The sequence below is a fragment of the Apium graveolens genome, chromosome 9 (genome assembly GCF_009905375.1).
Source record: "Apium graveolens cultivar Ventura chromosome 9, ASM990537v1, whole genome shotgun sequence".
Lineage (NCBI taxonomy): Eukaryota > Viridiplantae > Streptophyta > Magnoliopsida > Apiales > Apiaceae > Apium > Apium graveolens.
Window position 1 is genome coordinate 268,061,646 of NC_133655.1, and position 72,089 is coordinate 268,133,734.

Genomic DNA, 72,089 nt, shown 5'->3' on the forward strand with positions numbered 1-72,089 from the left:
TTAAGATGCAGGAAGATATGGCTCAACTTCGCGATCTAGTTAAAATGCAATCAAGATTTGAAGCCCCGGTGGAAAGCCCTCTATCTCAAAGTATCGAAATGCTAAGATAGACAGGACTTTAAAAACCCCGGCGCTCGACCAATTTGATGGATCAAGAGACCCATCAGGTTTTCTCAATACTTTCGATGGTCGAATGGCATTCTACGGACACTCAGAAGTTGCCTGTTGCCAATTCTTCTCCACATGCTTATAGGGAACAACCTTACATTGGTATAACAATCTCCCATCTAGGTCGATCGACTCCTGTACTATATTGAAAACTAAATTTCAGACGAGGTTTTCAAGCAACTACAAAGGGGACAAGATCACAGCATCTTTGATTACGATGCGTCAAAGGCCTAGCGAATCCTTGAGAAGCTATTTAGGCCACTTTCGTCAAGCTATATCTGAAATAACAGACCTGGAGGAACCTTTGGCAATAAACTATTTAGCAGCAGGCATTGATGGAAGCAGACATGGTATTCTGCTAGAAGAGCTCATAGAAAAACATCATCAACATCTCCATACGGCTTTCCAGATTGTCGAACATCGGATGATGCTCCAAAAAGCGGTGGGAAGCATAAGATCTCCTCGACGCTCTAGCTACAAGTATGATAGAACAAGAACTCATAGCCCTCGGACTCCGAGGTCTCGAAGATACGACTCCAAATCTCCTCAACGTTCATCGCCGAGAAGGGATACTGGCAAAGAGAAATACCAAAGCCCGAGGGGTCGAGAATACCAGCGACAGCCCGTATCAGATGGAAAATGGCATCCCCATGACAGAAAAGACAAAGAGTTTACTAAGCTTATAGTCGACAAAGCAACAATCTTGGCAATTCTAAAGACAGAACCTGACTTTCGACCCCCGAGGTCGATGAAGCCGGGTCGTCCTCCAAGTTCTCGGTATTGTGACTACCACGAAGATACGGGACACACTACAGAACAATGCTATCAGTTAAGCAAACTCATCGAGTCCAAAATTAGAAGAGGCCATTTCGTCCATTACATCGAAGGGCAGGGCCAAAATCAACAAAGACAAGACGACAGAATAGTCGATGTGATCTTCGGCGGTTACACCGCTGGAGGTATGTCAAACAATTCTCGTAAGTCCTACGCCCGAGAGGTGTGTAGTGTTAACCCTTCATACCCCAAGAGATGTAAACCATCTCCATCTCTTGTCATATCCTTCTCAGACGAAGATTACTCTCCAAACATTATAAGAGGACATCAAGATGCGCTGGTTATCACGGAAAAATTGGCACCAATACAGTAAAAAAATCATTGTCGATAATGGTAGTTATGTCGACATTCTATATCATCACGCCTTAGCGCGAATGGATATAGGGGAACGAAAATTAGAAAATACACATTCGCCTCTCTATGGCTTCACGGGTAACGAGGTAAAGGTTGTTGGAACAATTGATCTTCCGGTTCTTTTCGGCACAATGCCTTGTCAAGTATGGAAGATAGTTAAATTTCATGTAATTAGTGCAAACTCAAGTCACAATACCATTCTAGGCCGAGTGACTATATCGGCACTGGAAGCCATCACGTCAATACCCCATTTGAAAATGAAATTCCCAATTGAGTTTGGAGTGGGGGAGATGTGCGGCGACCAAGCGGTCTCAAGAAAATGCTACTTTACTACCGTCATACCCAAAAAGCAAGATTGTGATTCTCAAACGGTCAACGAGGTTGTCCAGCTAGACCCCGATAACATCATCGATATCCTGAGGGAGCTCTCGTTCTCTCCCGTCGGTGAGACTGTTGAGGTATCGATAATGGAAAATTTTCCGGATAAAATAGTTAAAGTGGGAAAAGATCTGGACATTGAGATAAAAGATGAATTAACAAGGTTATTTCGAGAATTTTCGGATATTTTCGCATGGTCGCCTTCCGACATGCCACGCCAGAAAAACCCAGTCAAGCAAAAGAGGCGCACGTTCTCAGAAGAAAAATGACGAGCTATAGAGGAGGAGCTTGATCAGCTCTTAATTGCCCATTTCATTGAGCCGGTGAAATTTCCAACATGGATTGTTAATGTCGTCCTGGTGAAGAAAAGTAATGAGAAATGGCGAATGTATGTTGATTATTCAGACCTTAACATAGCATGTCTGAAGGATTATTACCCTTTGCCGAATATAGATCAACTTATTGACGCCAAGGTGGGCCACGAACTGCTGTCTTTCATGGACGCGTTCTCAGGATATAACCAAATCAGGATGGATGATCAAGATTGGGAGCAAACAGCGTTTATCACACATCGAGGGGTCTTTGCATATCGAAACATGCCTTTCGGGTTAATCAATGCTGGTGCAACATTTCAGCGCATGATGGATGAAATATTTAAGAAATAATTGGGTCAAAACCTCAAGGTGTATGTTGATGATATGATAACCAAATCAAAATCTTCAAATAATCATTGCAGTGACCTTCGAGAGACTTTTGAGAACGTCAGACGCAATAACATAAGATTGAATCCGTTAAAGTGCTCTTTTGGCTTAACATCTGGGAAATTCCTAGGTTTTCTTGTTTCCCAACGAGGGATCGAAGCCGACCCCTCACAGATCAGAGCAATATCTGAAATGAAAGATCCGTCGACCATCAAAGAGGTTCAACGTCTTACTGGTTGCATAGCGGCTCTTCGACGCTTCATACCACAAGCCTCCAAAAAATGTAGTTCTTTCTTTAAGGTCATCAAAGAAGCATCAAGGAACAAAAAGTTGATATGGGACGATCAATGTAAAGAAAGCTTTGAAGCTATAAAAGCATTTTTGATAAGTCCCCCAGTTTTAGCAAGATCATTGCCCCATGAGACTTTGAAAATATACATCTCGGCCTCCGATGGGTCAGTAGCCTCTGTGTTGGTTAAAGATGTCGAGGAACGGGAAGCTCCAGTCTACTACGTTAGTCATACCCTGAAAGACGCTGAAACTCGTTACCCCCATGTTGAAAAATTAGTTTATGCTCTCGTGGTAGCAAGCAGAAAGCCCCGTCACTATTTTCAAGGCCGTTTGATAAAAGTCATGACTGATCAACCCCTGAAATGTATTTTACACAAGCCCGACATGACAGGGCGTCTCGCCGCTTGGACGGTCGAACTAAGCCAATTCCACATTGAATATTTACCCCGAAATGCGGTAAAGTCTCAAGCCTTATCAGACTTTGTTGTAGAATGCCAATTTGACAATCCTATAATTGAAGAAACATCATTTCCACAAAAGGTTTGGGTTCTTTACGTTGACGGCTCATCAACATCATCATCAGGAGGTGCAGGCGTCATTTTAATCAGTCCAGAAGGATTCAAAATACAACAGGCCTAAAAATTCTCATTTCCAGTAACAAACAATGTAGCTGAGTACGGGGCTTTGTTAGCAGGTTTACGACTGGCAATTGAGCTGGAGGTAAAGATTTTAGAAATATTTGAGGATTCGCAGCTTGTAGCAAAACAGTTACAGGGTGAGTTTAAAACGCACAACGCTCGAATGTCGACATATTTGAAACTGGCCATGTCTTTATTGGAGAAAGTCCAGTCGTGGACAATCAAGAATATTTGTAGAGAGGACAACCAATGGGCCGACGCACTGTCTAAATCGGCCTCGTCCGTTGTGACAACGTCTGAGGCAATTTATGTCGAGGAAAGAAAGGTCCCCTCCATCAATTAAGACTCTCCATTCCCCAACATGTTGAAAGTCAATGAGATATCTTCTATGGCGGATTGGCGTCAACCCTTTTTGGAATATATCTTGCAGAACAAGCTGCCACAAGATAAAAATGAAGCTAGATCCATATCATACAAGGCAAAAAAATATTGTATGCTAGAAAACAAGCTATCCGTCGGGGACTTGTAGACCCGTTAATTCTATGTAGAGGCCCAGAAGATTCTCGTCTATCGATGGTTGAAGTCCATACTGGCATCTGTGGAGATCATTTAGGTAGCAAAAATCTAGCCCTCAAAATAGTGAGGCAGGGTCTTTTTTGGCCTACAATGCGAAGTGATTGTGAAAGTTTTGTGTGGAAGTGTAAGTCATGTCAACTATACGGGTCGGTGTCCCATCAACCCTCAGTAGAAATGATCCCAGTAACCAACCCATGCCCTTTCTTTCAGTGGGGCATATACATCATGGGACCTATACCAAAGTCTAAGAATCAAGCCCAATATATTGTCGTGGTCGTCGACTATGCAACAAAATGGGTCGAAGCCCAACCTTTAGCTAAGATTCGCGAGAAAGAGATGATCGAGTTTTTGATGGAATACATTGTGTTCAGATTTGGGGTACCAAGAATCATTGTAACCGACAACGAAACTCAATTTGTGGGGGATAAGTTCACAGAAACACTCTCACAACTCAAAATAAAGCACATCAAATTTTCGGTAGCCTACCCCCAAGCTAACACACAGGTTGAGGTGACCAACAGGATAATCCTACAGGGGATCAAAAAAAGGGTTGATGAGTTGCCAAGGCCATGGGTCGAGGAACTGCCTAATGTACTCTGGTCTTATAGAACGACCCCCAGGAGCTCAACAGGAATATCTCCCTTTAAGATGGTTTTTGGTTTAGAAGCTGTCTCACCAGTCGAAGTGTCTCTCAATTCCCCGAGGGTCGAGTACTTTGACGTCGAAGCATCACAGGAAGGAATCCAACTTCACAATGTTCTTATGGAAGAAATCAGGGATGAAGCATCTGAGAGAGTCCTCCAGCAACAAGCGCGTATAGCATCTTACTTCAACAAGAAGGTGGAGGTTAAGCAATTCTTGGTTGGAGATCTAGTCCTCCGAGAGTCAGCAACATCTCAGCCCTCCATAACAGGAAAGCTCAAAGCCCCGTGGGAAGGACCTTATCAAGTAACAGAGGTCGTTGCATCAGGAACCTATCGTCTGTCGACACTCGATGGTACTCCCATCAAGAATGCGTGGAACGCAATTCACTTGAAGAAGTTTTATCAGTAATCAGTTTGTTTGAAATGTATGAATCAGAACTACCTTTAATTATGAAAAAGCGGTCTTAGCGAAAAGGGGTTGATATGAGATCCCCGCTAAGACACCACCCTAAATTATCAATGTAATCTATTTCTTTCAAGATGTTGTGTAATTCGTAAGTATAAAAGTTCTCATATAAAAACAAGTTTAAATAGCCTAGGGAAGGAGATCTAGGTCCTCGAAGTTCAAAGGATCAAACCCAGTAACGAGGTTTGCTGCACAAGAAAAATCATCGTCTATCGAGACTATAAAAAAAACAACAACAACACTTTTTAAGCAAAGTTCCATTCTTCGGTGGAGGGATCCGGGCGATAGGATGGGTTTGGTGAAGGATCGCTTGGCCTTTTTAACAACTTCCACCCGGAGGTTACAGAAGTCTAGGAATTTTGAGGAGGCTAACCTGTTCCAATGCAAGCGTAAGTTGGATGATGGACACTTTACTGCTGTTATTAAGGTGCTTACTTCCTCCGGCGTTGCTCCAGATACTCCAGACACTTTGGCTGAACTGGAATCCAAGCACCCTTTCGTTCCCTCTCCGGTCTTGATTTCCTCTGTGATTGGGGTGGATGCCCTCCACGTCCACAAAGATTTGGTATTGGATCGTATTGGAAGTTTCCCTAAAGGGACTTCTTGTGGGCGTGACGGGCATAGAGCCCAACATTTACTGGATATTTTGGGTGGGGCTGCTTCCGCGGTTGCTGATGATCAGTTAGGTTCTATTACGGGGGTTGTCAACTTGTTCCTTAGTGGCAAGTGCCCCACCCAGCTGGGGGAGTTTATTGTTAGTGCTCCATTGACTCCTTTGGTTAAGCTAGGAGGTGGTATTCGTCCTATTACTGTTGGTACGGTGTGAAGAAGACTGGTATCTAAGGCTGCATCTTCTTCTGTTGGTAGTTCTATGGTATCTTATTTACAGGATTTTCAGTTTGGTGTTGGTATTCCTGGTGGTTGTGAGGTTGTTGTGCATTCTGTCAACAGGCTCTTAGAGGCTAGGGGGGATGAGGTGGGGCTGTCTATGCTCCTGGTGGATTTCAAGAATGCTTTCAACCTTATTGACAGGAGTATTCTTCTCCAGGAGGCCCGGGTGCGGTGTCCTTCTATCTCTCCTTGGGTTGAGTTCTGTTATTCTTGCCCGGCCCGACTCTATTATGGCGACTCTGTTTTGTGGTCTTGTCAAGGGGTTCAACAAGGGGATCCTTTGGGTCCTTTATTTTTTGCTTTGGCGCTTCACCCTTTGGCTCAGGCCATTGCGCAGTCTTGTGAGCTTTCTCTTCAAGCTTGGTATCTGGATGATGGAACTATTATTGGGGATACCCTTATGGCGGCCAAGGCGCTTGATATTATCCATGCTGATGGGCCGGTTCGTGGTTTGTTTCTAAATATTGATAAGACTGAACTCTTTTGGCCGGTGGAAAATCCTCGAGGACGGGTGGATGGCATTTTTCCCACTAATATTTCCCGGCCGCTTAAGGGTGTCAAACTTCTTGGGAGTTCAGCTAGTGTCGATGCAGGTTTTTGTCATGATTTGGCTTCTCAAAGGGTCTCCAAGACTATTTCTCTAATGGAGGCTATTCACAAGCTTGAGGACCCCCAGTGTGAGCTTCTTCTTCTTCTTAATTGCACAGGGGTTGCAAAATTGTATTACAAATTGCGGACTTGCCCACCTCCATTCTTTGGGGAGGCCCAGACGCAGTTTGATCAGGCTTTGTGTATTTCCCTAGAGAGGATTGTTACTGGCTCTGGCCCTGGTTTTGGGGATTGGCAGTGGAGGTTAGCCACGCTCCCAATCAAGTTGGGCGGTCTTGGCATCTTATGTGTGGGGGATGTTATTCGTTATGCCTTTCTCGCTTCTCGTCTTCAGACTAGTGCATTGCAGACTCGGATTCTGTCAAGTTCAGGTATCACATCGTGTGGTTCTTCTTTACAGTGTGCCTTGATGATTTCTCGGCCCTTTGTGGTGCGAATGCTCTCTCTGGCACCACTAGCTCTCCTGCCCCCAAATTGATGAAGTCTTTGGCAAAGAGCTATTTTGATGTCATTGAGACCAGTCTTGCTTCTCATTATGTGTCGAGTCCCCGTCAGATCTCTATTCTGAGCTGCATTCGCGCTCCTCATGCTCAGGATTTCTTGTTTACCATCCCTATTGATGGGTTGGGGCAGAGGATGAACCAACACCAATTGCGGGCGATATTGTGCTACCGGTTTGCAATTCCTTTATTTACTGAAGGCACCTTGTGTCCGAGTTGTAATGTTCACAGGATGGACCAGTAGGGCGATCACGCAGTTCACTATTCAAGTGATGTAGGTGTGAAATTCAGGCATAATTTGCTGCGCGACATTCTGGTGGATATCTGCTCCAAGGTTAGCGTTCCTGTGCGTAAGGAGGCTCCTTTGGGATTTCTTTCAGATGCTGGGCAAGAACTCAGACCTGCAGATCTATTGTTATTCAATTGGTCCCAAGGTAAAGATGCATGTCTGGATGTGACTGGTATTTCTCCTTTTGCTGGTGGGGGAGTGAGTTCATGGGCTCCTGGGGTGGCGTTGCTAAATGCGGTGGAAAAGAAAAAAAGGAAGTATTCAAGGATTTGCGCTGAACATGGTTATTCGTTCATCCCCTTTGCCTTCTCTACTTTTGGGGAACTAGACACAGAAGTGTTGGATGTTTTCTCACGTCTCAAGACTCTTTCCATTATTTACTCTAATAATGCTAATAGTGGTGTTTTTCTTTTTCATAGGTTAAGCTTTTGTATTCAGAAAGGGGTGGGAGCGCAACTTGTGTCTCGACTCCCTTCTAATTTTTCGAGTTAAAAGAAGAAATTGTAAATTTAGTTTGATTATCATTGTGAACAATTTTGTAAAGTTATACAAATAAACATATATATATTCTTAATGACTACTCCTTAATTTACCCATTTTCCAAATGGGTACCCATAACCCATATTAAGTATAAGATCACTAGATCCATGGATATATCCATAAAATTTACCCAATGGGTAAATAAATTTACCCATGACCCATATTAAGTATAAAATCTATATATCCATGGATATATCCATATAAGTTTACCCATTTTTTTACCCATCAAAATACTAAACATGGAAATTTTTTGAATTTTAAAATTTAAACATCTTATCTAAGGAAAGATTTGCATGATTTTCTCACATCTGTTACAACACTAATTCAATGATAATTATTGATTTTCTTATTCTCTCTCATCAATATATTCTTAATGTGTACTAGAACTAGCTTTTTTTATTTTTTTGAAATTCTGGATACTATCCAAACCCATGAATACTATCCATTCACTTTTACCACTATTTTTACATGTAAACATGGACTATCCATTTTATAAAAGGGTTATGGATTTTTTTACCCGGTATAATATGGATTATCCACAATTTATGGATCTTATACACCAATCTTCAACGTAATTCTAGCAACCCATCTTAACTACCAAAATTTGAACTCAGTTTTGCAGCCGATAGGCTTTTATCATGCTCATCACACATATTTGAATTACTAGACATCAGTTATCCGCACAAACATGGTAACCATCACATGTTGATTCATCTGTGTCTATTATGCTTCATATCGGATACAACCTAATTTTTGAATGATTCTCTATTCATACAATCGTGTCATTTTTTTCCTTCTTTTTTCTTTCATATTCTTTCAGCGAATTTTTGTTATTTATGTGTTCATATATGTGTATGTGTATAAGATATTTGTTGTCTACAAATGTTTGTTTGTTTGTTTGATTGAATTTACAGGATGTGAAACGAGGATGTCTTACAAAGATTTCTGATGGAGACAATTTACCAAATACAAATTTTAACGGATTGTGGGTATTTCTTGCTTCTAAAATCCGTATTTCCATAACATATATGTGAATCCAATATTATCTTTTTAGATTATTTTCAGCATTCGAGCTTCTCAAGTATATTATGGACCTATCACACCTCATGTATTGAGTTTTGATTTGGATTTATTTTTTTGAGTACAGATAAATATTATACTCCCATAAAGTATGCTCGATTTAGATAAATTATTGCTGGTATATGCGAATTATAAGTCATATACTAAACATAAAGTTTAGCTTAATTTTAATCTCAGTATGCTCACATTTCGATTTTCATCATATGACTGGATTGCGATATGTATATACATATTGTATTTACATTACTACTTGCGTAATACAGGTGAAGAAGTTTGAGAATGTGGAGTCCACTTCTTGAAAATGAAAGTATCTTTATTCAGATGATGGATACAGGTACTATATTGATGATGAAGTATCATTTATTTGCTAAATCTAATACATGTATATGTTCTTTAGCACTTAACAATATTTTAACTTTTATAGCATCCTCTATTTGTTTCCATTCCTTATTATTTTTCTTTTGACTGTGACTCTCTAATTTTACAATTTACTACTCTGGTTTGTTAACTTTTGTAGATTGAACAGAAAATTCATATAATTTCAGATATTTAAATTATTCTCATCTTTCAATTCACGTTTAGTACTCTATATATAAGCAAGCATGGGCAGATGCCAAAAAACATATAGCAATATAGTACATTAGAGGCTTCCTCTCATGCTGTATTACATTAGAGTCTTATATGTACAATTCCTCTCTTATGTAGTTCTATGTCCAGACACCAATAGTGCAATACAGGTTTGTAACTAAATTGATGCACAGTTAGCTATAATTTATATCTAATGAAGAAACTAACCATATATGAAACCCCTCTCATATTGTATAATTTTGATGGTCTTTGTATCCAGGAAAAAATAGCATTGATGGTAACCAACAAAGCTATCTCACACCACCGCAGAAGGAGACTTGGTGTCGTTAATCTGTCTGGTATGCTATTGAGCTACAATAAAAAAATTATAATATGTTTATGTCACTTAAAATTAATTAACAAATTTTATGATTACCATCTATCCATTTTATTTGTGATTGTGTGTTAAGAACTATAAAAATGGTAGACATATCAAGCATATACACCCGTGTACAGTGACATTATGTACCGACTTGCTGTGATATTGTTTGTTATGATGACCTTTTAATGCAGGACAAATTAACGCTGGTGGTAACCAACAAAGCTATCTCACACAATCGCAGAGATGACTTAGTTCCTTTATTATGTCTGGTATGTTCTAGAGTTGCAATTAGACTTAAATTTAGTAGTGAGTATGTAATTTTAAATTTACAATTTATGATTTATCCTAATCCGTCTATGTGATATTGTTCAGGTTTAACCAATCACACTCTTTTGTAGCAAGTAACTTTAAACATAAAACTACAAACTACATTAATAAACAATCTTAATAGACAAATTATTACGATTACCCAATATTTTCTGTTCAATTGTGTTATTTGCAGCCTCTACATTTTTCCAATTCAATCTACTAATCGATGGTTCGGGTTAGTGTTGTAATTATTTTTAATCTATATTTGAATTTTTCCGTTTAATCATTATGATCCTATATTGAATTGTGTTATTTTTTATTTTTCAAGTAAGGTGTTGTCAATTAATGCTAATCATTTTGGATTTAGTTTTAAGAAGTAATTAATGGTTTGTGTTTATGATGTTTCTTGGCACTATACATTGAATCTGAACTGGACTGAATTGTTTAGGGTGTGGATGTAAACTTTATGGGTGAACTTTGAGCAAAGACTACAACTAAAGATATTGTTCCAACCGAAGAACTTACACATGGAAATGATGATCATACCCGTTCTGAGGTGGTTTCTCAGACTCAAGGATTTCCTGTTCAGAGATAACAATTTAACGTTTCCCTCTACTTAAGAAAGCTTTAATAAACAATTAAGATAGCCCTTTTTGTTTCCTAATGTAAAGCATTGTCAAACAATTTTATCCATTTATTAGCTCAAAAGGTGCTAAAGCTGCAAATGCCACTCTACATGACGCGTAAGAAAACACATAAGCTACTAATATATCTTTATAAATACTATATGTGTAATGAATTAAATCAACTAAAAATGACAAACTCAACGTTGGGTGAATCATGTTGTTTAAATTTTGCAGTAAGCTTTTTAATCTGTTGCTCTAAATTATGAGCAAAGTAGCTATACAATTTGATAAGTTCCTGAATGTTTCCTCCACCTTCTCTTGATGCATATGCCTACATATATAGTATATGGAGATATAAAAATAGTTACTGCAGTATAGTAAAAGTCCATTACCACTTGCAAAGTTAAAAAAATCTACATTTTGCAGCTAAGAATCATATTATAATACAATGTTGTGAGAAGAGATGATGATACAGGATAAATTCTAAAGTACTGCCAATTCTATCTATCTGATTGATAAATATTAAAGAAAAACCCTTCTTTGCACGTACTGCCACTGCACATAATATGCATTGTGTGAGTGCTCTAAAGTAACGGGCCAGTGTAGATAATGCGGGTATCGAACTTGAACATCAACCCTATAGTATTTCTAAACAGGGATGATTGAACCCACCTAAACTCTTTTAGCAGGTCCAGTTGCAATGGTCCTTGCCAAGAATGATCATTTCCCTTCCTTAAACAATTCAAGGAGGAACAGATTGGGGAGAATCATATTGAAGCTCAAGTTTGAGGTATATTTGTTTGCTCCATCTTCCAGTGCAGTTAATTTTTGTAATGGAAAAAAATTCAATATCAGTTGAACATGCAGGGACAGTAAATGGATCAAAACAGGTTGTGAATGGCTTAAAACCGGCTGTCAATGGTTCAAATTGGTCCATATAGGTAAGAAGCTGAACTCAGCTTTTTGTATCTATTCTTTGATATCCGTTACATAATTATAAATGTGTCTTCTATTTAAAGACGAGATGTTTGAGTTGTTTTTGAGCCCAATTTTAGATTTAAGGTTGGTATGCATTTATTTATTGTTGAGCTTTTTTTGAGTTCAAATTTTAGATTTTAGGTTGATTTGTTATTTTTGAGTTCAAATTCTAGATTTTATAAAATTTTGGATTTTAGGCTGTTGTCTGGTAGGTCTTCTCATAACAGCATCTCATGTCGAGGTCCACATGCTTCTCTCATAACTACACAACTTTAAATATGTTGTCTACGACCCTGATTCTTCTTTTTAATTAAAAGCTCCATTTTCAATATTCCAGATCTTTACTTCAAAGGTGAACTGATGGCAGGTTGTGATATAGTAATGAAGGTAAGAGATAATGGTTAGCTTAAATCTACTTTTTCTGAATATGCAGTGATATTAATATCATACTAATGGGAATATTCAACAAATCATGTATACTACTTCCTATACAAATAAAATTTATAAAAAAAAATTAAGTGAAACCTTACAAATGGTGGAAAAGGTTTATGGGCAAGAGTCTTGTCCACTTTAAGGATTTTTAAGGTGATATCCTTAAATAACTAATCAGTTAGTTGGTTGCTTAGTAAGTTGGTTGCAGTGCTAGATTAGTAAGTTGGTTGCTCAGTAGCCTTCATACTATGAAATGTACTTGGTTTCTATGTTTCAGGAGGATATAATTAAAAAGATGACTTCACCTTGCCATTGTTAGTATGATTATATTTTAATAATTTGACCTCATTTAAGCACAAAAAATTTAAGAAATGAATTAAGATGTAGATAAGTATTGCGTCCTTTAGATTTTCCTGCAGAAGGATTGGAGGATTTCCTAGCTTATGGTTATAATGACAGAAATATCTCCAGACCCGCCTTGATATAGTGTTAGTCTACTGCAAAAAGATATTCATATAGAGAAAATCTCTTTCACTCTATTAGACTGGACAAAATATAATGTCATAAAAATAGTTTATGGATTACATACTTTTCTTTGACTTCTGATGACTAATTAAAACGAGGATGATACATTAGAGTTTGTGAGGGAAAATGATTTACTACTACATGCAGGAAAGACACAACCCTTAGTAACACATATCAACATGATTTATGGAATAAAGGACTTCTATTAGAAAATTCGGTTGCCCGGGTTGTTTATGGAATTAAAAAAGAAGTTCAATTCTTCTTCATAAAAATTCAAATTTTTTCATATATGATATTTCATGATAAGTGACTGTTATTTTGATCTATGTGTCCTGAGCAACAGTTTTTTAACAAAATTATTAATTTTAAATAGTACAATTTCAAAGTAAACAAATATTAAAAAACATGTGAACTACGTGCAATTTTTGCAAGTAAACAGGGAAAAACAATTGATGAATATGACTACCTTCTATTCTTCTATTCACGTTCAATTCTTTTAACCTCTCATGGTAACTCTATGGTGATAATGTTGGTGATGCAGTAATCTTTGGTGCAACAGAGAATCCTAAGTTTGGTTCATAATGGATCAAGGATGGAAAGATAGTAGGTGCATTCCTTGAGGGTGGTTGTCAAAGAACAAGGCTATCGCCAAGGTGGCCAAGGTGCAACCAACAGCTGACAATCTGGATGTGTTGACAAAGGAAGACCTCATGTATGCTTTGAAGATCTAAAATTAAATATTTCAACAGTGGGAACACGTTTACTAAAATTTATTTGTCTGTCTTTCATTTTCAATATTTTACACACTATTTGCTTTTTAGATGTCTTCCGGACAAAGTATTTATTCTGATTGATTTGTGCAAGTGACAAGGCTATTTTCGACGCTCTTATAATTAAACGGAAGGCACTATATTACTCGACTCAAATGATAATGAAAACACGACGACAATCATCAAGACCATAGAAGAGACACCTATTATACTAATGTTTGACAGTGCTGAGGATAAGCGGCTACGAGATGTGGGATAAGATGGCGGAAATGAATCGTGGTCAAATAATTAGAGCTCATGTTCTCAGCTGGTACTGTAAATTCTATTCTTTTGGCTTTTTGTTTGGTGTACATTTAGTTCGAGTCTGAATAATTATGAATGGCTACCTCAAGGGTAAGTATGTTTGTCATGTTTGTTAGACAGTAGTTTAAGTCAGTTTATGGTGTTAATTTTATTTTGTACTAGATCTAAGACTTCGCTTGGGTCAAATGGGTGCTCCGGATGAGAATATATATTGAACTTGATAGTTTCTCTCAATGTTGATGTTCTGTAGGGGTAGATATCGAGGAAGATTTTTTTCATGGGAGAGTCATTTTTCTTGAAGGCAGTACTTTTTTAATAGGAGAGTGATTTTTCTTGAAGGTGGTACTGTTTTCACATGTGATGATCAGCTAGAGGAGATGGACTAATTTCAAGTCTGGAAACATGCCTTTCCCCGTATTCTTAAAATCGGTGAGCGACTTGGCTCCATTATCTATATAGGGTAGTAATGTATGTGTACTGTGGTGTAGTATGGAATGGTAATTGATTATTTTTAGGGTGCGTTTGGTACAAGGTATTCAACAATGGGAAAGAGAAAGAATTGTGGTCATTCCCTTTGTTGATGTTTGTTTAGTAAAAACAATCATTCCCTTTCCCGTTTTTTAATTGTAGGTTTACCCCTTATTCCTTAAACTCCATTCCCCACCTCCCACTAGGTATTTGAACACCCTTTCCCACTTTTATTTTCTTATTTCAATTATAATTTAAATCTTGGACCAAAAAAATACATCAGTATGCAAAATTAATTTCAAAAATTAAAAATGATTTATAATTTAGTTTTTATAAATTAAAAATAATTTTGATATAAATTTTTATGTTAATTTATTAAAAAAGTTAATGGTGCTATTAAATAATTAAATTTGTTTATTTATTATAATGTTAATATATTATACTGTTATAATATAAATATATTTGACTATATTGAGATTGTTTAATATTAAAAAATAAAAAATAAATGTAATCATGTAAATTTTCATTCCGTTTCCGGATCTGAACCAAACACGTAAAACAATTCTGGGTCTTTACTTTCCTTTCTCCTTTTTTCCCTTTCTCGATTCCATTCCGTTTCCCCGAGATGAACCAAACGCCCCCTTAGTTTTGTGGATCTCAATTTATACTCTGTAGCTTTTGGTTTTGAGGTAATCGGCGAATTTAAGTGTGGCTATCAGGTATAAGTTAGATTGTTGATTCATATATCTCATAAATTTATTCTAAAATATACAAAATAATTAATTATTAAAATTAAAATGACAATGAATAATTACTATTAGATAATACTGATAAAATGTGAAAAGTACATGATGAAAGAAATAAGTGAGCTCAGAGTCTCTAACAAGGGAGTTTACTTTATTGTAAAAATTAGAGGCTGTCCGAAGATTATTCAATATGTACAAATAAAATTTTTGAAATATTAATTTTTACATTTAATCTTTTAATATGTGCATGCTGATTAATGAAATTTATGTCATTTTTATCATATCTAAATTAATTTATTATGTTACCTTTTTAGAAACCAAAACACTTACTTGAAACTTAAAATTATTAGATTTGTTACTGACATTATAATTTTAAATTTTGATAATTTAAAAGATGGGCAGATTTACAAAAGAGGTATTACATGCATGTTTTGCTTCTAAAGTAAAATTTTATCTTATACTTTTAGGGATGGAAAACATTATCTGTTAAGAAATACGGCATTTTGTCAATTTTATTAAATAATTTGAGATAAATGAATAATAATAAAATACCATTTTATGAAAATATCTACTTTCGAATAATTATTCATGATGATACTTCCTTACTTCTCACCATTCCTAATTTTAATTTAGGAATGAATACAGGATTTTAAATTTTTAAGAATAATTTAGGAATGAACCAATATATAAATTTTTATTATATCACTAAATAATTTAAAAATAATTTAATTTAATTACGTAATAAATCAAATGAGAAATGTTGAAAATATTTGAATTTTACATAATTATTAGAATAAATTTAAAATTATTAGAAAAATATTAATTAACAATTTTGTAATAAAAATATATTACATAATTTAAGAAAATTTAAAAAAATAAGCCTTTGGCATTTTTTATAAGCAAAACTCTGACATTTTTTAGAATACAATGAAAATTATATGAGCTGTAGACGAATTTAAGTATTTACGGGAAAACAAAATCCTTTCTATGAATCAATAATTTTTTTTATTGTATCACTAAATAATATAAAACTAATTTAATTTAATTACATAAAAAATAAAATGAAATATATTGAAAATATTTGAATTTTGCATAATTTTTAGAATAAATTTTAAGTTACATGAGTTGTGGACGGAACGTTGTGTTAGCGGAGAAAAAAATAGTGATTACTAATTTTATAATTATAATATATTACATCATTTTTGAATATAATACATAAATTTTTACAAATTTAAAAGTTAAGACTTAAGCATTTTTTTTAAGTAAGACTATGGCATTTTTCATAATATAGTTAAAATTATATAAGTTATGGACGAATTTTTTTGTTAGCGGACAAAAAAAATATTTACTGGGTTTTTTTAAAAAGTATTTAATTTAAAAAAATATATACTCGGTTTTGTTGTAAAAATTATTAAAATATTGACTACTAAAAACGTAAAAGAAAAATGTTAAAATATGAGTTAAGAGACTTTTAATTGGTTAAAATGTGAGAGAAAGAAAACTAAATAAAATACTGAGATTTAACGTTAAATTATAATATCAATTTTATATTTCAAAATAAACGAAATATAAATAACTGTAATAAATAAATTAAATAATACTAGAAGATAACCGTTTATGTTATAAAAATTACAAATTTCGAGAAAAAAATTCAAAATTGAAGAAATTTGGAGCGCGTGTAGCGCGGGCAAAAAGTCCCAGTGTTAATAATAAAGACTGGTCAACGTTTAAACCTCTAAAAATGGAATTAAAATGAAACAGGAAAAGTATTTTTTTTTTTTGGAGCAAAAAGTATGAGAAGAAGCTGTAATATAAACTTTGAGATTGATAATTACCCGAATGATCGGATAGATGTCATATTAATAGTCACTTAAAGAAGAACTAATTGAACCAATAGCCGCCTTCCTTCTCTCCTCTCCTAAGATTTGTTCATTTTCAAGTAAATTGAGGGGTTTCCACTGGTTTTCTCCGGTGGAAAGCCCCCACCCTTCATTCTCTTTTGTTCTTATTAATTTCCCTCCAATAAAACCCATTTTTTTGGGTTTTTGTGTGTCTCTCCTTTTGGAGTGTGTGTTTTGTCTCTCCTTTTGGAGTGTTTTGTTATGTTTTTGTTTAATTATGGTTGGGTTTATTTCGTGTTGAATCGGTTAAGAACGAGTTTATTGATATTCTTGGTGATCTGCAAAGCATGTGTCGAATCTAGAGTGGTGTTGATTATTGCAAGAGCTCACCTTTCACAACCAAAGATTGTTCATCTTTCACGGGCTTACACTTTCGACATGTCTATAACTGGTATCCGACATGTAGATAGCTGGGGTGTTTTCGGCATGTCTATAGCTGGTGTCCGACAAATAGATAGATGTGGTGTCGTTTCTCCAATCTCAGTTTATGTGATTGGTGTTTCTGAACATTGGGCTAACAATGGTTTTTATGTGATATGGTCAATTGCGATATTGCTATTTTCAGAGATGTTGGTACAATTTGGATCGCTTGAGATGTCTTTGATTTCGTTTTTAATTTCAAGAATTTTTAAATTCTATGTATTAAACGATCAGGAAACAAATCATTTAATTGTTTTTAGTATAATATTTGTTTTACCACCTGGTTGTATCGACAGTTGGGGGTTTGTCGCGACAGTATTATATTTAAGTTAATGAAAGTTTTGTGCATTTGTAAAAAAAAAAACTAATTGAAGGAAAAATGATGGTCAAGGAAACTAGTACAGGAAGAAATTGGTATAAAAGTGATTGCGATATTGCTAAAATCACATATGAAAACATAAAAAATTGAAATTGCTTTTACTAGAAACGCAAAAGAACAATGAACGGAAACTAATAGATTTTGCTGATCTCATTTGTTGGTTCGGAAAATGTCACAGAAAAATGTTTATTCTCTTTCTGCAAACTGTCAATGTGTTTATTCTATTTTTCTACAAACGGTCACTCAAAAAAAACAATAAAGACGAGTTCTACATACCTTTTTATAATGATCAAGCCCCACATATTTTTGTTGAACAATTGATTGGACCGGTTAACATTTGGTCCAATAGGGTCCAAATCCGAGTGTAGAAGCCCATAGCTCAAATCCGTGGGGCTGTGCGAGTCTGTTGCGAATTTGTGAGAGAAACAATTTATGAAGGGAGGTATTTTATAATAACTAGATTGCCCTGTTATTTAGGTTTTTATTTATTTAAAAGTAATAATATGTAAATTTAATTTTAAATTATTTAAAAGTATTTATCAAAATAATTTTTTTTACTTTCAAAATATAATTAAATTAATTATTATACTTGTTGTGGTCATTTAAATATCTTCATTTTACAAAATTTAATTATAACGAGGCTTTTGTGTACGGGCTTATAAGTTACTTATAGTTTATAACTTATAAGCCCGTAAGTACTTATCTCGGACTGTTTGTCGACCCAACTTATAAGTTGAATTTACAACGTATAAACTGATAAGTTGAATGTTAACAACAACGTATTTTTTTTAACTTATTATGATTTTTCAGTTTTTTATTAATTTTAGTTTTTAATTATATATTTTTAAATGTTAAGTTAATTTAAAATTTATGAATTAAGATAATAATATTTAAAAATTAATTATTTTAGTTCATTTAAGTTAAAAAAAATCTGACTTATAAATAAAATTAACCAAACACTTACATAACTTATAAGTATTCATCTACTTATCACATTTAAGCCACTTATTAATTTTAAATCATAAATTACTTATTTTAAGATTTCTCAAACTGACACAATAACTTATGTAGCTAAATTAGTTGTACACAAATATATAAAAGTTAGGGGTTATATAATTTTTTTTATTAATTAAGAAAATATAAAATTAATTTACATATATTGTGCAATATTGAGAATTGATAAAATATGAAAAATTAAGTAGAGGAAATTAATAGATGAAAATAAGTGAGAAATGCGAATCAAAGATACTTAATAAAAATTTAAGAATGAAATAAAATTAGTAAATAGAGGGATTTAGCGAGATATTGACTGTAAAATTCATAATTTTATTTTTAATTTATTTATTAGAAATTAGATATTAATTCGTCTAGATAATTATTTTAAAATTAGAATATTCTGAAAATATTTTTGTGCAAGGTAATTAATTTGTAAAAAGATTTTTTATTTGTGGAAAGAAGTGTAAGAATATAGTAGAAAATCAATATTTTTTTAGTTTAGGTAATTATGTGGGCCAAATATTTTATTTTTGGAATTTACTTGGAGAGGTTGTAAATTTTAGAAGGAAATTGATTATATCCTAAATAGAATTAGGGTTTTGTGTGCCTATATAAGGACCCTTTCTTTATACAATAATAAAAACTCGTACAGGTTCACTGCTTCGCATAAGGTACGTATTTTTCCGACCTCTGTTTTGTAATTATATGAGATCCTTGGTTTTTGTGCTAGTCTTATATATGTTTTTCTACCTTATCTGTTGTGAGTTAATTTACATCTAAATAGTGTGCCATGTAAATTAAATTCTTATCCAAGTATATTAGCTTGTGCTACGACTTGCATGAATATATGATGTCGTTAATGTCTAAATTGTATTCTCAAACCTTAAGTACATGATTAGTTGCTAACTGTGATATATAACAAATAGTTGGTGAGATGAGTTTTGAATAATTAATTTTTTTATGTTAGTTACATACAAATTATTTTTAATAAAATAGAAAATTATAATTCATTGTTAAGTGCTTTATGTGTAATTACATGATATTAAATAATGGTTCTAGTATATATAGTTTGGTAGTCGAAATTGGGTAAATTGTTTATAAGAGTTAATTGACTAAATATAATTATGTTTGTTTCTTGCTCGAGTTGAATAATGGTCATTTGATTTCTTTGTAACCTTATATTAGTTTGACATCAGTATTAAGATTTTATGTCAATTGTTATAGTTAAAAACGTTGTGGGTATTTTAAAATCTGTGCTCCTGTACTAGACTAATCATATTAGTAACATGTTAGGCTTTTAAGGCCCATTTACTTTCCCTCTGTGATTTGTTGGTTTGTTATTCTCGCTAAATTGTGTTAGTTAGCCTAGTCAGCATGTTTTTAGTCTTTGTCGATGTGTTCTAAATGATTTAATAAATGCATATCATTTGTGTTTTATTGATTAATTGTTTTATATTTTTATTAAATGAATTTTAGGATTGTTGGTGTATTGATATTCAGTATAATCGACTTTGAGGTAAGTACTTTTGACTTACTTTTAATTTTCAAAAAAGATATTTTAATTCTGTTTTTGATTTCGTATAAGATATAAGAATTTTGAATTCGAAATTATAAGATATAAGTATTTGTGAATTTTAGAACCCAGTCTCTACGTTTTCGAACCCGTTCATAATTTACGCTATAGTTCCGGAACTAGCCTTAGATACCCTTAGTAGGCGCACAAGTGTGCAACTTTAGATACCTATTAAGGGCGCGTAATTATTAAACTTTAGATGCCGACCACTGGCAAAGTGTGGTATAAAGAATAAGAATAAGAATTAGATGTCGGCTACTGGCAAAGTGTGACCGTAGATCAAGACTGTGGTATTTATAAGAATTATTGTTTCGTTCTGTTTCATTCTGTTCTGATCTGTTATAAAATCTGTACTGTTATAAAATCTGCTATGTTCTGTTTTAAATTCTGAATTTTAAAATATAAAACTTTGGGTTGGATTTATTTTAGAAAATATTTTACAAAATTATTATTGTTTTAAGAGAAATCGTTTTATTAAAACACCCATTGTTTTTCTGTTTAAGAGTTAGTCAATTTGTACTTGCTGAGCTATGTAGCTCACCCCTTCTAATATTTCAGGTTCGGAATTTGGAGCATATTAAGAATAAGGAATGAGAACTATGTGGAGATTTGTGCTGCTTCGTTTTGTGCTATTTGAATTAGAATAAAAATTTTGTTTTTAGAGAATAAATTTAATTATCTGTTAGACAAATATTATCGGATTTGTGGAGCTGCGTCTCCGTTTTTATGATTTTGATTATTGAGTTTGACCATTGTTTTGACCTTCGTTATATATTGAATTTTTCGTTTAAAAGAATGTGTTTTATTTAAGTCGTGTATTTAGATTTAATAGTTCGCAAACTTGGGCTGTTACAGTTGGTATCAAGAGCAGGCTGTCCTTCGGAGTGTATTAGGTATTGGACTAGTACATTCCCTAGGATGCGATCCTATAGACTATCATATAGGTCTTAAGAAATTACATTTGATTTAGATATTTATTTGTGTGATTATTTGATATGTTTGATTTTTGTGCTTTTTAATTATTGACTATAAGTTTAGAATTTGTTTTGTGTGTTCTAGAAAAGATGGACGGAGATAACCAGAACAACAACGAAAATCAGAACAACAATGGCAATCAAAGGAACAATGATGAAGGAGGAAACGTCTTTGACCAACTGGATGAAACTCTAGTTGTGCTTGTGAATCAGCAACCAAAGCCCAACATCGTTTCTCAGTTCAAGCGTTTGAACCCGCCAACTTTTGATGGAGCTACAGACCCGGCTATCGTTGAGATGTGGATCCAAGAGATGGAAAAAGCTTTCGGACTTCTGGGGAGCAATGAGGAACAGAAGGTGACCTTAGCTGTGTACCAATTGCAAGGAAGCGCTTACGACTGGCGGCTTATGGAAAAGAGGAAGAATGAGACGACAAATCTTGAAGAAAATCATGAACCGTACACTTGGGCAAAGTTCAAGAAGGCTTTAGAGGACAAGTACTTTCCCAGAACAGTTCGTCTACAGAAAGAGAGGGACTTCATTCGGCTTCAGCAAGGTGACAAAACCGTCATTCAATACGAAGCAGAATTCGCAAAGCTTGCGAAATACGCGTCGACCTTAGTAGCTGATGAGAGCGGTCGAGCACTGATAAGTGGCATTTTATACCACTTAGAACGTCTTAAAATGGCTTAAATTGGTGTCTTGAAATCAAGTATTTTGTATATTTGATGCGTTTTTCTAGTGTTTATGCATTTCAGGGTATTAGTTGCATTTCGGGGGAGGAATCATCAAGAATAAGCCTTGGCATGTGTTCACCATTGCGAGAGGAAAGAAACGGGCAGATTACGGCGAAGAAACGGAGCAAAATCAGATTTTTTCAGTAGAGGTCTGAGCGCCCGCTCAGCATTGCTGAGCGGCCGCGCAGCAAGCTGAGCGTCCGCTCAGCTATGCTGAGCGGCCGCGCAGGGTCGGGAAAAAAGATATAATGTTTCTGGACTTCTACTTCTGTTTGGTTTCCACTTCTATGTAATCTGAGTTTTATGGGACTATTATATAAGTAGATTTGAGACGTTTTCACAAGTGTGGATTGAAGAAGATTGTGTTTTTACGCAAGGAGCGAAGGAGATAAGGAAGAAGACCGATTTAGCACACTGCAACGAAGAGGAAGCATATCTTCTTGTGATTCTTGTTTCGTTGTAACGTTGGATGCTAGTTTTCTTGCGTTGAACTTATTTACTCTTGTGACGTACTATGTTTTAATATAATTAGTTTAGTTATTATTTTCTTGTGTTTGTTTATCATGATTTTATATGAACCCATGATGATGATAAGTGCTATTATGGGCTAATCGTGATCATGGGGTTGCAACGGATTTATTATGGAATTCTTTAGTTAATTGTTTAATACTTTAGTATGTGATGATTGTATGATATCTAGTATTGGTTGTGCGTATTCGTCTTATGTGTGTCGCGAACATATAAGATAGGGTGTTAATCTCTTGTGAAGCGACGGTGGATCTTGAGATTTAGAACTTGCCATGCTAGCATAGGTTCATGTACGTTGTGCATGATTAGTGGGTAACTCTAACAGTTTTATTTGCCCTATGTAATCAAAAGGAATAACTTGTGCTTAAATCGTTGTGTTGTCAATTTCTGTAGACATATAGGAACTCAACATAATTGATGATTATTCAACTTCTATCTTAATTGTGGATGCTTGGTAGAATGGTATTAGTACAATGAAAGTTGGCTTTTATCAGTTTCGTGTTATTCGATTAATATCATCACTGTCACATGCTAAAGGTAATAATAATGGCTATAGAAAGAAGTAATAATGAAGTTGTGATCTCATGAGTGTTTTATGATTGATAAATTGAAGTGTTAGTTAAGTGATTAACTAAGTAGTTAATTATAGTTAATATTTAATCAACAATTTTAAGTGTTAGTATCTTAACATTGAGAAGTAATCATACATTGGTGAGTGAGTTTAATTAGACAATAATTTAGTCTGAGTCTCTGTGGGAACGAACTAGAAAGTATTCTATATTACTTGCGAACGCGTATACTTGCGTGAATATTAGTGCATATTTTAGCCCTAACAAGTTTTTGGCGCCGCTGCCGGGGACTCGGCATATTTGTTTAGTTTATGTACTTACCATCATTGGTCATTAGGACTCAGTGATTAGGACGTAGTAGTTACTTATTTTTTCCGGTTGTGTTTCAGGTACTTTAGCAAGCGTTTATGCAAACTCGTTCTCGTGCTCGCAAGAGGACTTTAGATACAGCTGAGGAGACAGACGAAGTTCTTGATATTCCGGAGAAGTTAGATTTTGAGGATTCGTATTGTTCAAGCTGATCCAGCTCTTATGGATTTTTCTCGGCCTAAAATAGATGACATTCAGTCAAGCATCCTTCATCCGGCTATTCAAGCTAACACCTTTGAAATCAAGCCGGGCACTATTCAGATGGTGCAGAATTCTGTTTCTTTTGGAGGAGCGGCAACTGAAGACCCCAACATACAGATAAGGAATTTTGTCGAGATCTGCAGCACTTTTAAGTATAATGGCGTGACTGATGAGGCTATCAAGTTGAGGCTTTTCCCATTCTCACTGAGGGACAAGGCTAAAGACTGGTTACATTCTGAACCAGCTGGGTCCATCACTACGTGGCAAGATCTTGCGCAAAAGTTTCTGGTGAAGTTTTATCCGATGGCAAAGACTGCTGCTATGAGGAGTGCTCTTACTCAGTTTGCGCAGCAACCTACAGAATCTATGTGCGAGGCTGGGGAACGCTACAAGGAAATGTTGAGAAAATGTCCACATCATGGAATGCCGGATTGGATGGTGATCACTGGTTTCTATAATGGTTTGGGGGCCCAATCTCGGCCCATGCTCGATGCAGCAGCTGGAGGCGCCTTATGGGCTAAAAGCTATACTGAGGCGTATAATCTTATAGAGACGATGGCTGCAAATAAGCATCAAAACCCAACTCAGAGGATGACGTCAGGCAAGGTAGCAGGTATTCTGGAAGTTGATGCAGCCACCGCTATTGCAGCCCAGCTCCAAGCGCTATCAATGAAGGTTGATTCTCTGGCTACATATGGAGTTAATCAAATAGCTATGGTTTGTGAGCTTTGTGCAGGTTCTCATGCTACGGATCAGTGTTCTCTTGTCAACGAATCTGTGCAGTATGTGAATAATTATCAGCGACAACAGCAGCCTGTGCCAGCGAACTATCATCCTAACAACAGAAATCATCCAAATTTCAGCTGGGGGAATAATTAGAATGCTATTCAGCCACCATATCAGCAAGGAGTGAGTAAACAGTTTAACCCACCTGGATTCCAGCAACCACAGCAGTATGCTACAAGGCAATCATATCCTCAACAGGGCAGTACAGCTGCACCTACTAGTGCTGATTTTGAGGAACTTAAGCTGTTGTGCAAGAGTCAGGCGATTTCTATCAAGACCTTGGAAAATCAAATCGGTCAATTAGCCAATGCAGTGCTCAATCATCAACCTGGCACTCTTCCCAGTGACACGGAAGTACCAGGCAGGAAGGAAGCTAAAGAGCAAGTCAAGGCTATTACCTTAAGGTCTGGAAAAGTGGCTGATGCTGAAAAGGCAAAAGAAGGAGAAGCTGAAATTAGAGATGAAGAATCTAAGCAAAAGGAGAAAGCGGCGGAACCAAGGAAGACTACTGTTGAACACACTCTGCCTGAGGCTAATACAGGGGAGAAACAGCTCTATCCTCCACCACCTTTTCCTAAGAGATTGCAGCAACAAAAGCTGGATAGACAGTTCGGGAAGTTTCTGGAGGTGTTCAAGAAACTTCACATCAATATACCTTTCGCTGAGGCTCTGGAACAAATGCCTAGTTATACGAAGTTTATGAAGACTATTCTTTCAAGGAAGGTGAAACTGGATGACCTTGAAACCGTTGCTCTCACGGAAGAATGCAGCGCTGTTCTGCAGCAAAAGTTACCACCAAAACTGAAAGATCCAGGAAGCTTCACCATTCCTTGCACCATTGGCAATCTGACTTTTGACAAGTGCCTTTGTGATTTGGGAGCAAGCATTAATCTGATGCCGTTGTCGATCTTTAAAAAGCTGGATCTGCCTGATCCAAAACCCACATACATGTCGCTACAATTGGCTGATCGTTCCATTACTTACCCAAGGGGCATAGTTGAGGATGTGCTCGTCAAGGTGGATAAGCTCTTCTTTCCTGCAGATTTTGTTATTCTGGATTTTGAGGAAGATAAGAAGATTCCCATAATCTTGGGAAGGCCTTTCTTGGCTACTGGCCGTACCTTGATAGATGTGCAAAAAGGTGAACTTACTATGCGGGTCCAAGATCAGGATGTGACCTTCAACGTATTCAAGGCAATGAAATTTCCTACAGAAGATGAGGAGTGCTTAAAATTGGATGTGATTGATTCTGCGGTTACTTCGGAACTCGATCGCATGCTAATGTCTGATGCATTGGAAAAGACCTTAGTGGGGGATTTTGACAGCGATGATGAAGATGGCAATGAGCAATTACAATATCTGAACACTTCTCCCTGGAAGCGAAAGCTGGATATACCATTTGAATCTCTTGGTACTTCTGACCTTAAGAATGCTGAAGGAAAGCTCAAACCATCAATAAAGGAAGCACCTACCTTGGAGCTCAAGCCATTACCTGAACACTTGAGGTATGTTTTTTTAGGTGATTCATCTACGTTACCTGTTATTATTTCATCTGACCTTTCAGGTAGTGAGGAAGACAAGCTCTTAAGGATTTTGAGAGAATTCAAATCGGCTATAGGATGGACCATAGCAGACATCAAGGGGATAAGTCCTTCATATTGTATGCATAAAATTCTGCTAGAGGAAGGTAGTAAGCCAACTGTGGAACAGCAGCGAAGACTGAATCCCATCATGAAGAAGGTGGTGAAGAAAGAAATTCTGAAATGGCTGGATGCAGGCATCATTTATCCTATTTCTGACAGCTCGTGGGTGAGCCCCGTACAATGTGTACCTAAGAAAGGAGGTATCACTGTGGTCGCAAATGTAAAGAATGAGCTCATCCCTACTCGAACAGTTACAGGATGGAGAGTATGCATGGATTATAGAAAATTGAACAAAGCCACAAGGAAGGATCACTTCCCTCTTCCATTTATTGATCAGATGCTTGACAGATTGGCGGGTCATGAGTATTTTTGTCTTCTGGATGGTTATTCCGGGTATAATCAGATTTGTATTGCACCAGAGGATCAGGAAAAGACTACCTTCACTTGTCCATTTGGCACGTTTGCTTTTCACAGAGTTTCGTTTGGGTTATGTGGCGCCCCGGCCACTTTTCAGAGATGTATGATGGCTATATTCTCTGACATGATTGGAAATAATGTTGAAGTGTTCATGGACGACTTCTCCGTCTTTGGACATTCATATGATGAATGTTTGAATAATCTGCGCGCCGTACTCAAAAGATGCGTGGAAACTAATTTGGTGCTCAATTGGGAGAAATGTCATTTTATGGTGCGTGAAGGCATTATCCTTGGGCATAAGGTCTCTAGCAAAGGTCTGGAGGTGGACAAGGCCAAGGTGGGAGTCATTGAAAATCTTCCCCCACCTAATTCTGTGAAAGGAATCCGTAGTTTTCTTGGTCATGCGGGTTTTTATCGGCGATTCATCAAGGACTTTTCAAAGATATCTAAGCCGTTATGCAATTTGCTTGAGAAAGATGTGCTTTTCAAATTTGATGATGAATGTTTGGCAGCATTCGAGACTCTCAAGAAGAGTTTGATCACTGCACCAGTTATTACAGCACCAGATTGGACAGAACCGTTTGAGATGATGTGTGATGCGAGTGATTATGCGGTAGGTGCAGTTCTGGGACAGCGCAAGAAAAACCTCTTCTATGTGGTCTACTATGCGAGTAAGACTTTAAATGGTGCCCAATTGAACTACACCACTACTGAGAAGGAGCTTTTGGCTATAGTCTTTGGTTTTGAGAAATTTCGATCTTATCTACTTGGTACGAAAGTAACAGTATTCACTGATCATGCGGTTATTCGCTATCTGGTTTCCAAGAAGGATTCGAAGCTGAGACTCATTCGTTGGGTGCTTTTACTTCAGGAATTTGAGTTAGAGATCAAAGATAGAAAAGGTACTGAGAATCAAGTAGCTGACCATCTCTCTAGGTTGGAGAATCCCGATTCTACTTCACAAGATAGGACGTTCATCAATGAATCTTTTCCGGATGAGCAGTTGTTTGCAATTCAGGAGGAAGAACCATGGTTTGCAGATATTGTAAACTATCTCGTCAGCAATATAATGCCTCCTAATTTGACATCCGCTCAAAAGAAGAAGTTTCTGCATGAGGTGAAGTGGTATATGTGGGATGAACCATATTTGTTTAGACAGGGAGCTGACCAGATCATCAGGAGATGTATCCCGTTCTGTGAGACGGAGGGGATATTACGAGACTGTCATTCCACGGTTTATGGTGGACACTATGGTGGTGAGAAGACGACAGCTCGTATTCTGCAAGCAGGTTTTTTTGGCCTACTTTGTTCAAGGATGCTCATCAGTTTGTTTTAAGGTGTGATCGTTGCCAGAGAGTGGGAAATTTGTCAATGAAGGATGAGATGCCATTAAATGTGATGCTTGAAGTCGAGGTCTTTGATGTGTGGGGAATCAATTTCATGGGGCCTTTTATCTCGTCTTGCAATAATCAGTACATCTTGCTGGCAGTCGATTATGTCTCAAAATGGGTCGAAGTTAAAGCTTTACCGACAAATGATGCAAAGGTAGTGCTAAATTTTCTTCATAAGCAAATTTTCACAAGGTTTGGAACACCTCGGGTAATCATAAGTGATGAAGGATCGCATTTTTGCAACCGTAAGTTCACTTCTATGATGCAGCGTTATAATGTGAATCATCGAGTAGCTACTGCCTATCATCCGCAAACAAATGGTCAAGCGGAAGTGTCTAACAGAGAGATAAAGCGCATTCTAGAGAAGGTTGTTTGTCCGTCAAGGAAGGATTGGTCTTTAAAGCTCGATGAAGCTGTTTGGGCTTACAGAATAGCATACAAAACTCCACTTGGGATGTCACCATTTCAGTTGGTGTATGGTAAGGGATATCATCTACCTGCGGAGCTTGAGCATAAGGCCTACTGGGCATTGAAGAAGTTGAACCTGGATTTAGATGCAGCTGGTAAGAAAAGAATGCTTCAGCTTAATGAACTTGATGAATTTCGACTTCAAGCTTACGAGAATAACAAAATGTATAAGGAAAAGATGAAGAGGTGGCACGATAGGAAGCTACATCCTAAGTTATTTGTGCCAGGGCAACAAGTTCTCTTATTCAACTCTCGGCTCCGACTTTTTCCTGGGAAGTTGAAATCAAGGTGGTCTGGACCTTTTATTGTCAAAACTGTGTTTCCACATGGAGCGGTGGAAATTTTTGAGAATGATCCGGACCAAGCATTCAAGGTTAACGGTCAGCGGTTGAAGCACTACTATGGGGACATGGCAAACTGAGAAGTGGTTAGTGCCATTTTGTTGACTACTTGAGAAGGGTACGAAACGTCAAGCTAATGACGAAAAAGAAGCGCTGTGTGGGAGGCAACCCATGAATTGTTGTTACAGGAACCCTTAGAAGTTAATAACCTATCCAAAAACACAAAAAAATCAGAAAACAGGGGCTGGAAAAAAAAAATCCAGTGACCCCCTGAGTGCCCGCTCAGCATTGCTGAGCGACCGCTCAGCAAGCTGAGCGTCCGCTCAGCTTTGCTGAGCGATCGCTCAGGGGTCAAGTACCAGAATTTTTTTTACAGTTCAGAAAAAAAAAAAAAAAAAACACAAAAACAGTTTTAGCCCATAAACCCACGATTTGTTCCCACTACCCCATCATTTTAACCCTTAATTCCCAAACCCTAATCTAATCCACACCCTATATATACATACACCTATCCTACATATCTCCCACAAAACTTCCTACACTTAAACTTTCTCACAAACATCAAAAATCAGTTCTTACACACTTTTATTCACGAATCAATGGCACCCAAGAGAGCACGCACTATTGACAGCAGCAGCACAGTTCCTACTGCTGATTCATCGAGGGGTACTGCTGCAAGGCCTCGGTTAACTGACAGAGCCGCGGAGGAGGAGTACACTAGGCAGTTGAGGAAGCCGATTCTGAAGGAGAGGAGGTTTTTACCATCGGGGAGGGATGGTGAGTTGCTGCCCATGATTGCAGAGAAGGGGTGGATAGCTTTTTGTGAGTCACCCGAAGCGGTACCGATGAGCGTTGTTCGCGAGTTCTACGCGAACGCGAAGGCCGAAAAGAATGGGTTTTCTGTGGTCCGAGGGCTGACGGTTGATTATCATCCTGCGGCGATTCGCCGTGTGATTGGACAGCGAGAGAGGAAGCCCGAGGAGGAGAACTGGAATGAAAAGACTGCTGAGGATTTTGACTTGGATTTGATTTGTGCGACTCTCTGTCGACCGGGCACAGTTTGGACCTTCAGGACCGGCACTAATGAGTATCGTCACTTTCCGGCGATCGCCATGAACAGGTATGCCCGTGCATGGAATGCATTTATTTGTGCTAATATTTTGCCTTCTTCGCATGCACACGAGGTCACAGTTGAGAGAGCACAGTTGTTGTGGGGAATTCTGAATGAGGAGTACTATGTGGACCTTGGTGAGTTTATCTACCAAGGAATTCTGAAGTTTTTGAGGGGAGCGAAGCATATGAACATCCCTTATGCATCCACGGTTACGAAGCTATGCCAAGCAGTGGGAGTGAACTGGCCGGCTCATGAGCAGTTGCAGTTGCCGGCAGCTCCGATTGATTCTGGCACTCTGAATGGGATACAGGAGTGGACCGGTGGTGAGCCTGAGGAGTAAGGGCTGGGTTATCGTCTTCCAGGAGGGCGTCCAGCACGAGGTGCTACTATGGCTAGGCCAGGGCGTGATGAGGCTGGTTCTTCGAGAGCTCAGGAGGGTGTTGGGATGGTTGATGCCCAGTATAGGAGGCTTTCACGGCAGATGGATGCTATGTATGAGACGCAGAGCAGGTTTGCTCAGGAGCTCACCCTTGCGTTAGGGACTGCTTTTCGGGGCCTTGGAGCTGATATCTAGTGGCCAGTTTTTGGTGAGGACTCTGCATACCCGCCGCCTGATACTCCACCCAATGAGGGTGATGATGATGATGACTCGGAGTAGGTATACCCTGTGTTCCTTTCTACTACTTTTACTGAGGACAGTGAAGATTTTAAGTTTGGGGGTGGTAGTTAAGGAATATTGTGTGTGTGTCATATAGTTGCATATTCATGATAGTTTAGTTCATATAGTTGCATAATATATGCCATATAGTTTTTTTGTTATGAATGTCATGTAGCTCATGCATTTACCATGATCCCTTTTGCAATGATTTATCGACTGAATTGTGATATTGATGCGAGTGTAGTGATAGCATTAAAGTGATATTAAGTCGTGTAGGTTGATATGCATGCTAGAAACAATTGTAAGTCCACTAAGTCTTAGAGAATGCGTAAGGGCTAGATTGTTGTTATGATTTGGTTGTTTTCAAGGTCAATCTACTTATTATTCTTAGAATTCGATTATAGGTTCTTAGTGATAAAGGCATGAAAAAGAAAAAATTTTAGAGAAAAAAAAATATGAAAGTTGTTGCTAGTTGTGGCTAGGCGTCAAATGGCTAGTAGCCGGCTCGCATATGGTGCGAGTAGTCTAGGGTTGAGCAAGATGGAGCGAAACGCACTTGCTCAGAAGTAAAAAAAAAAAAAATTAGTTTATGCATAATTGATCAAGAGTGTGCCTTTGGTATTCGAGTTATTAAGTTCTTAGGGGACTTTGTGCCTAGTGACCTAAGGCTTTTAGAGTCTGGGATCCGCTAACCTAACGCTCGTTACATGGATACCATTGTATAAGTCTTTTGTGGACCTCACTCATTGCACGGTCAAATAAGCATTTGATTTGTGAATAAAAAGCACGATTCCGTAATAAGCTCCAGAGTTCTTGTAGTGTTGTATATCACTTTGTGCCTAGAATTTTTTATTCTTTGTATAATCATTGGATTACCTTGAGGATAGCCTAGTCATAATAATTGGTCTAGTTCCGAAGCATATCTGTTAAGCATTTGCACACACCACGTTTCTGGCTGTATGTCCGTTTGCATGAGTTTATTGATCTTAGTTGTCTAACTGCATTGGTTGAGATGTTGCAATTTGGTTGGTTAATCGTAGTAAGGGGGATCGCTGCATTTTCATATAGATTGCATTCATGCATGTTTTTATTTGTTTTTGAGTCTGTGACGCTTGAGGACAAGCATCGATTTAAGTTTGGGGGTGTGATAAGTGGCATTTTATACCACTTAGAACGTCTTAAAATGGCTTAAATTGGTGTCTTGAAATCAAGTATTTTGTGTATTTGATGCGTTTTTCTAGTGTTTATGCATTTCAGGGTATTAGTTGCATTTCGGGGGAGGAATCATCAAGAATAAGCCTTGGCATGTGTTCACCATTGTGAGAGGAAAGAAACGGGCAGATTACGGCGAAGAAACGGAGCAAAATCAGATTTTTTCCAGTAGAGGTCTGAGCGCCCGCTCAGCATTGCTGAGCGGCCGCGCAGGGTCGGGAAAAAAGATATAATGTTTCTGGACTTCTACTTCTGTTTGGTTTCCACTTCTATGTAATCTGAGTTTTATGGGACTATTATATAAGTAGATTTGAGACGTTTTCACAAGTGTGGATTGAAGAAGATTGTGTTTTCACGCAAGGAGCGAAGGAGATAAGGAAGAAGACCGATTTAGCACACCGCAACGAAGAGGAAGCATATCTTCTTGTGATTCTTGTTTCGTTGTAACGTTGGATGCTAGTTTTCTTGCTTTGAACTTATTTACTCTTGTGACGTACTCTGTTTTAATATAATTAGTTTAGTTATTATTTTCTTGTGTTTGTTTATCATGATTTCATATGAACCCATGATGACGATAAGTGCTATTATGGGCTAATCGTGATCATGGGGTTGCAACGGATTTATTATGGAATTCTTTAGTTAATTGTTTAATACTTTAGTGTGTGATGATTGTATGATATCTAGTATTGGTTGTGCGTATTCGTCTTATGTGCGTCGCGAACATATAAGATAGGGTGTTAATCTCTTGTGAAGCGACGGTGGATCTTGAGATTTAGAACTTGCCATGCTAGCATAGGTTCATGTACGTTGTGCATGATTAGTGGGTAACTCTAACACATTTATTTGCCCTATGTAATCAAAAGGAATAACTTGTGCTTAAATCGTTGTGTTGTCAATTTCTGTAGACATATAGGAACTCAACATAATTGATGACTATTCAACTTCTATCTTAATTGTGGATGCTTGGTAGAATGGTATTAGTACAATGAAAGTTGGCTTTTATCAGTTTCGTGTTATTCGATTAATATCATCACTGTCACATGCTAAAGGTAATAACAATGGCTATAGAAAGAAGTAATAATGAAGTTGTGATCTCATGAGTGTTTTATGATTGATAAATTGAAGTGTTAGTTAAGTGATTAATTAAGTAGTTAATTATAGTTAATATTTAATCAACAATTTTAAGTGTTAGTATCTTAACATTGAGAAGTAATCATACATTGGTGAGTGAGTTTAATTAGACAATAATTTAGTCTGAGTCTCTGTGGGAACGAACTAGAAAGTATTCTATATTACTTGCGAACGCGTATACTTGCGTGAATATTAGTGCGTATTTTAGCCCTAACAAGCACGAAGATTGGAAGAGGGACTTCGAAGCGACATCGGGTACTCTGTGGCATCTTTTGAACTTCAGACATACGAGGCTGTTCTCAACAAGGCGTTAGTGATCGAAAGGGGCTTGACAGAATCTGAAAAGGCGTCTGGCAGCTGGAATAAGAGGTGGTTCACTCAAACTGGTGGGCAATCTTTTCAAGGGGGACCACTCAAGAAGCCACACGTGTACGATAACATCGGAGGTCAAGGTGATCGAGAGAGGTGTATGAGGTGCGGCAAGAATCATCCGGACAAGGTCTGCCGTTGGAATACAGGTGCTTGTTTTCATTGCGGAGAAGTAGGACACAAGATTTCGAATTGCCCGCACAACCCACCACCGCAACCAAGGAAGGAGGCAGATAACCAGATGGGCAAAGGACGTGTATTTCAGCTCACAGGAAATGACAACTATCACAATTAAGGTATGATTTCTTTTCTTTAGCGAGTTATTTAATTTAATTTTATTTGTCTGAATTTGGGGACCAAATTCTTTTAAGGAGGGAAGAATGTAAAATCCATAGTTTTATTTTTAATTTATTTATTAGAAATTAGATATTAATTCGTCTAGATAATTATTTTAAAATTAGAATATTCTGAAAATATTTTTGTGCAAGATAATTGATTTGTGAAAAGATTTGTTATTTGTGGAAAGAAGTGTGAGAATATATTAGAAAATCAATATTTTTTTAGTTTAGGTAATTATGTGGGCCAAATATTTTATTTTTGGAATTTACTTGGAGAGGTTGTAAATTTTAGAAGGATATTGATTATATCCTAAATAGAATTAGAGTTTTGTGTGCCTATATAAGGACCCTTTATACAATAATAAAAACTCGTACAGGTTCACTGCTTCGCATAAGGTACGTATTTTTCCGACCTCTGTTTTGTAATTATATGAGATCCTTTGTTTTTGTGCTAGTCTTATATATGTTTTTCTACCTTATCTGTTGTGAGTTAATTTACATCTAAATAGTGTGTCATGTAAATTAAATTGTTATCCAAGTATATTAGCTTGTGCTACGACTTGCATGAATATATGATGTCGTTAATGTCTAAATTGTATTCTCAAACCTTAAGTACATGATTAGTTGCTAACTGTGATATATAACAAATAGTTGGTGAGATGAGTTTTGAATAATTAATTTTTTTTATGTTAGTTACATACAAATTATTTTTAATAAAATAGAAAATTATTATTCATTGTTAAGTGCTTTATGTGTAATAACAAGATATTAAATAATGGTTCTAGTATATATAGTTTGGTAGTCGAAATTGGGTAAATTGTTTATAAGAGTTAATTGACTAAATATAATTATGTTTGTTTCTTGCTCGAGTTGAATAATGGCCATTTGATTTCTTTGTAACCTTATATTAGTTTGACATACGTATTAAGATTTTATGTCAATTGTTATAGTTAAAAACATTGTGGGTATTTTAAAATCTCTGCTCCTGTACTAGACTAATCATATTAGTAACATGTTAGGCTTTTAAGGCCCATTTACTTTCCCTCTGTGATTTGTTGGTCTGTTATTCTCGCTAAATTGTGTTAGTTAGCCTAGTCAGCATGTTTTTAGTCTTTGTCGATGTGTTCTAAATAATTTAATAAATGCATATCTGTTGTGTTTTATTGATTAATTGTTTTATATTTTTATTAAATGAATTTTAGGATTGTTGGTGTCTTGATATTCATTATAATCGACTTTGAGTTAAGTACTTTTGACTTACTTTTAATTTTCGAAAAAGATATTTTAATTCTGTTTTTGATTTCGTATAAGATATAAGAATTTTGAATTCGAAATTATAAGATATAAGTATTTGTGAATTTTAGAACCCAGTCTCTACGTTTTCGAACCCGTTCGTAATTTACGCTATAGTTCCGGAACTAGCCTTAGATACCCTTAGTAGGCGCACAAGTGTGCAACTTTAGATACCTATTAAGGGCGCGTAATTATTGAACTTTAGATGTCGACCACTGGCAAAGTGTGGTATAAAGAATAAAAATAAGAATTAGATGCCGACTACTGGCAAAGTGTGGCCGTAGATCAAGACTGCGGTATTTATAAGAATTATCGTTTCGTTCTGTTTCATTCTGTTCTGATCTGTTATAAAATCTGTATTGTTATAAAATATGCTCTGTTCTGTTTTAAATTCTGAATTTTAAAATATAAAACTTTGGGTTGGATTTATTTTAGAAAATATTTTACAAAATTATTATTGTTTTAAGAGAAATCGTTTTATTAAAACACCCATTATTTTTCTGTTTAAGAGTTAGTCAATTTGTACTTGCTGAGTTGTGTAGCTCACCCCTTTTAATATTTCAGGTTCGAAATTTGGAGCATATTAAGAATAAGGAATGAGAACTATGTGGAGATTTGTGCTGCTTCATTTTGTACTATTTGAATTAGAATAAAGATTTTGTTTTTAGAGAATAAATTTAATTATCTGTTAGACAATTATTATCGGATTTGTGGAGCTGCGTCTCCGTTTTTATGATTTTGATTATTGAGTTTGACCGCTGCTTTGACCTTCGTTATATATTGAATTTTTTGATTAAAATAATGTGTTTTATTTAAGTCGTGTATTTAGATTTAATAGTCCGCAAAGTTGGGCTGTTACAGTTGGTATCAAGAGCAGGCTGTCCTTCGGAGTGTATTAGGTATGGGACTAGTACATTCCCTAGGATGCGATCCTGTAGACTATCATATAGGTCTTAAGAAATTACATCTGATTTAGATATTTATTTGTGTGATTATTTGATATGTTTGACTTTTGTGCTTTTTGATTATTGACTATAAGTTTAGAATTTGTTTTGTGTGTTCTAGAAAAGATGGACGAAGATAACCAGAACAACAACGAAAATCAGAACAACAATGGCAATCAAGGGAACAATGATGAAGGAGGAAACGTCTTTGACCAACTGGCTGAAACTCTAGCTGTTCTTGTGAATCAGCAACCAAAGCCCAACATCGTTTCTCAGTTCAAGCGTTTGAACCTGCCAACCTTTGATGGAGCTACAGACCCGGCTATCGTTGAGATGTGGATCCAAGAGATGGAAAAAGCTTTCGGACTTATGGGGAGCAATGAGGAACAGAAGGTGACCTTAGCTGTGTACCAATTGCAAGGAAGCGCTTACGACTGGTGGCTTATGGAAAAGAGGAAGAATGAGATGACAAATCTTGAAGAAAATCCTGAACCGTACACTTGGGCAAAGTTCAAGAAGGCTTTAGAGGACAAGTACTTTCCCAGAACAGTTCGTCTGCAGAAAGAGAGGGACTTCATTCGGCTTCAGCAAGGTGACAAAACCGTCATTCAATACGAAGTAGAATTTGCAAAGCTTGCGAAATACGCGTCGACCTTAGTAGCTGATGAGAGCGGTCGAGCACGAAGATTGGAAGAGGGACTTCGAAGCGAAATCAGGAACTCTGTGGCATCTTTTGAACTTCAGACATACGAGGCTGTTCTCAATAAGGCGTTAGTGATCGAAAGGGGCTTGACAGAATCTGAAAAGGCGTCTTGCAGCTGGAATAAGAGGCGGTTCACTCAAACTGGTGGGCAATCTTTTCAAGGGGGACCACTCAAGAAGCCACACGTGTACGATAACATCGGAGGTCAAGGTGATCGAGAGAGGTGTACGAGGTGCGGCAAGAATCATCCAGACAAGGTCTACCGTTGGAATACAGGTGCTTGTTTTCATTGCGGAGAAGTAGGACACAAGATTTCGAATTGCCCGCACAACCCGCCACCGCAACCAAGGAAGGAGGCAGATAACCAGATGGGCAAAGGACGTGTATTTCAGCTCACAGGAAATGACAACTATCACAATTAAGGTATGATTTCTTTTCTTTAGTGACTTATTTAATTTAATTTTATTTGTGTGAATTTGGGGACCAAATTCTTTTAAGGAGAGAAGAATGTAAAATCCATAGTTTTATTTTTAATTTATTTATTAGAAATTAGATATTAATTCGTCTAGATAATTATTTTAAAATTAGAATATTCTAAAACTATTTTTGTGCAAGGTAATTGATTTGTGAAAAGATTTGTTATTTGTGGAAAGAAGTGTGAGAATATATTAGAAAATCAATATTTTTTTAGTTTAGGTAATTATGTGGGCCAAATATTTTATTTTTGGAATTTACTTGGAGATGTTGTAAATTTTAGAAGGAAATTGATTATATCTTAAATAGAATTAGGGTTTTGTGTGCCTATATAAGGACCCTTTATACAATAATAAAAACTCGTACAGGTTCACTGCTTCGCATAAGGTACGTATGTTTCCGACCTCTGTTTTGTAATTATATGAGATCCTTTGTTTTTGTGCTAGTCTTATATATGTTTTTCTACCTTATCTGTTGTGAGTTAATTTACATCTAAATAGTGTGCCATGTAAATTAAATTTCTATCCAAGTATATTAGCTTGTGCTACGACTTGCATGAATATATGATGTCGTTAATGTCTAAATTGTATTCTCAAACCTTAAGTACATGATTAGTTGCTAACTGTGATATATAACAAATAGTTCGTGAGATGAATTTTGAATAATTAATTTTTTTTATGTTAGTTACATATAAATTATTTTTAATAAAATAGAAAATTATTATTCATTGTTAAGTGCTTTATGTGTAATTACAAGATATTAAATAATGGTTCTAGTATATATAGTTTAGTAGTCGAAATTGGGTAAATTGTTTATAAGAGTTAATTGACTAAATATAATTATGTTTGTTTCTTGCTCGAGTTGAATAATGGCCATTTGATTTCTTTGTAACCTTATATTAGTTTGACATCAGTATTAAGATTTTATGTCAATTGTTATAGTTAAAAACATTGCGGGTATTTTAAAATTTGTGCTCCTGTACTAGACTAATCATATTAGTAACATGTTAGGCTTTTAAGGCCCATTTACTTTCCCTCTGTGATTTGTTGGTTTGTTATTCTCGCTAAATTGTGTTAGTTAGCCTAGTCAGCATGTTTTTAGTCTTTGTCGATGTGTTCTAAATGATTTAATAAATGCATATCTGTTGTGTTTTATTGATTAATTGTTTTATATTTTTATTAAATGAATTTTAGGATTGTTGGTGTATTGATATTCAGTATAATCGACTTTGAGGTAAGTACTTTTGACTTACTTTTAATTTTCGAAAAAGATATTCTAATTCCGTTTTTGATTTCGTATAAGATATAAGAATTTTGAATTCGAAATTATAAGATATAAGTATTTGTGAATTTTAGAACCCAGTCTTTACGTTTTCGAACCCGTTCGTAATTTATGCTATAGTTCCGGAACTAGTCTTAGATACCCTTAGTAGGCGCACAAGTGTGCAACTTTAAATACCTATTAAGGGCGCGTAATTATTAAACTTTAGATTCCGACCACTGGCAAAGTGTGGTATAAAGAATAAGAATAAGAATTAGATGCCGGCTACTGGCAAAGTGTGGCCGTAGATCAAGACTGTGGTATTTATAAGAATTATCGTTTCGTTCTGTTTTATTCTGTTCTGATCTGTTATAAAATCTGTACTATTATAAAATATGCTTTGTTCTGTTTTATATTCTGAATTTTAAAATATAAAACTTTGGGTTGGATTTATTTTAGAAAATATTTTACAAAATTATTATTGTTTTAAGAGAAATCGTTTTATTAAAACACCCATTATTTTTCTGTTTAAGAGTTAGTCAATTTGTACTTGCTGAGCTGTGTAGCTCACCCCTTCTAATATTTCAGATTCGGAATTTGGAGCATATTAAGAATAAGGAATGAGAACTATGTGGAGATTTGTGCTGCTTCGTTTTGTTCTATTTGAATTAGAATAAAGACTTTGTTTTTAGAGAATAAATTTAATTATCTGTTAGACAATTATTATCGGATTTGTGGAGCTGCGTCTCCGTTTTTATGATTTTGATTATTGAGTTTGACCGCTGCTTTGACCTTCGTTGTATATTGAATTTTTCGATTAAAAGAATGTGTTTTATTTAAGTCGTGTATTTAGATTTAATAGTCCGCAAAGTTGGGCGGTTACATTCACACATTAGGCCATCTGCAACAGTTGTGATCCAAAAATTTAAATTTGGATCAGCAACTGATCCTGATCCAAATTTATGACCAAATTACTTTTTACATATAATAATATATAAATATTATAGTAAGCAATTTTATCTTAAATTTATCATTTAATCATTATTAACAATTAACAATTTATATAACATTTCATAAATTAATTAAATCAACAAAATTAATATATATAAAAATATTAAAATTATGCACTTAATTCATGAAAAACACATTTATTGCAATAATTAATATACAAAATATCATTGATACACACTAATTTTCCGAATTAGTATATTCTTCCCACAAATGCTCAATTAATGAATCTCTAAGTGTAATATGTGCATCTTTATTTTTTTATTTTTAAATTTTAATGAAATTATATTTTCTCATTATTTTAAGTTTTATTTTAAAAATAAATTTTGTCAACTGTTAATTATATTCTGTTATTAATTATATAATTAAATAATCAAAAATCAATTTAAAATCTCAGAAACTACAAATAATAAAACCATTTTTTTATATTAAATCAAGTGATCCAAATTTGGATTACCATTTGGATCACCAAATTTAATATATTACACATTATAATATTATATATATATTATTTTATATAATATACATTATACATATTATTATATAACTTTTAGAACATATATTTTTTTAATATTTATGTTAAAAATTAACTAATTATAAAGTTTAAAGAAATATAATTATTCAATCATTTAAAAACGTAATAAAGTTTATATGGTTAACAAAAAATCTTTTAGTGAATCTAAAAAATTGGGTATCAATTAAGTTGATATATTAAATATTAGATATAATTATCACAATTAATGATGTGGTGAAGTTTTTGAAGATAACACGTTAAAACTCTTTCTCTGCAAGTCGTGTGTTCGATACCAAGCATTTGCAATATCAATAATTATACAAATAATTCGGGTTTCGGGTATACCCGAATCCGATACCCGAAACCCGATCCGAAATCCGATGGATCGGGTTTGGGTATTCATTTTCGGATATTTTTCGGGTTCGGTCGGGTTCGGGTGTGAATAAAATTTTCGGGTTTGGATTTGGATTCTACAATACCCGATCCGATCCGACCCAATTGTCATCCCTAATCCTATGTGGCTCTCAAATATAGATATTAGGTAAAAAAAACAGCGCTCCAACCACATCACATGTTAGCAAAAAATTTAGATATCTTTCATCTCATCTTTAAATATGTAGGCATTAGCTATATCTTCCCGTTTAGTTGATGTTTAGACTTAAATCTACACATTAGTACATACACATACATATTAATACATACATATATTTATATAATTTTTAATACATAAATATTAAAATTATTATTTTATATAAAAAAAATTAATATATAAAATATTAAGTGTGAAAATATTGTTATCTTATTAACAAAATTTACTAATTATTTTTAACAAACAATATATATATAATATTAGTAACTTTTTATTAAATATATATTTGTTATATTTATATGTTATTATATTTTAAGTTGTAACAATTATTAAATTACAATTATATATTTTTTCATTTATTGAATTAAGTATTAACTAATTTTATTTTATTATTTAAAGTTTATATATATATACATATAAATCTGAAAAATATGAATAAAATAATATTTTTGAATATAGCTAATGATTATAACTAATATCACCGGAGTGCATGGCCTTACAGGTTCAATAAAATTTTTGATAATCCTGATTTCGCAAACTATTTTAGCTATCATGGTTGGAGATGCTCTTACTCAACTTTTTAGGTGTGCATGTATTCAATATACTAGTCAGTAATCCGTGCAAAGTATAGACCGGGAATTAAAATAATATTATCCAATTTAAAAGTAAACCGATGCTATGATTGACACTAATTAATAGAAAATAGAGTTTACGGAGAATATAAGTCAATTTGTGTTAATAGTTAGTAATTTTTTAAATTAAAAGTAAATATATGTTATTTTACTTAATTTAATATAACTTTATCAAATTTTAATATAATTCATAAATTCGTTTAAAAGATATTTTTTATTTTATAAAAATGAATTGACGATTGGATGGACACAAACTAGAAGAAAATAAATTTTACTGAGAATAGAAGTCTATTTGTGTTAAAAAAAAAATATAGAGAATAGGAGCCAACTTATGTCAGGTGAGTACCAAGTTTTGGTACTTTGCAATTTTTATAACTAAATTATACGTTATTTCGTTTATTACTAAAAGTAAAGATTATTATTTATCATTAAATAACAGAGTATCTGATATTGGGCCAAGCGAGACGCTGAGACGGGAGCAGGCCTAGAAATCGTGCACGACTCAAGCCTGGAGAAGAAATTTGGTTATTACCGGGCCCTACTTTAAAGTTTAACTTTACTTGATTTAATCAATTGGGCCGGTTGTTTCAGATTTTTCTTTCCCTACCCTCCATGTGATGGTGTGGGTCTTTGAATGTTTAGCTTAAGAAATATGGCAGAGGAACCGGAAAATGGTAGTCCATCCACAAATTAAAATGAAAAAGTGTACTTAAAAATTATTATTTTTTGACAAATGAGTTATTTATTCAAAAATGAATTATACATAAATACAATATCAACAAAAGAAGTTTCTTTCGTTTAAGAAAGCATACCTTCTAATCCAAATACACTCAAGTTGCCTGTAAATATTTAGACAATAAAATCTTAATATTTGAATAGAAAACACCCGTAATTATATCAATTACATTGAGAGCCCGTTTGGGAAATCTTAAAATAAGTAACTTATGACTTAAGTGTGATAAGTGACATATATGTAATAAGTGTTTTTTAACAAATAAGTTAATTTGAGTGTTTGGATGTTTCATTTATAAGTAAAGTGGAGTGTTTGGTAAAATAACTTATAAGTAAAATTTTTTAAAAAAATTTAGTAATAATTTTTTGAGCATAGAAATATATAATTTTATTAGAATTAAATTTAATAATTTATTTATTTATTACAATGGTCAAATAAAAAGATCGAGATATTACAACATTTATGCTCTGTTATGAATACTATTAGCGATACTATCACGCAGCGCAATCCACCTACCGTCAGTTTCATCAGTTTCATCTATCTCGGATTCTCGACTCCTATTAGTTGTTGTAGTAGAATCTGGAGGAATATAACTTTCTCTTTCGGCCGTGCGAAATGCGCTGTCACTACAATTTGATTTTCTAATGTAGTTATGAATCGCCATCGTGGACAGAACGATATCAGTTTGCGTATCTATCTTATACATCGGCATATTTGCTAAAATAGCAAATCTAGCTTTCCACACCCCGAATGTTCGCTCAATAACCATTCTGCAAGAAGAATGAAGATGATTATATTTTTCTTTAGGATTTCGTGGTACACGTTCGCTGCCATCACCCCGACGAAAATCTGCAAGATGATATCTAATGCTTGAACCTTTATACGGAGCCATGTATCCTTTTTTGTGTGCATAACCTGCATCTACAAGATAGAATTTGTTTCCACTTGGATGTGGAAAATTCAGATTCCCTTGAGTTGTAGCCTCATTTAAAATACGACTATCATGTGCTCCCCCTTCCCAGCCCCCCCAAGCAAAAGTAAAGCACAAGTTAAAATCACAGATTGCTAGAATATTTTGAGTGGCGTATCCCTTTCGACCAAAATAGGGTGTACGCTCTGTTTCTTTTACTCGACATTTAATATGAGTACCATCAATAGCTCCAATAGCATCCTGCGATTAATATTGAAATAATATTAATTTTTATCAACAGAAGTCATGAAAATATTTGGATATAAATATATACACTTACTTCAAAATATGGATGATATCGTTCATGTTGAGGTGTATGATAACCACATCCCGTATTATAATTTGAAGCCGGTTTAATGTAATCACTTGCCAGTCTGCAAACAGCTTGTAGAACAGAATGAAAATGTCGACTAATAGTCTCACCAGAGTGATTCCACATTTCTTGCATTAAACGATTCCCACACCCATGCGCAACAGTCATTAAGAAGATCCCTACTTCCTCATATTCAGACATGCCTTGTGTGGGAACCAACCCATAACGATCTACTAATAATCGACAAAAACTTATAAAAATATCTTTAGGCATACGAAAATCTTGATAACAACGAATTTCATTCCCTTTCATTATTTCGTCAATTAATTTACCTCCCGTTCTAATTGAATCATGACATGGCTCTTTGTGTACAAAACTTTCATAATAATACACCAATGTGTAAGCAGCAGCACGACAAACCGTTTGCCAATCCAACAAATTTGACTCATCTTCCTCAGTTTCATTCGGAATTTCAAAATCGTATTGATATGCATGGTTTGACTGGATACAAAAATTATTCTCGTACGAAGATTGAGGAAAAGGATTAAATATATAAGAAGGCTCTACATTTGTATTAAAAGAAGACGTACCATCAGTATTATAAGCAAAATGATCAAATGTATTAGAAGTCTGACCTTCGGAATTATTATAACCAAAAGGGTTATAACCATATGGATCCATTTGAGATGCTACACTTGATGGCTTCTAACAAGTTTATGGCTTCTGCTGAATGTGAAGATGAAAACTTTGAAGCTAGTATTTATAAACAAACGTACATGAACACAGAAGAAAATTATTAGTTTCACAAGTAGAACAATTCACAGTACAGATTGGTCACATTTGAAATAGTACAAACAGGATAAATCTACACTACTTTTAAAAAAGCAGATTTGAAAATCCTCATCCTGCAAAGGCCATTCACGACAAACAGTTGAATACTGTTTTTGAAACACAGGGGCCCTAATAATACACTCAACTTGACAGGGGCCCTAATAATACACTCAACTCAACATAAAATAACAACCAATTTGTTTTCACTGCCTATCAGAAGAACCTCCTGAACCTTTAAAGTGCTTGTAGTTATACTGCAATTGTCCATAGCGGAGTTCATTGTTGCGCGCCTTTAAAAAAAGCGTCCTGTTTCCAGTGTTCAGAATATACCGCTGAGCAAAGAAATACAAGTCACTGCCAGCATCAACTTCCGGCATGGCATCAAGTACGGCAATTGCTTCGTCCAAGCTGCGGTCTTCTGCACTACCAGCAGTACTCTTGCACGACATGGCTGCTACTAAACCATCAAGCCCTTCCCGAACGAACTCTGCTCCTGATTTCTTTCTTTTCTGCCCACTGCTCGAACCAGATCTAAAAGAGTTAGTGGGAAATAGATTCCTCGAAGGTGGTTGTGGTGTTTCATAGTTGTTATCGTCGCTGTCACCGCTGCCTTCATTCCCATCATCTTCTCCGAAATCTGGAATATCTTCACCCTCCTCTAAATTCACCGCAGAGTAGTTATTCGCGGCTTTTGCCCGCTCACCAGTTGCAATGACATCACCGAACAATGTATCATAGTAATTGACGAAATACGTCATATCCTTATTCCTGAATTTGCTAAATTTGTGATTCTCCTGCGAGAATTATACCAAATATTAGAACTTTGCACAGCTATTAAAACAATATATCATTACTGTTTTCTGATACAAGCCTCTGATGAATCTGTTCTAGAACAGATAGTGTGAAGCATGCTTAACTAATCTAATACACCTTGCTAGTACGAGGGAAGCATGTTAAGAAAGTACAAGAAAGGAAATCAACAATCACTTAAAATTGAATAAAGCGAGTTTTTTCCTGAACAGCAGAACATTACAAATAAAGTGAAGTGCTATACTAATGTATCATGTACAGAAGCATGTATAGAACAATTAATAACTCCTTACGACACCAAAATTACAATCACAGCCTTGCACATATGATACTAAAAATAATTTAATACTAGCACAAACAATTCCACTTGCTTATATATTATACAGAGAACAGTTAAAATGTTTTGCCAACAACATCAGAATCAGTATCATTAATCACACTACTAATACAAATCTTCTCAGTTGAGTTCAATCTTGTCGCATGATATAATCTTGTCGCATGAGTTCAATCTTCTCAATCTATAATAAAGTTCAATCTTCTGTTATTTTGTAGCTTTTTGAGTTATAAGCATGAAATATCTATTAATGATGTATATCTCCATCACTTAAAATTGAATAAAGCGAGTTTTTTCCTGAACAGCAGAACATTACAAATAAAGTGAAGTGTTATACTAATGTTTAATGATGATCATAATGATATAAATATATCTCCGCATATAGGAATAGAACCAGAATTATCAGAGTTGTAGGAGATGATGGGGTTAGCAGATAATCACAACAGAATTATCTCCGCATGTATATTGAAATCTTTTCAACTGCACTGGACTGATGCTTATTAAATATTGTTAGTGTAGAAGTTGATATAATAAAACCTAGTTCAGACTTCAGATGAGAAAATTGAAGTGTAAGTGAACTTGTAAAAATGACTAAATTGAGCAAAATCCCTCAACAAGAACTGAGATATACATCAAGAAACTGCCGACATACTTGGCTGTTAATAGCCACTATACAGTGTTTCAATCATTGAATAAGAACTTCTCTTGATTAGAACATCTTTAGATGTCTCACTAGTACATTCTTTTGTCTATTGATTGTTGTCTGTATCAAGGCAAGGGTTGTGAACCCAAGTTAACTCAAAACACATACTCCTGTCTACTTGGATCAAATTAGGTACACTTGCCAACAGCAATTAAAAAACTTAGCAGCACATTTACATATCTTGATTATTACATCTATATTAATACCCATTTCTCGACCTTTGTTGTGCAAAGTCACACATAAGCAGATAAGCAAACCTAAATCACATTGCCAGAAATCAATATCAACATCTCTAATGAAATTGTAAATTGTAAATTGTAAAAGATGTACCTTAATTTTCTCCTTCCACCATTCATCAGACGCTTCAAATTGTTTTGTCAACTCGTTCCATCCCAAACCAGTTTGCCCAAACTTCAATTTCCTAAAAATTTTGTAATCTTCTCTCATCGCATCCCAATGATTCTTTAGTTTTCTTAAATCCCAAACGGGATCCTTTCCTGAACAAGCAGCAAATTGAAGATACACAGCTTTCCAACCTTCTTTGTTCAAAGTGGTGTTAGGCCTGTTGCCTTTAACAACCTGACCGTAGCATAGCCTGACAAATAAATCATGTTCTTCATCTCCCCACTTGGCAGCAAATGATGCAGAAGGAGTCGCACCTACGGGAGGAGCCGCACCTGATGGTTGATCCCGTCGCCGTATCTTCGATTGTGCCCTTGACATCTGCACAAACCATTACATCGATCAATGATCCACCTTAAAGAATTTCATACATCAAAAAACAAATTATGAAGTGCAGATAATTATATGTTGTTCATTAGTCACATATTTCCTACATCTACATAAACAAACTCACTGATGCAAATGACAATATTAATAATCAGAACCCATGGCATGATAGGAGTGTAGAAATAGCACCAGCCAAATTGCAAGTCCAATAAAAATTATAGCAACTCATAATCCATATGAGGCACCTGACACACCCATTTTTTCCACTTCTCTTCTAATTAGTCTATCACTCAGAATAAAGAATACTTGTTACTACAGGCACTAACCTTCAACTTATAGATCAAAAGGTTTACAGAATAAAGACCATTATCGTTTCCAATATACACAAATCATTAACATCGACGTCAATAAATACACGAAACCAATCAGATTTGCTATTTTAACGAAACTAAATACACACAAATATATACATAAGGGAGAGAGGGGAGATACCTGATGAGAACCGAAGCAGGTGTAGAGAGATCGAACCGGATTTGAGCGCCAAATTGAGAGAGAGCAGAGAGGGGAGAGAGCGGAGAGAGAGGGGAGAGAGGGGCGCCTAGGTTAGTGATGAATAAGTGGAGAAGAAAAAAGTATCGGGTGAGGTACATTTCACTTATGGGCTTATCCCATTTGAGGTAGTAGTTGATAAGTTAGAACCCAAACACTCCATGATAAGTTTTTATGGGCTTAAGCCCAACTAAGTGAACTTACTAGAAACGCCAAACAGGTGCTGAGTATCTTTGAAGACAAAATTAAAACGGAGAATTAAAACGATGCTGTTCAAACTGCTTGTTCAAAATTTCAGATCTAGAAAATGCCGGCAAAATTGTGAGCAAAGCTTCACATCAACAGCCGTCAACGTGTAAACCAAGATCCTTCCATCTTTCGATACAATCAAGTCCAATCAAGGGTTTTTTTTATCTATTTATCCATGTGTAATTATCCAATTTACAAAAAAAAATTATTTTCAAAATAATACTATGTGACCTTTTATATAATATCATATATTAGACTATTATTATACTTATTTCTAAAATTTTCCCAACATAGGTTTATCAAAAAAATTCACAACAATTCTTCTCCAAACATTTCACGCACAAACCTACATGATATAAATTGTCGATGACATTGAAGTATATTATTGAATTAAAGGTAATTTTTCGCCTTAAGTCACATAAATTCTAATGGTCCAGGCAAGGTTTCGGGTGTAAATCTTCTCTATAGCTTTCTTTGAATTTTTATTTAACTAGTTTTTTTTGTCTTACTTATTATTTATTTAAAGAAAAACTTAGGACATATATTATACAGTAAAATCTCTAAATATAATCGGGACCAAGAAATTTTATTAACTTAAAGAGTTATCAAATTATTAGTTTATAGAGAATTTTCAAAAATATATAAATATAAATGAAATAACTACCCTAATTTATGTATTATATCTAATTGCATGTATATAAGTTAAGAATTTAATGAAAATGGCAATTTTTAGTATAAATATGTTTATTTCATTTCTTTAAATATGATGTTAAATACGATACGACAATATACACGTGTAAATACTTAGTGACTGTTATTTGAGAAAATTGGTAAAACATTTTTGAGTGGAAATTGCTTGAACAATGGAAGAATACTAAGATTGAGACCCAAAAACAGGCCTAATGCCTAATGCAATAACTGAATAGATCTCACATACCGAGAAATCCGGTGACAAATAAGACTGTGATTGAAATGGATTTACTAGGGGTTCGAGCTACAATAGCTAAATAATTTTTACTCAATCGTAGATGTGTTCAAAACGGTCTCACAAAGTGCTTATACTTGATAATTAATAGAAAATATATGTGTGTAATCCCTGCGAACAGCCTACATATTTTATATATATAGGAATCAAGTGATCCAGACGTAGTTCACTTTTTACTCAAGCCCATAACCTATCCAATTAGGTTTTATGTAGAATCTAACTGGTACCCCTAGGCGGCAATATTTTTCATACATCCCCGTACACGTCCTTTCCTGTAACCCTACCAAGCCCGGCCGATCAAATACACTCACCAAGTCCATTTCCTTGCAATTCAGAAACCCGATCCAAAACTGATTACAGGCACAGTGGTGTTTTTTGAAATAGTTCCAAATTCAACATTTAATATTTTGGACGTAATAGGAAAGGTTAGGATTAAGTTTGAACTATATTTAACATTTAAAGAAAAATAAATAACAAAAAAAACTGCATTCAATCTAATTGTAATAAACATCTTTTTATAATTATTATGAATTATGAACTTATGATATTATTGGGTCTATATTTTTATACATGATTTTTAAAAAAAATAATTGCCTTATTATTTTATTAAAATTGGACATATTTTGAACTAGCACAAGTTGGGACCGGAAAAAAATATATTATTTTAGAGATGTTATTAATTTAACGAGTAATAATTTGAAGAAATTTTACTATTATTGATTAAATTATATCTAATAATTTAAAATCAATTTAAACTAATTACCTAATAAACTTTGGAGGTTTTTTCAACTTCACATTTTTTTGAATATATTATTTTCCAAATATACGACTTTTTTAAGTTTTAATTTGTAAAAATATGATTTTTCGTTTACAAAAATACGATTTTTCAACCTGATGCAACAAAAAATCAATACTTTTTCAGAGAAATTTCATATGTGATTGATTTTGTTTACAACCCGTAATTTTGTAAATATTTTCAAAATATGATAAAATTGCAAACAAATTTAGAAAAACTAGTGTTTTTGATATTGTGTAATTAAACAAAAATCTAAATTCTACTTGCATGAAAAAATTGAAATCAATCTATTACATATATATATATATAATAGAGCAAACAGGGGTTTGTGAAACATTTTATTCATATTAAAATTACTATTTTGCCCCTACATTATTATATAATATTGATATTGTATTTAATGCACACGTATTAATTATATATAATTTATGTACATGTATTATAATTAGTCATAATTACATCTAATAATTACAATTTCTTTATTTATATTAACAATTTAGTACTTTATGTTAAATTTTACATTTATCTCATTATAATTTTAGCACCAATTACCCGCAAGGATTGACTCAGTTGGTTAAAGAGAAAATAATTATCATCTTGGTCACAGGTTCATATCCCACGAGAGGAGAATTTATGATTATGGCTCCCGAGTCAGAGTCTGTCGATTAAATGAAGTTTACCTTGGTTCACGTGATTTGCAGGTTATTATAGAGGTAATGGAGATTATTATAAGAACACCGTTCGGCCAAAACTAAACGTAAATAGAGTTGAATTAGAGTTTTCATAAATGGCGAATTGATTATGACAACGATTGTTGATCGTAGGGTGAAGGAATTTGTTGATAAATTTGGAATGAATCCACATGTGAATCCATGTGAAGAGTCGTTATAAATTAATCTAGGGGTTTATGAGACAATTATTCATGTTGATATTACTATATATTGCCTCATATTATTATATATTAATAATATTTTATTTAATATGTATGTATCAATTCTATCTATTTTTTATAGGAATTGAATTTAATATACATGTATCAGTCTTTATTACATATTAGCATTACAATTTAAATATTTATATTAACAGTTTAGTACATTACATTAATTATATTTATCAGATTATAGTATTAACACATATCGATAACATAATATTTAAAATTTATCATTTTGAGAGAATATATTCATTATACCGATTATATTCAAGAAAAATCGTTGTTGGAGTTAGTGAACCTGAGCATGAAAAATGTAAAATATTTTCAATGATAATAATACTGTAGAATATTATAATAATATCGTTCGATCAAATTAGAGTTTTCGTAAATACCAAATTTACTATGACATCAATTGTTAATTAATAGTATATGAAGGAATTTGTTAATTAATTTAGAATGATATTTTCGGAATACACGTGCAAATCAATATGAAAAGTCATTTATAAAATAATCATAATTAACAGGAAAGATGACAGACAAATTATATGTATATAATTTGCACGTAACAATATATATACATATAATTTGTATGTCATATTTCCTGTTAAATTATTATATTTAGATTATCAATAAAAATAAACTCATAACAATGTAATAAATATCGGAATTTCATATTTAAAAGAATAATTAAATAAAGAGGATCATTAATATTATAAAATATTATCATGTGAAAATATCGATCATATAATTAATTTAACACTAACTCATTTATCATAAATATATAAATTTATCTTATATTGTTTAAAAAAAATAATTACTCCCTCTGTCCCTCCCATTTGTTTACACTTTCTTTTTTTGGATGTCCCATCCAATTGTTTACATTTCAAAACTTTCCAAAAATAGTAAGGTTTTTATAATTTTTAAAATAACTACATCCACTACTTCTCTCCACTATACCCACTTTATATATATAATATTAATCGGTCCCACTACTTTACTCACTTTTTTAACTTTCCTCCACTATTTTATCATTTTTCTTAAACTCCGCGCCCCACCCAAATGTAAACATTTGGGAGGGACGGAGGGAGTATTATATAATCTACTAATGCATTACGCGCTAGTTCTCTTAATATATGAAATTACGCGGGAAGGCACGTCACAGTATCGAAGTTACTGAGAAGAAACGTCAAAGATCTCTATTCAAAGTATTCAATACACGTGAACCTAGAGGGACTACACTTCATACGTTACTTAAAATGGATAGAATATTGAAGAATATTCAAGAACACTGCGTAAATCAGGCAAAAATTTAGAACTAAGCATTCGGTCGGTTGGGTCCGGGCATTCGGTTGGTTGGGTCCGCATTCGGTTGGTTGGGTCCGGAATACCGCAAAACTGAATTATTTTTTTTTTTGGATCGAACCGAACCGAAATTGTAATATGGACCGGATCAAACCTAACCGAAATAATTCAGTTCGGTCCGGTTTTGGGCCGAAGGGACCGAATTTTTTTTAAAAAAAATATTTTATTAAAATTTTAAACCAAAAATTATAAAATCTAAAATATATTTAAAGTAAGGTGATTTATAGTGTACTAAGAGTGTATAAATACAATTACAAATTAAAAATTATGATTACAATTATTAAAATATATATAAAATGTATATAATATAAAATTATAGTATTTATAATTTGGTCTATTCGGTCCAGACCGAAATATTTTTTAAAAGAACCGGACCGAACCGAATTTTATTTCGGTCTATTCGATCCGGACCGAATAGACCGAATTTCTTAAAAATCAAGACCGCACCGAATCGAATTAGCACGGTTCGGTTTTTCGGTTTTGCTTCGCTTTTCCTCACCCTTACAAAAATCTGTGTACACAAATCGTCGCATCAATGACCCCACGCAATAACCAAAGTTGAGGCCAATATTTAATAAATATTTACTACTAATAGAGAATCTGTATTAGGTCTACCAAAAGATTTTATTTTTAATTTTGAGATATATGGTCAGGGATACAGCACTAAATGTATTAAATCGACGTGTAGATGGTTTAGCAATGCAGCACCGGCCATTTTGAAACGTAAATCTATTGCGTGCCTCTCGCCCTATCAAACAAATAATAAATAATTTAAAACTCCAGTAGGGCTCAAATACATGACATCTGTGTCCACTTGCTAATTTTGTATATTTCTCATGTTTTTGTAATTCACAATTTCGCACAGGCCTTTTTTGGAATAAAGTAAGCATCAAAAAGAGAACTTAATTAGAAGTGGTCGTCGTCTTCAGTATGTCAAGTTGCATTGTGTAATTTACGTTTCCAGCAACTTGTTTATTAGATGTTTCCTCCTTGCAATCTTTTACTTTCTCTTATATTAGTATAAAATCTTTGGATATAAGGTAAAAAGTTAGACTCCTGAGGGCCGTTTGGATCATGGAATTTCAACCCAGTTAACGGGAATGAGAATGAGGTTTTAATATATTTTTGTATTGAAATCTCATTCCCATTCCTGTTAACCGGTTGTAATCCTATGATCCAAACATCACCTTGGTGTATTGGTGTATGTAATTAATTAAGTTAAAAAAGAGGAAACTTTCTCATTCACTTTAAAATCCTGGATGAGTTAAGTTAATATTTTTTAAATTTAATTAATTTTCTGCACAAATTTTAAAATGTAAGTTTTTGAAATGCTAGTTCTTCAAATTTACTTTTAATTACACTTTGCATTTTTGTAAAAAAATAAAAAAGGAGAGCATGATGTTAAATGTAAATTTTGTAAGTTTTAATAATTTCCTCTATATTTTCACACCCTGAAACCTTTTTTTAGGGAATTAAAATCCTTGAAAATGACTTGAGCAAATACACTGGAAAGAATAAAATACTTAACACCTATCACCTCAGAATTCAGAGACTCAACATTCAATGGTGAATCAACTCAGGCACACGCATACCATCTCTTTTGAAAAGTTCCTGTTTTTATTTTTAACCGACTTCAACGCTAGCTCAGCAAATTTGAGTCACATATGGTTTATCCAAGTTTTTTAATTTGAGACTTTCTTTGGAATACAGTTTACTTGCCGACATTTTATGTAGGTAGATAATGTAGTTTAAGAGAAGACTTTGACAAGCTTTATTGCGCTAGAATGTTGTTAAGACTTAAGACTACTCTAGAGTCTAGAGGAAATAAAGAGTTATTTCTTTTAATTCAAACCAAACTCGCCGGTACGTAATAAGTTACTGCACATAACAGTTGTACACGTAATGATGCAATAATTTAGTTTAAATTAAATTTTATATTATTCTTATTTATAATTATAATACCTGAACAATCCCAATCACATATTTTCTTTACAATTTCAAAGAGAAGTCACTTCTAACAAATAAACCAATCATATTATAAATTACTATTTCCATAACTATACTTTCCGCATTATAAAATAGAAAAATCTTACTCCCAAAATCGGTTCCCAAAATCGTTCATAAATGATAAGTATCAATGTGCTATTAAATATACATTCATAAACGATATGGTGGGTTGCTCGTGTATTATTATAAACTCTACGAATTAAAAAATGACATGTATCATTTTGAAAAAATTTTAGAGTATGAAGCATTGTTCTATAAAATATGAATCTAATTAGGTATGTTGTTAATCAATCACAAAAATTAGAATTATATTTAGAAAAATAAAAGACAACTTCTAAATTTTAAACCAATCACATTTTCTTTAAAAAAAATTATCTATCATTCTCGTCCAATTGTACTAATTATTATTTGTTAATAATTCTAATTTAAATATAGACATAGTAGTTCTTAAATTTAATATATATATATATATAATATAGAGTAAAGTTCCATAGAGTAAACTATCAGGTTACTTTTGATTTTATTTGATCTCTATCTTGAATTCTTTTTTTTTTTGCCTCCAGAATAGTGATTTCATTAATGCTGTAAATCACTTAACAAAACATGATCAAAATCGGAATGAACATCCCCCATTCTCCAACTACGATCAGCAACTGAATAACTGTATCTCGCTAAATAGTGAACTACCCTATTCGCTGAACGTTTAACAATTTTAAAACTTACGTTTTTGTGATGTAAACTCGCAAGCATGTCTCGACAATGTTTAATAACTCTCCCCATATATGATAAGCAAGAGAGAGAGCTACGGATGGCCTGAACTAGCTGCAAGCAATCGGTTTCAATGATTGTGTTGGCGCAATCATTCTCTTTAACCCAGCTTAACACCTCTCTTATGCCATATGCCTCTGCCAATTCCGGGTTGGGATGACCTCTCATACACTTTGATTTAGCTTCAACTAACTGCCCTTCATGGTCCCTTAGTACAAATGCATGGCTGTAACAACTCGTTTATACAAAAATGGCTGCATCGACATTTATCTTAATACTGTTATTCGGGGGTACGTGCCAGTGTTCATCACCGTCGTCTTGACTCATATAAGCCATAAACCGGTCAAAAGTATTGTCTTGAACACTCTTCCATTGATTAAGAACAGAATATGCAGATTCAACCACTTATGTGATCTCCAGGCTGTGTTGGTTCCATACAAGTTCGTTCCGATTTTTCCAAATCATCCAACAGACCAATACAGTAATACATATGTTATCATTATCCTTCTGATCAAACACTAGATGAAGTTCCTTCCACAAGGAGCTAAACTCACCAATAATAGGCTGATTGTGAACTCTTTCCCAGCAAGTGACAACATAGGAGCACAATACCAGAATATGAAGAATTGTCTCTGGGAGCTCATTGCAAGTAGGGCAAAGATTTGTTACCTGGACTCCTTTCGAACGCTGTAAATCCTTTGTTGGTAAGCAGTTTGTGGAGGCATGCCATAAAAAATTCTTGACTTTGGGTGGAAGCTTCAGATTCCAAAGTTTTCTCCAAAAACCTGAATTTGGCTTTGTTTGAACTGTGTTCTTCAAGTCCTGAAGCAAAGCATAGACGCTCTTGACTGAGTAACACCCTAACTTCTCTTGACGCAAATACCAAGAATCTTGCACTCCAGTATCCAACGAGATCGATAGAATTAAATCAGCATCTCTGTTGTCGAAAACATTTAGAACCAGATCGATGTCCCAGTTTCCGTTATCGTCCATTAATGAAGAAACCATTTGCCCCTGTAAGGTAGTACTATTTGTTTGAATGTAGGCTTCGTGCTGCAGAGGCAACCACAGATCCTCCAAAATATTGATTGTGGTTCCGTTACCAATCCTGCACCCCATGCCTTGTTTCAGCAATGATTGAGATTCGATAACACCCCGCCAAACATAACTGGGATTATGGCCAAGTTTAGCACTAAAAAATGACCCATGTGGATAATAGCGAGCCTTGAAAACATGACTAACCAGCTTTTCTTGGTAGTTCAGCAATCTCCAGCCTTGTTTACCCAAAAGAGCGACGTTAAAATCGTGGATGCTTCTAAACCCCATTCCTCCAAGAGATTTCTTCTTGCACATATTGTTCCAGCTAAACCAATGGATACCTCTTTCTTTTTTTGAGTCCATTTTCCACCAAAATATACACATCAGATTCTCCAAGTCTTGAAAAAGATTTAGAGGTAACAGGAAGACTCTCATTACATAGTTCGGCAATGTTTGAGCTACTGTCTTCAACAACACCTCTTTACCACCTTTAGAAAGAATTTTGTTATCTCAATCATGTAAATTTATTCTGAAGCTTCTCCTTAAGATAACCAAATATAGAGGATTTGTTTCTACCAATTATATTAGGCAATCCCAAATATAAATTTTGATTATTGGCCTCATGAAAGTTCAGCTTTTGACAGAGTTCAGTTTTCAGCAAACCTGATACGTTTTTGCTAAAGAAAACTGATGATTTATCCACATTTATTTGCTGCCCTGAAGCTACTTCGAATATTTTCAGAATTTGAAGCACATGATCTGCACTCTCTAAAGTTGCTTTACATAAAATATAAGAATCATCCGCAAAGAACATATGGGAGATGGATGGTGCAGAACGAGCCACTTTAACACCTTTGATCTTATTTCTTCTTTCCAAATCATTTAATAATGCTGACAGGCCTTCAATGCATATTAGGAAAAGATACGACGACAAGGGGTCTCCTTGCCTGAGGCCCCTTTCTGGCACAATGGACCCAAACTGCTTTCCAGCATGTGAAATCTGGTACTGAACTGAGGTCATGCATCCCATTATCAATTTAACTACTCTCTCATTAAACCCCAATTTCATTAGAACGGCCTTCAGAAATTTCCATTCGACACGATCATAGGCTTTGGATATGTCCAATTTTAAAGCCATCCAGCCATCTTTACCTTTATTCTTTCGCTTCATAAAGTGCATAATCTCGAAAGCTATTATTATATTATCAGTGATCAAACGTCCAGGAATGAAAGCACTCTGAGAATCTGAGATAACATAATCAATAACTTTTTTCATTCTATTAGCAAGGACTTTAGATATTATTTTGTACACAACATTGCAAAGAGAGATAGGACGAAGATCAGTCATGAAAACAAGTTTTTTATTTTTGGGGATAAGAGCAATATTCTTATTTTTTCATCTGAGAATCTATCGTACCAGAAGTGAAGAAATGTCTAACAATATCAACAATATCGTCCTTGACTATATTCCAATATTTCTTATAAAATCCCGGGCTCATCCCGTCAGGTCCCGGGGATTTATCCGGGTGCATGTGGAAGAGTGCATCTTTAATCTCTTTCTCCTTCAGAAGTTTTATCAGTCTGGGGGAAAGATATTTTGGGAGACTTCAAAGGAAGGATTAGTAAGAGTAAGAAGATTTTAAAGGCTCTTAAAGGAAGAAGGGATAATGACTCCATCGAGGCAGCTAGAAACGAGAAGAAGAATCTTAACGAAATATATGCTCAACAGGAAGTGTTCTGGAGACAAAGAAGTAAACAATTATGGTTGAAAGAAGGCGATCAAAACAACATATATTTTCATGCAGCTACAAAAAACAGGAGGAAAGCAAACCAAATTACTTCTTTGAAGGACGGAACTGGGCACACGGTAGAATGGGGTTCTGGGCTAGAAGAGACCATAACAGGCTATTTTACTCGTCTGTTTGCTGCAACAGACACGAATTGGGAAAGCATTACAGCCTGTTTATCAAGTAAAATCACAGAAGATCTATCTTGAATTCTAAAAATTGGATTTGGGCGATTTTATAGTCTACACGAAACTTATAATATATTTCATAACGAAGTGTTGATTTAAAAATTAGTATACAACTAAAATTATTCAGATTCTGAAGAGAAAAGAAAGGTACAAATTTTGTATTAAATATTCAATTATTTTAGACAGATAATATATCACTCCTAAATTTTAGACCAATCACATTATATTAAAATATTTTCTAATTTATTAATTATCATTCTCCAACACTAACCATAATTAGTTAGTAATTCTAATTTATATACAGTAGTTACTTAATTTAACATATTCATATATTACATATTTTATATGTCAAAATATAAATTTATATCTTTTTTAAAATCAATTACGAGTATACAAATATATTTTTCTCAAACTTTGATTAGTCAATTTTGTTTGATTTTCTTCGGCTATATCTTCATTTTTATAAATCATATTTTGACAGAATTCATTAATCAACCAAAAAACAAAAAGAGTAGTAGACCAAACTCATTATAATTAAACTCATTATAATCAATTAATTACAACTTTAAAATTAACCAAATTAACTAATTGCAAGTTTATGTAAAATCTTACATGCATTAAAGTCCATAACTTATTTGATATATGAAAGGCATATGTCATAGCCTATTTGTTTATTCGAGGATTTAACTCAACTCAAATAAGGATGTAACAAGTAAATAGTGGTTCTATCGTCAGAGAGATCTCTCAAAGTAACATATGTCAAAGGATTAAGTAACATTGTTCGTCTGCAGACTTGAGGACTTAATTCACTGGAAGAAGCTCAAGAAATTGATCAAGCCTCAGTGATATAAATCAAGATTGTGGATTTAATCAAGTGACAGAGATCTCGTCAGGGAATCAATTGATTACAAGGATTTAATCTGAAGAAAATTAAGACATGAAGAAACATCACAGAAGTTAGTCATTCATGAACCAGACAGTACATCGAGTGTCAACATTGAAGTGGTGAAATGGATTCAGTGATTTTCAGAAGATTGTCAGAAGAGTGATTGATGTTCAAGATTAGTATTAATTCTCTAATTAATTAATTAAGTCATATAATTTAATTAAGAAAATAAATTATATCTGCAAAGATTAATTTATTGATTAATTGGATTAATTGATTAATTAATTCTGAATTAATATTTTGGTTTTTCAGAATTGATTTTGAATTTAAATTCAAAATTAATTCAGCAAGACAATCTTTTGTATTAGTATGACAATCGTTATGACAATCAATAGTCATACCGAAAGTCATGCCAGTTCATTTAGGATTATCTTGCCAAAAGTCATGCCAGTTCAATGGATTGTCCTACCGAAAGTTCTACCAGTTAAAAGGATTGTCTTGCTGAGCTAAAAGGATTGTCTTGCCAATTAAAAAATACAGGATTGAATATAAAGAGCATCAACTATTTTGTTTTTCAACAGAGCATTGAATATCAAAAGAAAAACAGCAGAACACAGAACAAATAAAACAGCAGAGAACTTATTGCAATTTCACAGATCATTTATTTCTAGTATTCATTGTTAAATCTAATCCACTAGAAATCCTTTTCTTGTTCTTGTGTAACTATCTAGCGGATCAAAATCCCTAGAACTTAATCTCAAATTGCATTTAGCATTTGATCCTTTTTATTACAAAAATAGAAAAAGCTCATGTCGAATTTTTCTAGATTTGGAATAATTTATTTGAGATTAATCCCTTGTAAACGATACCGTTGTTGTAACACCTTTCAAGTTTAATAATAGTTTTATTTAACTTGAATTTTGTTTCACTTTTTTATTCCGCATTTTATTCGATTAAACGGTATTGTTTGTATTCAACCCCCCTTCTACAAATATATTGAGACCTAACAATTGGTATCAGAGCCTTCTGATTAACGAACAAATCAAGATCCTAGACTTTTGTGATTCTTTCACTCCTTGAATTTTTATTTACTCAAAAAATTCATAATGACTACACAAAAAGTTGGAATCGTTAAAATTCCACTATTCGATAAAGAAAATTATGTTATGTGGAAGAAGAAGATGCTATTGTTTTTCTAAGTTGCAAATCCCAAATATCTGGAAGTGTTAAAGAAGGGTCCAAAAATTTTGATGGTTATTGAACCAGAGGTAATAGAAGATGATGTGGTGATTACCAAAGCTAGAACTTATGTAAAAGATCCTGAGGATTTTTCTCCTGCTGAAAAAGAAGAAGCCTCCCTGGATGCTAGTCTTCAATTAATTTTAGTAGATTCCGTTGATCCCTTGATGAATAGACATGTGATGAACTGTAAAGATTCCAAACACATCCGGGAAACTATTGAGGTGATTAATGAAGGCACAGAGGAAGTTAGGGAGAACAAGTTAGAAATCCTAACCTCTGAGTATGAAGAAAATTATGTTATGTGGAAGAAGAAGATGCTATTGTTTTTCCAAGTTGCAAATCCCAAATATCTGGAAGTGTTAAAGAAGGGTCCAAAAATTTTGATGGTTATTGAACCAGAGGTAATAGAAGATGATGTGGTGATTACCAAAGCTCAAAACTTAATGTAATTTGCTTAGAGCTTTATGAATCAAGATAGACTAATGTAGTTATATGTTCCGTCTAGAGGAACATCTATCTTGTATTCACTTGTAAATTTCTTTTGGAATCTGAAAAATATTAAATATAATCCAGAACTTTTCTGCTATTTACTTTGCATTACTGTTTATATCTTTTTCTTATTTGTTAGTTGAGTTATCCTCTAGGTATTTGTTGTTATTGTCTAACAAACAAATAGGGGGAGATTGAAAGGCATATGTCATAGCCTATTTGTTTATTCGAGGATTTAACTCAACTCAAATAAGGATGTAACAAGTAAATAGTGGTTCTATCGTCAGAGAGATCTCTCAAAGTAACATATGTGGATTGTGGATTTAATCACGTGACAGAGATCTCGTCAGGGTATCAATTGATTACAGGGATTTAATCTGAAGAAAATCAAGACATGAAGAAACATCACAGAAGTTAGTCATTCATGAACCAGACAGTACATCGAGTGTCAACATTGAAGTAGTGAAATGGATTCAGTGATTTTTAGAAGATTGTCAGAAGAGTGGCTGCTGTTCAAGATTAGTATTAATTCTCTAATTAATTAATTAAATCATATAATTTAATTAAGAAAATAAATTATATCTGCAAAGATTAATTTATTGATTAATTGGATTAATTGATTAATTAATTCTGAATTAATATTTTGGTTTTTCAGAATTGATTTTGAATTTAAATTCAAAATTAATTCAGCAAGACAATCTTTTGTATTGGTATGACAATCGGTATGACAATCAATAGTCATACCGAAAGTCATGCCAGTTCATTTAGGAATGTCTTGCCGAAAGTCATGCCAGTTCAATGGATTGTCCTACTGAAAGTTCTACCAATTAAAAGGATTGTCTTGCTGAGCTAAAAGGATTGTCTTGCCAATTAAAAAACACAGGATTGAATATAAAGAGCAACAGCTGTTTTATTTTTAAGCAGAGCATTGAATATCAAAAGAAAAACAGCAGAACACAGAACAAATAAAACAGCAGAGAACTTATTGCAATTTCACAGATCATTTATTTCTAGTATTCATTGTTAAATCTAATCCACTAGAAATCCTTTTCTTGTTCTTGTGTAACTATCTAGCGGATCAAAATCCCTAGAACTTAATCTCAAATTGCATTTAGCATTTGATCCTTTTTATTACAAAAATAGAAAAAGCTCATGTCGAATTTTTCTAGATTTGGAATAATTTATTTGAGATTAATCCCTTGTAAACGATACCGTTGTTGTAACACCTTTCAAGTTTAATAATAGTTTTATTTAACTTGAATTTTGTTTCACTTTTTTATTCCGCATTTTATTCGATTAAACGGTATTGTTTGTATTCAACCCCCCTTCTACAAATATATTGAGACCTAACAATTGGTATCAGAGCCTTCTGATTAACGAACAAATCAAGATCCTAGACTTTTGTGATTCTTTCACTCCTTGAATTTTTATTTACTCAAAAAATTCATAATGACTACACAAAAAGTTGGAATCGTTAAAATTCCACTATTCGATAAAGAAAATTATGTTATGTGGAAGAAGAAGATGCTATTGTTTTTCTAAGTTGCAAATCCCAAATATCTGGAAGTGTTAAAGAAGGGTCCAAAAATTTTGATGGTTATTGAACCAGAGGTAATAGAAGATGATGTGGTGATTACCAAAGCTAGAACTTATGTAAAAGATCCTGAGGATTTTTCTCCTGCTGAAAAAGAAGAAGCCTCCCTGGATGCTAGTCTTCAATTAATTTTAGTAGATTCCCTTGATCCCTTGATGAATAGACATGTGATGAACTGTAAAGATTCCAAACACATCCGGGAAACTATTGAGGTGATTAATGAAGGCACAGAGGAAGTTAGGGAGAACAAGTTAGAAATCCTAACCTCTGAGTATGAATACTTTAAATCCAATCCAGGAGAAGGAATCACTGAAGTGTTTGAGAGGTACAATGCATTGATCAACAACCTGAACATTAATGGTAAATACTATTCAATCAGGGAGGTCAACAAAAAGTTTCTTTTAACACTGCCAACTCATCTCGAACATAGAATCACTGCCATAAGAGAAGCAAGAGATCTGAGTGAGATTTCTTTGGAAAGGCTCTATGGTGTGTTAAAGACCTATGAGTTGGAGCAGATTCAGCAGAAGGAAGTCTACGGGAAAGGAAGAGTGGTCAGCACGTCTACTGCTCTAGTAGCTGAAGAACAACAACAACAACCACAACAACAACAACAATCTCAACAGTCAGAAAGAATGGTACAGTCTTCCAAGGCTGAAGAAAATGTGATAGTAGCATAATTTGATCCTCCTACTACAAATCAATCAGGAGATGATTTTTATTCCTTGGAAGAACTGGAGCAATTGGAAAATGAGTCAATGGCCCTGATTGTCAAGAGATTCTCCAATGTCAGATTCAAGAGGAATCCCAAGTTCAAGTACAAGTCCAACTACAACAGATTCCAGAAAGGTGGATCTTCATCCTCTAACACCAGCAGTGGTGGGTACAAAACATGGATAGTTGATCGAAGCACCATTCGATGCTTCAACTGCAATGAATTGGGATACTTTGCGACAGAATGCAGGAAGCCAAAACAAGTTAGGAAGAACTCTTATGATTCTAATCAGAAGAGTAAATCTGAAATGGCTTACCTGGCAAAGGGAAGAAGCTGGGATGATACTGATAGTGAAGATGAAGAAGTTGGGAATCTTGCTCTCATGGCTAGTGATGCAAACACCTCATCGTCAAGAAAAGAGGTAAAATTTACTGATGCTGAATTAGTTTATCATCTAGGAGGTTCCTTAGATTGTGCTCGTCGTGATAATGAAATGTTAAATCAACAAATCAAAGACCTTGAGAAAGAGGTCAATGAATTAAGACTTGTGCACATTAATCAAGATAAATTAAAAGAACAAGTATCTTTTCTAGAGAATAGAGTTGACTGTTATAGACAACTCGAAACTATTCTCAAAGACAAGATCACCGGTCTTGAGACTAAGGTCAAAGCTTACTTTAATTCTTGCTCTAAGGCTAAAGAGTTCTATAATAAGCAAGCTATTAATCAAACATCTGGAGTAGGTTATGATTATAATGTTTCTATTGGAGAATTAGGAATAAACTCCCCTCCTCATGTCTGTGCTAAAGGTAGGGAAGTACCACATGTGCTTAAGGGTGTTGATGAACCCCTCTATAAAAAATCAATTGCTGAACCATTTGATGAGACCTCATTTATTATTCAAGAAGAAATCCGTGCTGAAGATCTTGCTAATGAGAAAGTTGTTTCCAAGTCAAGTGTGTCAAAGGTTCCATTCAAAGTTGTGAAAGCAACTGAGACTAACTCAGACACACATGAGTTGGATAACAAAAATGTCATGTTTACCATGCATAAATTTCATGTTGTTAATCCCTCTCATAAAACATGTGGTGTTCCTGATTGTATGTCTTGTGCTTTTAATTTGATGTATGCTTATTTTAATGATAAGCATGTTTCTAATGATAAGACTACTCCTCGTCAGCATGTGAATAATAAGAAGCATGATAGGTCTAAGACTGCTAGTCCTCCTAAAGATAGAAAGGAGACATTTGTGCCTAAGCCTAAACAGAAATTTGTCAAGGCTGTTTACAAGGTCAAATGTCCAGTCAGTGAGAAAGTTGAGAACATTAAAGTTAAGAATGTTGTTTTTCCTGATAAAGGCCAATTTTACAAGTATGCCAGACCCAACCAAGCTTGGGTTCCGAAGAAGGTCTAATCCATTTGTATTGCAGGGCATTAAAACAGGTACAACCGGTAGTGTGGATTCTTGACAGCGGATCGTCAAGATATATGACCGAAGATAGAGCCCTGCTATCAAATGTGGTTGAGAAAGCTGGCCCAGTGGTTACTTTTGGAGATAACAACAAAGGTTTAACTGAGGGATATGGTTGTTTGCTAGCTGGTAATGTTATCATTGAAAATTTGTATGTTGTGCAAGGACTTGAACACAATCTGCTTAGTATTAGTCAGTTCTGTGACAACGGCTACAATGTTTTATTCGACAAGTTGAAGTGTCAGATCCTGCACAAGAAAAATGAAAAACCCTCCTTGATGGGAATCCGAAAAGGAAATCTGTTCGTAGCTGACATGAACTCTGGAAGCAATCCTGAAGTCAATTGTTTCTATGCAAAGGCATCGTCAGATGAGAGTTGGCTATGGCACAAGAGACTTTCTCATCTCAATTTCAAAATAATGAATTCTCTTGTCAAAAGAGAATTGGTCAGAGGTCTGCCTCAGCTGGAATTCTCCCCAGAAGGACTGTGTGAGGCTTGCCAGAAAGGAAAGTCAAAGAAAGCAAGTCACAGAGGCACTGACACATCCTCCATAACTGGTGTTCTGCAATTATTGCACATGGATTTATTTGGACCAGTTAATGTTCTTTCGATATCAAAGAAGTGTTACTGCCTTGTGATAGTTGATGACTATTCCAAGTATACGTGGGTTTTATTCCTTCACTCTAAGGATAAAACACCACAAGTTGTGATTGATCATATCAAGTTGATTGAGTTAGATTCTAATGTCCCTGTTAGAGCAATAAGGTCAGATAATGGAACAGAATTCAAGAATTCACTTCTCAATGGATTATGTACAGACAAAGGGATTACCAGACAATTTTCAGCTCCTAGAACCCCTCAGCAAAATGGAGTGGTAGAAAGGAAGAATCGTACATTGATTGAAGCTGCCAGAACAATGTTAAGTGAATCAGGTCTTCCAATGTACTTTTGGGCTGAAGCTGTTAATACTGCATGTTATACTCAGAATCGAACTCTAATCAACAAAGACTTCATGAAAACTCCTTATGAGATTATGAATGAACAGAAACCTTCTATCAAATACTTTCATGTATTTGGTGCTAGATGCTTCGTGCTCAAGGATGGAGATTATCGCCGTGGTAAATTCGAGGCAAAGTCATATGAGGGTATTTTTGTTGGATATGGAAGAAGATCATACAGGGTGTATATCATTGATCAACACAAAGTAACTGAAAGTGTCAATGTTACATTTGATGACACTAAACTCCCTAGTATCCAAATTGAAGATCCTTCTGAGAAACTGAAGTTTGATGATATGTCAGATTCAGAATAAGAACATGATCAAGAACCCGAGGTTGTTGCTGGTGAAGAACCTGTTAATCATGATGATACTCAAGGTAATGGTGATGGAAACATTGACAACAATGGAGACACCACTGCTACTGACGAAGAATCATCAAGTCAACCTGACAACAACTCAGGGGGAGATGCTGAAGGATCAACTAGTAGGACACAACATCCCAATGTGTTTCGAGGCGAATCATCAAGATCAAATCTTCCAAGACAAACTGTCTGGAATAAAGCTCATCCTTTCGAGTTGATTATTGGTGATCCAGATGTTGGAGTCAGAACTAGACGTGCTACTCAAAATGAATGTCTATTCTCAGGATTTCTTTCTGAGATGGAACCTAAGAAGAATAAAGAAGCACTGACTGATCCAGATTGGGTGATTGCTATGCAAGATGAACTCAATCAGTTTAAACATCAACAAGTCTGGAAACTGGTACCTAGACCTACACACAAAAAAGCTGTTGGTACTCGGTGGGTATTCAGGAATAAACGAGATGAAGATGGTGTGGTTACAAGAAACAAAGCAAGACTGGTAGCTAAAGGGTATTCTCAAGCTGAATGCATTGATTATGATGAAACCTAAGCTCCAGTGGCTAGACTAGAGGCCATCAGGATATTTCTGGCATTTGCAGCATTCTCTAACTTTAAAGTTTATCAAATGGATATCAAGAGTGCCATTCTGAATGGAAAGCTGGATGAAGAGGTATATGTAGAGCAACCTCCTGGTTTTGAAGACCCAGATCATTTGGATTTTGTCTACTTTCTTTTCAAGGCTATCTATGGACTTAAACAGTCTCCGAGAAAATGGTATGACACTCTCTCTGAATTTCTTATTGAAAATAGCTTTATTAGAGGTGTCATAGACAAAACTCTCTTTTCTAAAAAGCATAAGAATGATATTATATTAGTCCAAGTCTATGTGGATGATATAATATTTGGGTCTACTAATGATAATCTCTGTAAGAGATTTGCTAAGTTAATGCACAACAAATTTGAAATGAGCATGATGGGAGAGCTGAAGTTCTTTCTTGGATTACAAGTAAATCGAAGGTTAGATGGAACTTTTATTTGTCAATCCAAGTATCTCAAGGAACTCCTCAAAAAGTACAATCTAGAGGATTCTGCATCAGCAAGGACTCCGTCAACTACAGCTGTCAAGCTTGGACCATGTGAAAACTCCATTAAGGTAGATGTCACAAGCTATAGAGGTATAATTGGCTTGTTACTCTATCTTACTGCAAGTAGACCATATATTATGTATGCTACATGCTTATGTGCAAGGTTCCAAGCGGATCCTAGAGATATTCATCTCGTTGTTGTTAAACGAATCTTGAGATATCTTAAGGGAACACCAAATCTAGGTATTTGGTACCCTAAAGAATCTGGTTTTAACCTTGTTGGATATACAGATTCAGATTACGCAGGAAGTGTTGTTGATAGGAAAAGCACCTCATGGAGTTGTCAATTCCTAGGTAGCAGACTAGTCTCATGGTACAACAAGAAACAGCAAACAGTTTCCAATTCAACGGCCGAGGCTGAATATATTGTTGCTGGAAGCTGCTGTGCTCAGATCTTGTGGATTAAGAATCAGCTACGGGACTATGGCTTTGTATTGAATAAAATACCTATTCTATGTGGCAATACAAGTGCAATAGCCATCACCAACAACCCTGTGCAACATACAAGGACCAAGCACATTGACATCAGGTATCATTTTATTAGAGAGCACGTCATGAATGGTACTGTTGAACTATTTTTTATTCCAACAGAAGAACAAATATCAGATATTTTCACTAAACCTCTTGATGAATCCACATTTACCAAATTAGTTGGTAAATTGGGTATGTTGAATAGCTTTAGTGATTAAACTTGTGAATATCTGAAATCTGTTCATTTGCAAATTTATTTTATCATATTTTCCATAATTTATTGCTTATTTCTATGTAAGTTTTATTATCTTATCTTATTTATTTATTCTACTTGTTAATTTTAATATATCAGAATATTTTATTTACTCTAAAAATATTTTTCTATGAATTTTATTTGCTAAAATTCAACAGAAATCTATTTTTGAAATAAAATATAATTATTTCTGAAATATTGCTTTTGTTTTTGTAATTTTTTTCTGTAACTGTAAGTATTAATTCTGTGTATAAGTTTATTTTATACTAGAATGACAATCGGCAAGACAATAGAAATTGTCTTGCTGAAAGTCATTTCAGTACATATATGTGTTTAATTTTATTTTCAGTTTAATTTTATAACTGGCAAGACAATCGGTATGACTATCAATAGTCTTGCCAGTAATAAAATTTATATCAGATATATTTCTTTTATTTTGTACTAGAATGACAATCGGTAAGACTATCGATTGTCTTTCTAGTTTATTCTGTTATATTCATTTATTTTATATTGGTATGACAATCGGTATGACTATCAGATTGTCATACCAGTTATATTTTTATTTGTTTTTATTATTATTACCGTTTGCCTGGTATGACAATCGGGAAGACAATCGGTATGACTTTCCTCGATTGTCATACCAGTTGTCTACTTAAGTTTTTTTTGTGTTTCTTTTATTTGTCATCAGTTTTTTCTTCTTCCTTTCAAATTCCAGCAATTTGTTTCTCTCTCTCTCTCTATTCGATCAAACACAAATCCCCATTGATACTTCCTTGCTCGAGTTTTACTCAGCATAACTTTTTCACTCCTGTTATATATACATACACGTATATACATACAGAAGTGCTGCCAAATTTTTTATTTTTAAATTTCACTTCGTTTTTGTTCCCTTCAAAATCAATTTTTGTTTGTCTTTGGGTATTTTTAGTTAATTGTGTTTTGCGACTTGTGCGTTTTTCAGATCTTTTATTGTGAGTTAAGAACATTAACGAGATACATTACTTTCTAAATTTTTCGGATATAATTGATTTAATTCGAATTACTAATTTTTTTTAATTAATTCGAATTTTCTTAATATTACTCTTAAAATTCTGAAAGTGTGTGTTTTATTATATTTTTTTAATGGCTCTCAATTTCCAAATTGTCTCGCATTATCTTGTTGGTTATTTTAATCCAGAAAAATGTGATGTGGAAAAATTTAAGCCGTGGATTAGATTTTTAAATGACCATTCGATTGTTAGCTCTGCTATTAAATCAAATGTGCTTTTAAATATCGATATGCTCAGACTGATTTGCACAACCTCTACTGTGGCCAATGATTTTAAATCTTTTTCATTCACCGTGGCAAACACACAGTATGTAGTTGATGAAACAGTCGTCAATCGAACGTTAAATTTTCCAATGGACAATTTCTGTAATTTGCCCTCTGAAAATGATATTTCAAACTTTTTCCATGCTTTTTACTATCAGGGGGTGATTAACTTAACCAAGTTGTCTAAATCCAATTTTGTTTCTGAATGGGATATTTTCTTCGATACACTTTCTAAAGTGTTTTCCAACTGCACTAAATCCAACTTTCACAACATCACTTCCACTCTGCAGTATATTGGTCTTGCGGTTGTTTTCAATCAAAGGATCAATTTTGGCAAACTACTTTTGTGGCGCCCTCCAAACCCGGGTCAGAAGTTTGGGGTCCACACACACACCTTAATTATAACCTGCTTATAACAATAATAAAGATAATAATAATATATGCAGTGACCCTACTTACCAACCACCATGGACCGCAACAGGTTAAAGTATGCACACAAGCCAAACACACCAATATATTACAAACCGTTCAAATCCCAACTATTTCAAACTCAAACTAAGTATTAAACATTATTACAAACTTTTACAAACTTAAACTATCCCAAAAGAAGCCTACTAGCTCAGCTTTCTCAACCTGAACCCCTAGCTCTCGCGCTAGACTGAGGATCCTTGCTACCAACTGGTTCCTTTTTAACTGGAAAGAATATAAACAACATCACACAAATGAGCTAACTAGCTCAGCAAGTCACAATGACAAAACTGAGAATAATGATCATCAGGTGAATATGATTATGATATCAAGTGAACAATGGATTATGATTTAGAATTGGATATTATACTTTTAATTTAAAAACCAAGGTTAGGCTGCTGATCAGTCACGTACTAACCCCGAGCAAGGCACACATCATTGCTCTAACTACTGGATCCAAGGCACACATTGGCCTAACTTGACCATTATATGGTCTGACCACGAATCTGGTCCACAATTTTATAAAAACAATCCAATTCTAACATAATAACATAATATGCAATAATAAACAATAACTGAAATCATTAACAACAATAAATGTTTAACAATGAAAGGGTTTCAATCCTTGTAAGGATCAATAAGGTAATTTAAAAGCTTGGATGTTGGGTAATGAAAGAATTGGATAACAAAGGAATCAACATTTCAAGGTTTCAAAGATTTGGGCTTTCAAAGCATGGGATACAATGATTGAATGTACAAGTAATTCAGTTCAGTGTTTGGGATTTTGTTTACATGTATTTGTGGAGTAGTATCATATACTTGAGATTTGTGTTTAGGTATACAACAATCAATGGTCTAGAAAGAATAAGGTTTATGGCTCAAGAACAATAACTGGAATCAGAGTTTAGGGTTCAGTGCTTCAAAGCACTTGCAATATCAATCTGACTATCAAATACTACAATATCTCTAGAAAGTTCAGAACACTTGCCTGATATTAGCTTACTACACTGCACTCGCTTCCAATCACAAGCGTCTTACTCCTCAACTATCTGTTTCCCTTTCCTACGTCTTGCCTCTTCTGCTCATATATCATAAGCATCTATCAATAATTTACTCATTGAATTCTATTCAACACATACTTCTATCTACCCTTCGTTTTACCCAAATCCGATTAACGGATTGAAAGTTATGCGATAATCAAGTAAACACCGAATATATAGACCGATAGTCAATTAACAAGTCACATATAGCATATAATACATCACGTAATCAATGATATATCATTTATAAAGAAGTCTCGGGTCATAAATAGGCTTTCTGGTATTTAAAATGATTTTTAAAACATTTTTCGGAATTAAAACGGGTCGTTGGATCAATTTCGGGTTAATAAACAGGGTTCGGTTGGCCAATTCGGGCTCTGAAATAATTTTAGAATAATTATCGAGCCTTGGAAATAATTTAGAATGATATTTTAAAGCTCGAAACCATTTTTCAGAATTTTTAAATCATTTTTAAATAATTAAATCTAATTAAATAATTAATTAAAATCAATTAATAATTAATTAAATCATTTAATCAATTAATTTTCGAATTAATTGACCAATTAATCAATTAGAAATTAACTGGAATTAATTTAGTTTATTTGTGAATTAAAAATAATTTTCAGAATTAAAATAATAATTTTTAGAATTTTCAGAAATTAAAAATGAATTTTTATAATAAAAATAAATAGGAAATATGATTTTTAAACATTTTTAAAACAGAAATCCAATTTTTGCAAAGTCTGGAAACTACAGGGACCTAACTGTATCGTTTTCAAAACTACAGGGACCAAACTGCAATTTTGCAGTCCAGTCGCCGGAAAAAGTCAGGGATGGCCGGAGAACACGTTCCCGGGGTCCTCATCCCACCAACACCTCCAGATCACATCTACAAGTTACCAGGAATACAACCATGCAATCAATTCATCCTAACAATCCCTGAGTTGGCCGGAATTTGGCCGTGAAATTTTCCAGTTTCCGGCGAACATCGGAAAACTTCAAAACACAACTCCCTTCTCTACAGACCTCGTTGGTTCATGAAACTTATACGACTAGATTGCAAATTTCACAGAGAACACAACCCACTATAACACAACATCAATCTATCACAGAATAAGAAACCCCCAAATTTCAATTAAGAACATTCATACGGGTTATAAACCCTAATTTTAAAATTCGAAAATCAAACTCAAATTTGAACATGTTATTGAACTCCAAATCAAACGTATGACATATGAAAATCATCAGGAAAACAAGCTCTACAACATGCAATCATCAAATCATACAAACAATCATCCGAACAAAAATTCATATTTTTAATAAAATAAATTTGAAAATAAATAAATTTTTAGAAAAATAACCTTGATTTCTGCAGGTGTATGAATTACAGAATCTGGTAGAGCTCTTCAAAACCTTCAGATTGGTTACTCGAGCTTTCCAAACCGAATTCAATAACACCTCCAAATGCTTGTTTGATTCTTAGAACAGTTTTAGGAAATTGGGGTTTTTCTCTGAAAATTATATAATTATCTGTCTGCAAATGATTTTGATACGAAATAAAATACGGTAAAAGGCTATTTATAATTACGGAAAATTAGGATCCCGTTGGATCATTCCGGATATAAAACGGTACGTTTATTTGTAAAAACTGATCCAAACGGTATCGGTTTTCGGGATAATTATCCAAATCAGTACAATTTGTACTGCGGTCTTGGTCTCAGTGCCTGGTTACACGTATTACGAAGTGGTAATTGTGATAGTTTAATAAAAAGCTCCCGTTTATCGAAAATACGGGTTTTATTGATTTACCGGAACGAATATTGTATCGAAAATGTTGCGCCGGGACCCGCGCAGGACAAACCGTACGCCGGATCGAAAAAGTCGAAACATGGAAAATGCTCGGAATATTACAATTAGGTTAGGAAGGAGTTCTCGAAAGAGTTTCGGGTTCCAAAAACGTAACAACGGTTGACGTCGGTTGGTTCCCGTTTTTATAAAATAGATTTTAATTACCCGAAAAAAGATTTTAGAAATTTCATATGATTCTTATAAATCCATAAATCAACATAAAAATAATTAGGAAGATATGACAATTATCTATATTTTATTTTGGACATATAAAAATTAAAATACTCAATTAATATTATTTTTGAATATTCAAGTACAGATAACACTTAACAATTGGCTCACAGAATAGATACTGAACACACATAATAATTATATAATAGCAAAAATAATTACACGATATATCCCGGATATTACAACTTTTACCCATTCTTCTAAGACGTCTCACTACTGCTTTACGTGATCATTCTACAAATTGTAGGGTTTCGTGCTACTACGCTCATTTTCTCATGCTCATAGCAGAACATCTTCTCTCACCTGAGCATAAAGCTCTTTTTGCTAACTCTTCAGTAACTGAACCCCCTCCAGTAAGCAAAAAGATTTACACTCGCCAAGACACAACCTTTAAATTCATGCAAGTTCCAGTACTTATATCTGCTTTCATGGCCACTTACATTCCTTTACCTATTTTCAATCTTCCCGGTCATGAACATCA

General features: G+C 34.5%; 4 protein-coding genes and 1 non-coding gene across 5 annotated transcripts; 2 read left to right on the plus strand and 3 right to left on the minus strand.

The window, feature by feature from the left end:
• Positions 1–5,339: 5,339 nt before the first annotated feature.
• On the plus strand, positions 5,340–7,028 carry LOC141686301 (uncharacterized). The gene is made up of 2 exons (XM_074491344.1): positions 5,340–5,870; positions 5,940–7,028. Exons 1-2 carry the CDS (start codon positions 5,340–5,342, stop codon positions 7,026–7,028), a joined length of 1,620 nt encoding a protein of 539 aa, XP_074347445.1.
• A 17,002-nt stretch (positions 7,029–24,030) lies between these two features.
• Positions 24,031–24,137, minus strand: LOC141688236 (small nucleolar RNA R71). The gene has a single exon (XR_012561693.1). It is a non-coding gene; the product is annotated as a small nucleolar RNA R71 (small nucleolar RNA).
• Positions 24,138–35,943: 11,806 nt separating this feature from the next.
• Positions 35,944–36,942, plus strand: LOC141686302 (uncharacterized). The gene has a single exon (XM_074491345.1). The coding sequence runs from the start codon at positions 35,944–35,946 to the stop codon at positions 36,940–36,942; it is 999 nt and encodes a 332-aa protein (XP_074347446.1).
• Positions 36,943–42,190: 5,248 nt separating this feature from the next.
• LOC141686303 (uncharacterized) lies at positions 42,191–43,694 on the minus strand. The gene is made up of 2 exons (XM_074491346.1): positions 42,981–43,694; positions 42,191–42,901 (listed from the first exon to the last, which is right to left on the minus strand). The coding sequence occupies exons 1-2, from the start codon at positions 43,692–43,694 to the stop codon at positions 42,191–42,193; spliced, it is 1,425 nt and encodes a 474-aa protein (XP_074347447.1).
• Positions 43,695–43,778: 84 nt separating this feature from the next.
• Positions 43,779–47,068, minus strand: LOC141687360 (L10-interacting MYB domain-containing protein-like). Its single transcript, XM_074492602.1, has 3 exons — positions 46,913–47,068; positions 46,022–46,414; positions 43,779–44,638 (listed from the first exon to the last, which is right to left on the minus strand). The coding sequence occupies exons 2-3, from the start codon at positions 46,412–46,414 to the stop codon at positions 44,048–44,050; spliced, it is 984 nt and encodes a 327-aa protein (XP_074348703.1). The 5' UTR covers positions 46,913–47,068; the 3' UTR covers positions 43,779–44,047.
• Between the last annotated feature and the right edge of the window lie 25,021 nt (positions 47,069–72,089).

What these genes read in the sequence shown, in the direction of transcription:
- LOC141686301 (XM_074491344.1), top strand. Translation starts at nt 5,340, where the DNA reads ATGGGTTTGGTGAAGGATCGCTTGGCCTTTTTAACAACTTCCACCCGG. An exon ending in GTCCTATTACTGTTGGTACG is followed by an intron (nt 5,871 to 5,939) that starts GTGTGAAGAAGA and finishes TCTTATTTACAG; the next exon opens with GATTTTCAGTTTGGTGTTGG.
- LOC141686302 (XM_074491345.1), top strand. Translation starts at nt 35,944, where the DNA reads ATGGACGAAGATAACCAGAACAACAACGAAAATCAGAACAACAATGGC.
- LOC141686303 (XM_074491346.1), bottom strand. Translation starts at nt 43,694, where the DNA reads ATGGATCCATATGGTTATAACCCTTTTGGTTATAATAATTCCGAAGGT. An exon ending in GATATCATCCATATTTTGAA is followed by an intron (nt 42,902 to 42,980) that starts GTAAGTGTATAT and finishes TATTAATCGCAG; the next exon opens with GATGCTATTGGAGCTATTGA.
- LOC141687360 (XM_074492602.1), bottom strand. Translation starts at nt 46,414, where the DNA reads ATGTCAAGGGCACAATCGAAGATACGGCGACGGGATCAACCATCAGGT. An exon ending in GGTGGAAGGAGAAAATTAAG is followed by an intron (nt 44,639 to 46,021) that starts GTACATCTTTTA and finishes TAATTCTCGCAG; the next exon opens with GAGAATCACAAATTTAGCAA.